The sequence below is a fragment of the Trichomycterus rosablanca genome, chromosome 10 (assembly GCF_030014385.1).
Source record: "Trichomycterus rosablanca isolate fTriRos1 chromosome 10, fTriRos1.hap1, whole genome shotgun sequence".
NCBI classification, from domain to species: Eukaryota; Metazoa; Chordata; class Actinopteri; order Siluriformes; family Trichomycteridae; genus Trichomycterus; species Trichomycterus rosablanca.
The window spans coordinates 15,956,297-16,028,385 of NC_085997.1; the positions used below are offsets into that span (position 1 = coordinate 15,956,297).

General features: G+C 38.4%; 3 protein-coding genes across 5 annotated transcripts; all 3 read left to right on the forward strand.

Moving 5' to 3' along the window:
* The first annotated feature begins 14,523 nt into the window (after positions 1-14,523).
* oxld1 (oxidoreductase-like domain containing 1) lies at positions 14,524-29,792 on the forward strand. Of its 2 annotated transcripts, none has more exons than XM_063003641.1 (2): positions 14,524-14,544; positions 29,155-29,792. In XM_063003641.1, the coding sequence occupies exons 1-2, from the start codon at positions 14,539-14,541 to the stop codon at positions 29,554-29,556; spliced, it is 408 nt and encodes a 135-aa protein (XP_062859711.1). In that variant the 5' UTR covers positions 14,524-14,538; the 3' UTR covers positions 29,557-29,792. The 2 variants fall into 2 exon arrangements, with proteins under 2 accessions (XP_062859711.1, XP_062859710.1); XM_063003640.1 differs by lacking the exon at positions 14,524-14,544 and adding an exon at positions 27,167-27,339.
* A 6,069-nt stretch (positions 29,793-35,861) lies between these two features.
* On the forward strand, positions 35,862-37,742 carry pde6gb (phosphodiesterase 6G, cGMP-specific, rod, gamma, paralog b). The gene is made up of 3 exons (XM_063003642.1): positions 35,862-36,007; positions 36,579-36,619; positions 37,570-37,742. Exons 1-3 carry the CDS (start codon positions 35,862-35,864, stop codon positions 37,644-37,646), a joined length of 264 nt encoding a protein of 87 aa, XP_062859712.1. The 3' UTR covers positions 37,647-37,742.
* Positions 37,743-41,224: 3,482 nt separating this feature from the next.
* On the forward strand, positions 41,225-58,540 carry nploc4 (NPL4 homolog, ubiquitin recognition factor). Of its 2 annotated transcripts, none has more exons than XM_063002877.1 (17): positions 41,225-41,353; positions 43,250-43,330; positions 47,405-47,514; positions 48,938-49,147; positions 49,249-49,297; positions 49,462-49,556; positions 50,476-50,599; positions 51,486-51,665; positions 52,078-52,164; positions 53,132-53,203; positions 53,746-53,872; positions 53,966-54,126; positions 54,874-54,945; positions 55,479-55,571; positions 55,669-55,785; positions 56,550-56,652; positions 57,644-58,540. In XM_063002877.1, the coding sequence occupies exons 1-17, from the start codon at positions 41,339-41,341 to the stop codon at positions 57,799-57,801; spliced, it is 1,854 nt and encodes a 617-aa protein (XP_062858947.1). In that variant the 5' UTR covers positions 41,225-41,338; the 3' UTR covers positions 57,802-58,540. The 2 variants fall into 2 exon arrangements, with proteins under 2 accessions (XP_062858947.1, XP_062858948.1); XM_063002878.1 differs by lacking the exon at positions 41,225-41,353 and adding an exon at positions 41,552-41,572.
* Positions 58,541-72,089: the final 13,549 nt, after the last annotated feature.

The window sequence follows — 72,089 nt, forward strand, 5'->3', positions numbered from 1 at the left end:
TTAATAAACAAATTAAACACTACACACACCTTAATAAGCTGAACTGGACCAAACACTATACACACACACACACACACACTCATACATTCTCATCCCTCTGCAACTTTGCAAAACCACTATAGCACAACATTCGTACTGTCCCCACTTTTTCCTCACACTGTTCTGTTCTGTTTAGTCATAGTTCTCTGTTGTTGTATGTGGCATCTATAGGTCCTGGAGGAATGTTGTTTCATTTCATTATGTACTGTAAACATTGTACATGGTTGAAATGACAATAAAACCTACTTGGCCTGACACTGCTGTCTGGCATCCACTTTGTGAGCTGTGCCAAAACTAGTGAATTGAATTTAATGACTGGTAGCAACACGAATAATGTTGAAAAATTTAATGATGTCAAAAATACTCGTTCTTTGTTCCCTCCCATATTTGTAAAGATTTTAAATAAATGTAACATGATTAAAGCTTGAATTCAATAAATCAATCATATACAACCCCAAATCAGAAAAAGCATGAAAAATGCATAATTAAAACACACTGGTCAACTTCATTTCATTTATTAATAAACATCCATTCCTGCATTTCAGGCCTGCAACACATTCCAAAAAAAGTTGAGACAGTAAAGTATTTACCACTTTGTAATGTTGCCATTCTTTTCCACCACACTTAAAAGACGTTTTGGCACCGAGGATACCAAGTGATTTAGTGTTTCAGCTTTTATTTTGTCCCATTCTTCCTGCAAACACGTCTTAAGATGTGCAACAGTACGGGTTCGTCGTTGTCGCAGTTTACATTTCAATATTCTTCACACATTCTCTATTGTGGACAGGTCAGGACTGCAGGCAGGCCAGTCCAGTACCCGTACCCTCTTCTTCCGCAGCCATGCCTTTGTAATGTGTGCAACATGTGGATTTGCATTTGCATTGTCTTTCATTGCAATCTTTCTTTGAGGTTCATTGTTTTTAAATATTTCAAAAATGTTATCACACATTTGTTGACAAACTGGAGATTCTCTGATCATCTTTGCTCATCCTGGATGCTGCTTTTGTACCATTATTACAAACACCTGATGAAATCACCTGTTTGGAATCACATCATTATTTAGTTTTTCACTTTATTACTAGCCCTAAATTGCCCCTGTCCCAACTTTTTTTTGGAATGTGTTGCAGGCCTGAAATGCAGGAATAGATGTATATTGACAAATGAAATGAAGTTGAGTAGACAAAACATGAAATATCTTGCGTTCAAACTGTCTGCAATCAAATTAAAGTCAAAGTAAATGTAAGGAACACAGCTTTTATTTATTTTTTTGCATTTTCCATACTGTCCCAACTTTTTCTGATTTGGGGTTGTATATATAGACCTTGCAGGTATAATTATCATGAATTCACTTTAAAGATTATGTTTTTATGTAAATTCACAATCATTCACATTAATAGTTTGTGCTAAATTACTGTTAGGGATACTGTATACCACATGTCCAAAGCTATCTAACTGGTGGGTTGTATTATTTTAGCCACCTCCAATGCTAATATGCTCTAAGTAAATTAAACCAAGTATACACCCATATTTACTACTAGTTCAGTCATACTGAAGAGCTCAGTGATGTTTAATGTTGGACTGTAATAAAAGCCACTTCTCTAAGAAGCCAGTTACATTTTACTAGGGATGCATCGATACCATTTTTTCCCAACCGAGTACGAGTACAAGTACATGTATTTTTGTACTCGCCGATACCGATACCGATACCGATACCTATAGTTGCTTGGGTTGCCATCACTAATTGTAAAAAAAAAAAAAACACCGCACAGACATAATTGAGAAAGCTTCTGACAAGCTAACGTTAACGTGATTGAAATATTTACTTTAAAAGGATAAAGTCCGATCCCATCTGAGCCGATTCTATCAGCACATACATTCGTGGTTCACCTCGGTAAATCGTAAACGACTCTGAGTCGGCTCCCGCTCTGTGGTAATAACCAGTATATTTAAGCCTGAGCTTTATAATGTAAGCGAGTCACACAAAATGTTCTGTAGTATTTGGTGTTTATTTACAACCGCATCATTCAGCAGGTTAATATGGCTGGGATTTAAAGAAGCCAGATTGGCTGCAGTGAGCTAACACTTAATGAGGCACAGAGAATGACCTTAAAGTGCCAGTTAAAGTTTTCTGTACGTCCATGCCCCTGCTAGCACGTGGCAGGGCAGGTGGGCATGATACCGCAGTCCACACCCCCTGCCAATCTATATCGACACTGTGAACAGAGTATTAAAGACACACACACGTCCTATAACAGCGGTTGCTGCTTTTGTAACCGGTTATCTTCGCTGTTAGCTCTATTTTGAAGGGTTTTTTTTTTTTCAAACGGAACTAAATAACATTAAACGTGCATGTGAGCGTGGTCAGTGAGAATAATTCAATCTGTCTCCCGTGGGCGAAAAATTAATTGTTTTAGTTTTAGAAGTAAAAAAATCTCGCAATGTCACGCCCCCCGGTCAGGCACTCGCGCCACCCCAGACAAGCGCTGTTGCCCCACAGGTTGAAAATCCCTGCGTTAACGCAGCAACGTGCACTAGGCACAAGTTATCGGATGTTTAGTATCGGAGCCTCGTTTGCGAGTACGAGTACGAGTTAATGAGCGCGGTATCGGGCTAATACCCGATACTAGTATCCGTACTCATGCATCTCTACATTTTACTTTGCTAGAGCTGCTCTGGTCAACTTTTGGTGCTGTTAGTATGAACTGGAAAATTCTACAGGCAACAACAGCTTAGCCATATTGTATTAGGTCACACATCCTAACAGGCTAAGAACAGTGGTAAATTTAGTATGCCATATGATCTTCTAAAAGCAATATCACTCAAGAACACAGAACAGACCTTCAGCCCAGTGTAATGGTCTCAAAACCCGATATGAGTGCACATAAGGCAAAGGGGCTAAAAAATGATAGGAGTCAGCAATGAGCAGGTTAATATGGCTGGGATTTAAAGAAGCCATATTGGCTGCAGTGAGCTAACACTTAATGAGGCACAGAGACTGACCTTAAAGTGCCAGTTAAAGTTGTCTGTACGTCCATGCCCCTGCTAGCACGTGGCAGGGCAGGTGGGCATGATACCGCAGTCCACACCCCCGGCCAATCTATATGGCAGGTGGGGATCCATTACGGTTACTTCCTCACATCACTTTGTGATGGTTGGCTGCACAGATGGGTCAGCCTTCCCCATTGCCCTCTCTTGTGCTGCTTATAGCAGATAATGCAATCTATGTTGTGATGATGTCAAATATCTCTCTTAAATAGTCTTTCTATCACTTCTGACTAAACAAAAACACAGGCATTGTTTGGTAGTTAGAATGACTACATTATTAATAGTCTCTATTATTGCTATATGGCCAAAAGTATGTGAATACTTGGTCATGAACCTGTTGAGCCGAGCATTCCAAAACCATGGGCATTAATATGGAGTTTGCTGTTCCAATCAAATTTGAAAAGGGAATACGTTGGTTCCCATGACTCGTTGTTTTCTCTTAATTGGTGTGTTTACATGAGTCCGTGTCCATGTTTGTCTTGTTGCTATAGGGACCACTGTGTATTGTATTCCTATGGGCAGAGATTTTGTTGTACCTAGCAGTTCATCATTATCTACATCAGCCTCACAGGAAGTTATTGAGCAATTACTGCACAGCATACATTAACACCTTTGCCCGAGAAGGACAATTGAGTGGCAGCTTGAGTTATGCTGTTAAGACTGAGCATAGAATAGATGTAATTCATCAGGATATTTTTGCTAAATTAAACACGGCATTGTATCCTCTTCCTGTGTCCTTCACACACCCATCCAAAATCTAAAAAAAAGACAGCAGAAAAGCTCAGCATGTCACAAATGTGTTATTCTAGGGACTCTAGCCTCACTGGAAGAGATGAACAGTGTGGCCTTTGTGCAAAATGCACAAAGACGGACCTGTCTAAAGCCAGTTCATGTCCAGGAGGCCAGCCAAGGGCATCTGAGCAATGCCATCAGCTCCACTGCTCACCTATACAGCTATTGATTCAGCTCTGAAACTCTTCCGTGTCCAACTGACCAGGTCTCCTAGCTTTGCAATCAAAGTCATGCAGCTCGGAAAAATATACACATTATTTCTGAAAGGAAAACATGGTTTATGGTAGAAGTTATTTTTATGCAGCACAGCTTTAACAGGGTCAGTTTAATTATAGGGTTAATTATAAGGTTCTGTTCATTATTTTGCAATAGATATCCAATTACAAAAGCAACACAGTAACTGATGGCAATTATTGAACCCAGATCCTCCAAACCAATAGTGCTGAATGGCATCACTGTGTTTGTTCACTATGGACCCAGACATATAAAACCCTTCACATGCTTGGAGATCTTCCTCATGACATGTGAGCGTAGGTGAGTATGACAGGAACTGAAATCATCTTTTTATAACATAAATTATGATTATATGGTTTAATAATAGGGTTTTCAAAATATCTTGTAAGTACCTGTAACTCAACGCCCTTTGTCCAGAAATGGGCACCCTTAAACTCAACGTTTCCCTTAAACTCAACATGTTCTTAGTTTTGTTTTTAATGTATTTATTTAATTTTAAATTAACAATAAACAGCCGCTTTGTTCAGCGCTCAGCTTGAGTGGTGGGGTAATATGTCATCAAAGTGTGCATATGAGACGAACCTGCATTTGTGTGGAATAACCGTCAAATCTATTCTGAAAGCGGCCACATGTATCTGTGCTTATCTGGATTTTCCTCACTGTTTCACTTTTAAACTTGTGTTATAGCTCAGTGTTCTGAGAAATCGTAACAATCAGCTTTTTATTTCAGTGTTTTTATATTATATTTGTGTTATTTTCAGTGTATAAGTGTCAAAAACAACCCCATTATTTAACATTAGCCTAAAATACAGTATATGCAAGTCCACGGGACCATGGAACACATTAACAGGTTTCTTATACATCCTTATGGGAAAAAATACCTTGAAACTCAATGTCTTTTAAACTCAACGCCAGTCCCAGAACCAACTGTTGTTGAGTTTCAAGGTACCACAGTACTTAAAACACAAATGTAAATTTAACCACAACACAATGTCTTGTGAAAAATCCAGATTAATAAAAATGTATGTCCATTTGTATATACAATAGATACACCTCATAAATGTTGAGGTAAAGTGTTATAGTCACACCCATTACTAACAAGTAAACAAAATCAATTATATAAAATAAATAAATAAAAATTGTTTCTTTAACTTTGGAATTCCAGTTTCCTACACAGAGCCCTGACCTCAAACCCATTTAAACACTGGGATGATCTGGAATGTTGATAGTGAGGCAGTTTTTTTTATTCAACATCAGAGCCTGACTTTACAAATGTTCTTTTGCCTGAATGATCCTACAGGAATATTAGTGGAAAGCCTTTCCTGAAGTGGGAAGGCTGTTCAAGCCGCCAGAAAAGAACTCTTTATTAAAGCCCATAGTTTAGAATGGGAAAGCTTATTATCAGAACTGTACTTACTTCTGGCAATATTGTATGGACAGCTGTCATATAATAAACACCAGTCTTTACTGAGAAATTATTTATGTAAAAAAAGTTATGAAGGGGTTATAAATACTATTTAAATTCTTTGTAAGGCATTATGTCTGTAGTGCATTACATTTCAGTGCACTTGTTTTTTATTGAACATGTTGATTCAGCTCAGTGGGAAAGTCTTGCCTCTCTGGGGGAATCAGTGACCTGCTTTTTTTAATGAAAGAAAATTGCTTACCTCAAGATACTCGACACACTCAGGTCTCTGGTTTATGACAGACAACATGTTTAAACAGAGCTAAAGCAATATGTACGCCCTTTTCTCTCATCAATTTCCTTTTGCATTATAGCATACACCGATCAGCCATAACATTAAAATCTAAAAGTGTTTCTACACTCACTGTCCATTTTATCAGCTCCACTTACCATATAGAAGCACTTTGAAGTTCTACAATTACTGACTGTAGTCCATCTGTTTCTCTACATACTTTTTTAGCCTGCTTTCACCCTGTTCTTCAATGGTCAGGACCCCCACAGAGCAGGTATTATTTGGGTGGTGGATCGTTTTCAGCACTGCAGTGACACTGACATGGTGGTGGTGTGTTAGTGTGTGTTGTGCTGGTATGAGTGGATCAGACACAGCAGCGCTGCTGGAGTTTTTAAATACTGTGTCCACTCACTGTCCACTCTATTAGACACTCCTACCTAGTTGGCCAACCTTGTAGATGTAAAGTCAGAGACGATCGCTCATCTATTGCTGCTGTTTGAGTTGGTCATCTTCTAGACCTTCATCAATGGTCACAGGACCCTGCCCACGGGGCGCTGTTGGCTGGATGTTTTTGGTTGGTGGACTATTCTCAGTCCAGCAGTGACAGTGAGGTGTTTAAAAACTCCATCAGCATTACTGTGTCTTATCCACTCATACCAGCACAACACACACTAACACACCACCACCATGTCAGTCTCACTGCAGTGCTGAGAATGATCCACCACCCAAATAATACCTGCTCTGTAGTGGTCCTGGGAGAGTCCTGACCATTGAAGAACAGCATGAAAGGGGGTAACAAAGCATGCAGAGATGGACTACAGTCAGTAATTGTAGAACTACAAAGTGCTTCTATATGGTAAGTAGAGCTGATAAAATGGACAATGAGTGAAGAAACACGGAGGTGGTTTTAATGTTATGGCTGATCGGTGTATTATTACATTTTAACTTTATGATTAATGTTTTTCATTCATTATTTATTATTATTATTATTGTTTATTTGGTTTTTTTATTTTTTTATTTACACTGATTATTTACTGTTCTCTTTATGTCTGTGGTTGTACAGTGTCCTTATTATTATTATATTATTATTATTATTATTATAATTTAAAGGTAATATTTAATTGTTCTTACTAATTTGAACTGGACCAAAATATCTGCAGAACACATTGTATCAGAATGATGAAAATGTAATTAAAGAAAGAGTATCATACAAACTTGAAACTAGCAGAAGGTTTGTTTACATTCCTCAGTGTAAGGGTATTGGGGGTTATGTGAAAGGCATTAGGAAATCAAACACAGGAATGCGCAGGCCATGTCAGAATGTGTGCCAGCTAACAAGCATTTCTTTTGATGCTGGGATTAATGTGTTAAAAAAAACAGAACTCCTTTCACAACCTCACTAAATGCAGAGCTTGAGTTTCTGTATGTGGGTGGTTAATGTGACACTCTTGGTCATATTACATATAATTAGTGAATCAAGTTGTGTTAGAAAGAAACTATTTTCATGAGAAAACTTGGTTCGGTGTTTTGATATTTAGTTTTAAACATAATGTCTTCTGATAGGACTGTTCAAAGTAACATTAATTATTACATCTGCAAAGTACTAAAATCAATAAACAATTACTACAACAGTAGGGTGGCAGAAAAGTATCTTAACTGGTTATGTGGTGCCACACAGCAACTTAAGTCCTGTAGACCTGGATTTAATCCTTGCTTCCTGTCGCTGTAAAATAACACCTATAACATGATCTATACAGAATAGCAATTAATAATACATAACTAATATTAATTGAACCTTGTCTTTTCTGACACTGGTGAATATTGGACACATTTTGTAATACAGTATTATGTAATGTATTGTGTACAGTTATGTGTTATTAAATGATAGTATCAATTGGCTTTCAATAAAATCAAAGGAATATACACCTATCAGCCATAACATTAAAACCACCTCCTTGTCTCTCTAATTTTACAATTACTGACTGTAGTCCATCTGTTTCTCTGCATGCTTTGTTAGCCCCCTTTCATGCTGTTCTTCAATAGTCAGGACATCCACAGGACCACCACAGAGTAGGTATTATTTGGGTGGTGGATGATTCTCAGCACTGCAGTGACACTGACATGGTGGTGGTGTGTTAGTGTGTGTTGTGCTGGTATGAGTGGATGAGACACAGCAGCACTGATGGAGTTTTTAAACACCTCACTGTCACAGCTGAACTGAGAATAGTCCACCAACCCAAAATATCCAGCCAACAGCGCCCCGTAGGCAGCGTCCTGTGACCACTGATGAAGGTCTAGAAGATGACCAACTCAATCAGCAGCAATAGATGAGCGATCGTCTCTGACTTTACATCTACAAGGTGGACCAACTAGGTAGGAGTGTCTAATAGAGTGGACAGTGAGTGAACACGGTATTTAAAAACTCCAGCAGCGCTGCTGTGTCTGATCCACTAATACCAGTACAACACATGCTAACACACCACCATGTCAGTGTCACTGCAGTGCTGAAAATGATCCACCACCCAAATAATACCTACTCTGTCAGGGGTCCTGACCATTGAAGAACAGCATGACAGGGGGCTAACAAGGCAGAGAAACAGATGGACTACAGTCAGTAATTGTAGAACTACAAAGTGCTTCTATATGGTAAGTGGAGCTGATAAAATGGACAGTGAGTGTAGAAACAAGAGGTGGTCATAATGTTATGGCTGATCGGTATACTGTGACAATTGATTCAAGACTCTCTTATCTACATCTAGGCTGTTAATGAACCATTTTACTTAGAAATGCCTGCTGGTGTGGCAGCCATGACCTATAGAATTACTTAAAAGCATTATAACCATTCATTTGGACTTAAAATGTGAAATATTTAAGCAATCAGATGAGGCCACGTTTAAAGTCAGGGTTGGATTTAAGGTATTTGGATTTAAATGCTATTTATCAATGTTTTAAAAGTATACAGATGGTTGAGTAGGCACAGGACAGCAAAATGATTCCTGATGGCCTGGGTTTAATCCATGCTTCCAATCACTGTCTGTTAAACATTGAAAAAAATGCATATTCTCCTTATGTCCGTGTGGATTATTATCCAAGTTATCCAGTTTTCTTCCCACCTTTTAAAAGTGTTCAAACGGATGCTGTCTGTAATAAATTACCCCTAGGTGTTAATAATGTGTGTGCATTGCAGGTTGCTGTTCTGTCCAGAAGGGTATCTGCACTGTGCACAGTTTTTGCAGGTGGTGTCTAAGATAAGACAGTCACTAAAAATGACTACATAAAAATTTTTAATCTATATTTCTTCCCCAAATAGATAATGGTCTGCTTAAATGACCAAGCTTTCATATGTACTTGAGATTAGTTTTAAACTTATAAGTCTAACATGGAATTAGTCAAGCTGCCCCTCTGCCTGCTGGGAAATACCTGCCTTAGGTAAGCCGAACAAGGTTTCCAGGGCAACAGTTCATGAACGTACGGTTGTTGAGTGAAACTCAACCCTGAGGGGTGCCAAGGACTTTGGAACTGCTTGTGTGTGTGTGTGTGTGTGTGTGTGTGTGTGTGTGTGTGTGTGTGCTGTTTTGAGGCCTTTTTTCTATGCAGTCTGTTGACACACACATGCCATGCATAGTTACTGATTCACATCCACAATCTTTTTCTCAGGGACTCAAAAAAGGACCCAGTGTAATCTTTATCAGATACTGTGTAAAGTGACTTCCAACATTACTCATTTTCAGAAAACAAGGTCAAAATGTAATATTACATTGTTAAAATCTATTCCAGCCACTTTATTAGGAACAGCTGTATACCTGCTCCTTCATTTAACTATTGTTTGTTTGTTTATTAGGATTTTAACGTCATGTTTTACACTTTGGTTACATTCATGACAGGAATGGTAGTTACTCATTACACAAGATTCATCACTTCTCAAGGTTATATCAAACACAGTCATGGACAATTTAGTATCTCCAATTCACCTCACTTGCATGTCTTTGAACTGTGGGAGGAAACCGGAGCACCCGGAGTAAACCCACGCAGACACAGGGAGAACATGCTAACTCCACACAGAAAGGACCCGGACCGCCCCACCTGGGGATCGAACCCAGGACCTTCTTGCTGGGAGGCGACAGTGCTACCCACTTAGCCACCACGCCGCCCCATTTAATTAATCCATCATTCAGTCATGTTGCAGCAATGTGATGTATGAAACCATGTGAAGAGTTTCAGGACCTTTCATTATTGTTTATGTTAAAAAATTTAAACCTGGGTGCCCAGGTGGCACAGCGGGATATTCCGCTAGCACACCAGCGCCGAGATTCTGAACTCCTTGGTTCGAAACTCGGCATTGCCACCGGTCAGCTGGGCACCATCTAGCGAGCATAACTGACAGTGCCTGCAGCAGACACGGTTCTGCTAGGGCGGGATGCCGGACTATGTGGGTGGGGTCTTCAAACGCTGTGTAAGGACCCTAATTGGCAGATAGAGAGATGCCTGTGCAGAATGCATAGGTAAAAAAGGGTTCCACAAAATAGGGCTGCGCACCCACCTCGACTGCAATCAGGGATCCACCAGCAGCAGAAGACAGATTGACTACGCTAAATTGGGAGAAAATGGGAGAAAATGGGAGAAAATGCATAAATAATTTAAATCTGACCTGAGTGACTTGGTGGTATTTGGTGCCAGATGGGCTTGTTACAATGCATCTATTGCTAATCTTTAGGTTTTTTATGCATCAAATGGTACAAAAACATAAACCACATGCAGGCAGAAACTTCTTATTGATATAAAAAGTCAGAGAAGTATGGTCAGAAAGGTCTGAGCTGACAGAAAGGTACCATTATTCAAATAGCCACTGTTTTACAACTGTGCTGGACTGAAAAGCATCTCACAATGCACAACAGCCGGAGACAGCATTGGGTTTTACTCCTGGCATCAAAAACAGGAATCTGAGGCATATGTCACAGTCACAACAATACTGTGCAGTTGAAAATTGGAATATTGTCCAATAAAATTTCTAATAATATACAAATGGTGTGATCAGAAGTGGACCTAAACAGCTTCAATCTATGGAACCTTTTGTCTTTTGCCTTTTGTCCACAGTTTAGGCTGGTGGTAGTGGGGGTGATGTAATGGTCTGGACAGTGTTTGCTCAGCACACATTACCCCCTAATACCAATCGAGCATTGTTTGAGTATTGTTGCTGATCATGCGCATTGCAGGCCACAATTTAACATCCTGTAATGGAAACTTCTATCGTGATAATGCACCATGTCACAAAGCAAAGTCAAACAGGTTCCCTGAACAGGGTAATGAATTCAGCGTTCATCAGAGCTTTCAGTCATGTGGCTATCTGTATTAATGCTGGTAATCGATTATTTATTTAGAATTCTTGCTTGTTTTTAAGTCAGGTATAATATAAATAGTTACCACACAATGTATATATTATATACGTCAGTTATATTAACATTTAGCAGACACTGTTGTCCAAAGCAACTTACAATTTGAGCAATTGATGGTTAAGAGCCTTGTCCAGGGGCCCAACAGTGGCAACTTGGTGGTGGTGGGGCTTCACTGCCCTATAATATAATTAGTATTTAACATGGTAACTGTAAACATTAATTTTTGATTGGCTGGCAGGTGTGTATTAATTCCTTATAAAAAGAACAACTTAGAAGTGGCACAGTCATGCAAAAGATATTGTAAGTCCTGAGAAATTGGGTTCAAATCTTGCATTTGGTCACTTTCTGAAACACATTTGGCATATTCTATCTGCCTCCATGTTGATTTTCTTTTTGTACTACAGTTTCTTTTTCCAAACTTCTAAATAACACGTGCCTGCTCTAAATTGTCTTTACTTTAAGTAGTGTGGTAGGGGAAAAAACCTTAATAAAATACCTCAAAGACTGGATGATTAGAAAATAGTTTTATACTAGAGAAGAATCGCACCAACTGTCTCACATGGACGCTCTGCAAATGTGATAAGACAGAAAGAAAATAATCACCATTTATACTCCCATCAGTGACCTTGTAGGAGAGTGGAAGATTCCACCATTAACAGAGATTTCTTAGCTAGAACATAGGAACTGGTCTAAACCAGCTAGAACTGGGTTTTGAAGGTCATACAATGCAATTGATGCACTTCTTGTCACATACACCACTTTCCATTAGCATTCCATTGTAGCAGTATTTTTGGAATATTGGAATATGACTACTGGCAATCATGCCCTAAACATATCTACATGTTCTAAGTGGCAAGTGATTATGTATTAATACTTCCAGTGTAAATGAACCATTTTCTCCCTCAGTGGGTAGGTGTATGATGCCTGTGATGCATAAGTCTTTCATTGCTTGAATATAAGAAGGCTTGGACCTTCACACATAAATCCTGAGTGAAAAAAATGAGTTAAATCCTGTAATCTTCCTTATTTGTGTTCATTGTGGAAGACAATCAGCTGATCAGCTGACCATCACTTACAGACAATTAGGAGGTTATGCCATTCAGTTAAGTAACATTCTACGTAGAACTTTCTACACCACCTAATTAATATGTAAGAATGAGTCCATTCAGGGCAGGTATATTAGTTGAGCTTAGGAAGAGCAGTGATTGATTTGAATCTGAGTAGACCAGGTGTTTTCAGCCATCAAGCTTGGTGGTAAATCGTGAAGTTGGGTGCCTTCAATAGTCTGCAGCAGCTGAGTAAGTCAGTAGTCAGAAAAGATGCCATTAAGTATGAGTATAATGGTGACTACTAATAAAAAATAAAGAATTATAAAGTTACCCTGTCTGAAATTATTTTGCAATTGGAGCTAATAAGTAAATAAGCAAAATAGCTACAATTCAGCATTGTTTTGTTTGCATTGTTTTTATTACATAATCGCATAATATAAATTATTGATAATGAAAAAGACATGATAAGTACTAAACAACAATTAAAATGAACAAACAATTAAGTAGTTTTATGTAATTAATACTAGGTGCTTCCATATAGCTTTAGGACACGTGCGGAAAAACTAAGTAGTGTCATATTAATAATCACTATTTTTTTTTACCTTTCTGATGTCCACAAAATAAAAGCAGTAAAGATTTATTTATTAGTGTCAACGTACATAAGGTCATTAAAAATCTTTTTCACTGGCCGCTCAGGTGGCGTAGCGGTAAAAACACACGCTGGAACCAGAGCTGGGATCTCGAATACATCGTATCGAATCTCAGCTCTGCCTGCCGGCTAGGCTGAGCGGCCACATGAACAACGATTGGCCTGTTGTTCAGATATTGGCGGGTCTAAGCCGGATGGGGTCTCTCTCTCATAACTAATGCAATTACTCTGCTGGTTGATTGATGGCGCCTGCACAGAGATGAGAAAAGAGTGCTCTCAGGGTGTGTCTCTCCGTACACAACGCTGAGCTGTACTGCACTCGTCAAAGTGTAGGTGTTAAGATGCATACGGCATGCTGCCCTTGTGTCGGAGGGGGCGTGGGTTAGCTTCTTTCTCCTTAATCAGAGCAGGGATTGGAATTGGTGGAGAGGAAGCATGACGCAATCTGGCAATTGGACGCGCTAAAAGGGAGAAAATGCATTAAAAAAAAAAATAAATAAATAAAAATCTTTTTCACGTAATGCCATATATTTATTTACGTCAATGTCTTTAATAGTGTCTGTACATTAGTAATTTAATTATTTTTGAAAAATTGGAAATTATATTATTTTGCAAAATATGACTTTAAATGTAATTTCATTATTAAAGTTCATATATTATAAATGCTGACCATAGGTGTGGGAAGGTTGAGCAAGTAAAAAGTGAAAAATACTAAGAATGGAAATAAAAAACGAATGAAATGGAAAAGGGAAATCACATACATATTATAGAGACTATCAGCATTAATCTCTCTGTATCAGGCTGCACATGACGCAGAGGAGAGCCACTGTGTTTTAAATGTCATTCTATATACTAAATAGTGTGCTAATTTATATTTTGATGAATGGCAAGGCTACTATTTTGAGCAAACTGTATAGGAGTTTGTGTGCAAATTGAGACACGGCCCTACAGCTTGTCAGTGCAACAGTGTTCTATTCGCTCTGTGTGCAGCAAATAATGTATATTATACCAAATTATTTATGTTGAGGGGTGGCACAGTGGCCTCACAGCAAGAAGGTCCTGGGTTTAATTCCCAAATAAAGCAGCTCAGGTCAATTTTGTGTGGAGTTTGCATGTGTCTGTGTGCTCCAGTTTCCTACCACAGTCCAAAGACATGCTGTTCACATTAATAGGAGATACAAAATTGCCTTAGGTGTGAATGTGTGTGTTTGCCATGTGATGGACCTGCCCTGGGTGTTTCCTGCCTTTTGCTTAGTGAATTGTACACGCCATGACCCTGACCAGGATAAACCACATTTTTTATTTATTTAATTGGTTCTGTTACTTTTTATTGACAGGTATTTCTATTGTGTATTGATTAAATATTTGTTAAGGGAGTGCATTATTTAAACAGTACACCGGCCAACTGAGAGCATTCATGCGTAAAATAACCCAAAGGTTGCCAGATTTCTGACAGTGTGTTGCATCCACAATCCACACTTTGCTGCCCTGTTTTTAAAGAAGTTTTAGACTGCAAATTAAAGCATTATGATCCAAAAGATGATGTGACACATAACTGTAAAGCAAGTGCACCATCAGCATTCTGAACAAATGAGATATAACACGTTTTCTTGGAAGCTTCATCACAGCAGAAAGTCAAAATGCAGGTAGGACATGAGATTACTGATAACAAAGCTGTTGTGGGGTGAGGGTTTGATTATTCAGCACCTGTAACAACAGACAGGTTGATAGAGTAAAGTTCATAGTTTTGTTGATAACGTTGCTAGCAAGCAGTTACTGCTTGACTTGGTGTGTGTGTCAGTGTGTGTGTGTGTGTGTGTGTGCACTTGCACTCGTTTGAATTGTATTGTGTCTCAGTGTTTTTCATTTTGCATCCCCCCTACTTAAAAGATCTTTCTGCATCCCTGCATGCCTGATTCTGACTGGCTTAGTTAACCATGTCAGGAGGAATAACCCCAGGAAAAAAATATGTATTTTACTGATTTATTTTATTTAACCTTATTTATTTTTAATGTAAAAAAATATAGGAATTTAGATGTGAAATAGGAGCTTAAATAATACCTTAAGAATGTTGTGTGGTACAAAATTAAATAATAATTATTTATTAATGTTTAATTGCACCAGCTTTCATTTTCTGGGTGATAAAATTTAGAAACCTGTTTAAGTAGATCACCATTTTAGGCTTGTTTTTAATTAATATTTTAAAACTTTAATAACTGACCTCCAATTTATATCATACTGAGAGAATAAATTACAGTGGTACCTTGTAACTCAAAATCTTTTAAACTTGGCGCACTTCGTGGAGAAATTTGTACCCTTAAACTCGACGTTTCCACTTAAATTCGATGTGTTCAGCCTTATTTTTTAAATGTATAGTGGTGTGGTAAGACGTCATCAAAGTGCGCATATGAGACAAATCTGCATTTGTGTGGAATAACCGTCAAATCCATTTTGAAAGGGTCGACGAGTATCTGTGTTTAGCTGGATTTTCCTCCTGTTTCACTTTTAAACTTGTGTTACAGCTCGGGGGGGTTGAGAAATTGTGAATATTCCTCACTTGTTGTTTTAGTACAGTAAGTCAAAAGTCGAAAAGTGAATGAGCCTTTACTGAACGGAATACGGTAATCCAAGATCAAGCATCTCCACAATTAAGAAGCATAAGGAAACAATAAAGAAGTACAGGTAATATGCAGGTTTTATTGTATTTTTTTTATTGATTAACTGTTTTTCAGTGTTTTATATCATACTTGTGTTATTTTCAGTGTATAAGTGTCAGAAATAGCCCCATTATTTTACATTAGCCTAAAATATATGCAGTTCCACAGGACCATGGAGCGCATTAACAGGTTTCCCATACATCCTCATGGGAAAAAATACCTTAAAACTCTTTAAACCTTTTAAACTTGACGCCACTCCCAGAACCAATTGATGTCAAATTTCAAGGTACCACTGTACATGTATTAAAGGTGGTAAATATTTGATTGTTCTTTTAAACTGTTAATTAAATAATTAAAGAAAACAAGCCAATTATTAAGCTAAGAAAACAGCCCTTAAAACCCAGGGTAATCTGGTTAGTCATGCTACTAAGACTCACTTGTGCGTATATAGAGGTGCGTAGTGTGTCGTTCACCATATTTGGTACTCACAAAGACTACCAAACATGGTAAGGTTCTGGGAAAATGCCTAAAATCTACACATATTGTGGTTGTAGGAAACACGTCTTCTGCTGTAGTGTACCTTAAAACTAAAGGAACCAAGATTCTACCTCATGCACCTACACAAAAAAATCATACACATCATCTGCGTCAAAATTCCAAACTGAATAGTCTTTTGTTTGTCCGAGATTCGCTCGGTTTTACTGGACTAGGCTGGGTGCTGTAGTTATCTGAATGAGAAAGACACACCTGCTTACATAATAGCTTGTTCCATTCCTCACCTATCTCTCTGATATAGAGCTAGAGTCAGAAACACATCAGTATCAGCACATTGATATAACTTTACCCTGACTATCCCATTTTAACATCACTGAATAATTTTAGCCAACATTACTGCATATGATGAATATAGGCATCAATATTGATTTAACGATAACAGTATAGATAAATTGCTAAATTGTTTGTTTCGTTGTGTGTGATGAATAACTCTGACATCACAGTACGTGGAGTGTGTAAACATAGGCAGGGAAATGGAAAATGTGTGTATGCATGTTGGGGGAAAAAACCCTCTTGACTGAACGTAGGCCCTGCATATCTCAGCCAAGTGTATAAGTACATTATATACACCGATTAGGCATAACATTATGACCACCTCCTTGTTTCTACACTCACTGTCCATTTTATCAGCTCCACTTACCATATATGAGCACTTTGTAGTTCTACAATTACTGACTGTAATCCATCTATTTCTCTACATACTTTTTTAGCCTGCTTTCACCCTGTTCTTCAATGGTCAGGACCCCCACAGGAACACCACAGAGCAGGTATTATTTAGGTGGAGGATGATTCTCAACACTGCAGTGACAATGACATGGTGGTGGTGTGTTAGTGTGTGTTGTGCTGGTATGAGTGGATCAGACACTGCAGCGCTGCTGGAGTTTTTAAATACCGTGTCCACTCACTGTCCACTCTATTAGACACTCCTACCTAGTTGGTCCACCTTGTAAATGTAAAGTCAGAGACGATTGCTCATCTATTGCTGGTGTTTGAGTTGGTCATCTTCTAGACCTTCATCAGTAAGGCAAGGCAAGGCAAGGCAAGGCAAGTTTATTTGTATAGCACCTTTCATACACAGTGGCAATTCAAAGTGCTTTACATAAGGAAAATTTTTTTTATTAAAAGCATTAAAACATTCCTGAGATCTAGAATCTCAAAAAGACTTCTTGCAAACATTTAGTTACAATTAAGAACATGAAATTCAAACAAGAGAGATAAAAAATTAAGAACGTGAAAAATTAAAAGAAAATATTGTAAAATATACCCTACAATTTAAGAAATATGAAAATAAAACAAGAGAGATTAGCAATTAAAACATGAAAACTAAAAGAAAATATAGTAAAATATACACTACAATTTAGAATGTACACTACTTTATAAAAATAATTATTAAGAGTATGAAAAACTAAAAGAAATAGGGTAATAGCAAAAATTTCGAGCTTAATCATAGGCACAAGAAAAAAGAAAAGTTTTTAACCTGGATTTAAACATTTCTACATTTAAGGAACATCTAATATCTCCTGGCAGTCTGTTCCAGTTATATGCAGCCCAACAGCTAAATGCTGCTTCACCATGTTTAGTTTGGACTCTGGGCTCAACTAGCTGACCTGAGTTCATGGATCTAAGAGATCTACTGGGTTTATATTCTCTAAACATTTCTGAGATGTATTTTGGGCCGAACCCATTCAGTGATTTATAGACCAGTAGCAGCACTTTAAATTCTATTCTGTAACTAACCGGAAGCCAGTGTAGAGATTTTAGAACTGGAGTGATGTGCTCAGTTCTCTTTGTCTTAGTTAAAACTCTAGCAGCAGCGTTCTGAATGAGCTGTAACTGTTTAATGGTCTTTTTGGGAAGTCCAGTTAAGAGACCATTACAATAGTCCACCCTACAGGAGATAAAAGCATGGATCAGCTTCTCTAGGTCTTGTTGGCACACTAGACCCTTGATTTTGGCTATATTTCTAAGATGGTAGAAGGCTGTTTTGGTGAGGCAGTAGTCACAGGACGCTGCCCACGGGGTGCTGTTTAAAAACTCCAGCAGCGCTGCTGTGTCTGATCCACTCATACCAGCACAACACACACTAACACACCACCACCATGTCAGTGTTACTGCAGTGCTGAGAATGATCCACCACCCAAATAATACCTGCTCTGTAGTGGTCCGGGGAGAGTCCTGACCATTGAAGAACAGGATGAAAGGGGGCTAACAAAGCATGCAGAGAAACAGATAAACTACAAATTGCTTCTATATGGTAAGTGGAGCTGATTAAATTGACAGTGAGTGTAGAAACAAGGAGGTGGTTTTATTGTTATGGCTGATCGGTGTATATATCATATCAGGGAATGTTAACTGTGGTGGCCTCAGAGCTTAAAGCAAAGTTCTTGATCATAGGGCACAAGACAAATTGCACAAGCAGCCTAAAGGTCTCTGGAGATGCCATGTGTCGTTTCTATGGCCATGCTTGTCAAGCATGAAGGCCTTTGGGACTAGACATCTGCCACTCTCAAACACAAACAGTACCATGCTTTAACAAAGGATTAAGGATGGATAACAAAGAAGTCTAATGTCCATACAACAAAAGAAAGCATTTCAAAGGCCCTGTGTTCCTATTGTAAGATATAATGATGTTTTCTTCCTCCACATACACACCCAAATGACAAAGAGAGTTTTTAAGGGAATGCTTTCAGCCCTCGTAATAGACCTTTAAAATGCTATATATATACTGTATATAAGCATTGAATGCAGATGTTTCATTTAGTTCTGTTGTCACGGGTGTATACAATCAAGCACCTAGCCATGCAGTTTGCATGACTACATTTGTAAAAGAATGGGAACTGAACTCAAACATGGTACTGTAATATGATGCCACCATTTGCAACAAGTCAGTTCTATCATAGATATTCCACGATCAGCTGTAAGTGGTGTTACTGAAAGCGTTTAGGAACCCAGCCACAAAGTGGCAGACTATGTAAAGTTTCAGAGCGGGGACGCCAAGTGATGAGGTTCATAGTGCATAAAAGTCACCAACGCTCTGCTGACACAATGACTGCAGAGTTCCAAACCTTCTCTGGCATTAACATCAGCACAAAAATTGTGCACCAGGAGTTTCATGGCATGGGTTTCCATGACCGAATTGCTGCATGAAAGTCTTAAGTCACCAAGCACAATGCCAAGTGTCAGATGGAGTGGTGTAAAGCACACCAGACTCTGGAGCAGTAAAAACATGTACTGTGGAGTGATCTGCCAGTCTGATGGACAAGTCTAGGTTTAACAAATGCTGGGAAAATGTGACGTGCCTGACTGCACTGAGCCAATTGTGAAGTTTGGTGGAGGAGGGATAATGTTATTGGTTTGTTTTTAGAAGTTGGTCTAGGCCCTTTAGTTCCAGTGAAAGGAAATCGTAATGCTTCAGCATACCAAGAAACTTTGGATAATTGTATGCTTTCTACTTTGTGAATGTAATATTTATTTAACATAGTAAAATTTATTTTAGGCATTTTTTAATTCCATGATTCAAAAATATTAGGTGATGTAAACTTTTCAGCATACAAATACAGTGGTACCTCGGTTTTCGTCGATAATCCGTTCGAGAAGGCCTTTCGAAAGTCGAAACATACGAAAACTGAAACAATAATTCTCATAAGGAATAAAGTAAATACAATTAATGCGTTCCTGAAAGGCAAAAATATTAACAAAAAATACATTTTATAGAGAATAAATGTAGTTTTAAGTACAGAAAACTATGAGAAATGATTATAAATAAGTAATGAAATGGACAAATGAACATTTAACATCACATTTACCTTTATTAAGGAGTCCTGTTGGCGTATGGAAGGCAGCGAGGAAGGCAGAGGGATACCCCGATATGGCAGCGCAAGTCTTTGTTCGCGTTGGCCCGTACCGAGTCACGTGGGAAATGGCCGAACGTGATCGGTACTGTTTAACTGTTTCCCAAGTCAGCGTTCGAAACTCGAGGTAGAAAAAAACTGACGAAAATTGACGAAAACCGAATCATACGAAAATAGGGGCATACAAAAACCGAGGTTTGACTGTATAAAGATTTAGAGAAGGTTTACTTTGTATGCTTTTTATTAAAAACAGTGCAGTCATGTCATGTCTATCTACAAAAGATAAAATGATCTTAACAGCAATAATAGATGATAAAAAAAATCTCTAATGACATTTGTGCCACTAATACTTGTACTAGATCACTTTACCTGGCATTTCTTCTTCAATTTATCACTGTTTTTACAAATAAATGTATTTGATTGAGTGGCACAGTGGGTGCAGCTGGTAGATTAGGTACTTCACAGCACCAAGTTTTGAGCCCTGCTTCTGGTCACTTTTTGTAAACACTGTGGTAGGGATTGTCTGTGTATAGTACAGATTTACAGTGGGGCCAAAAAGTATTTAGTCAGCCACTGATTGTGCAAGTTCTCCTACTTAGAAAGATGAGAGAGGTCTGTAATTTTCATCATAGGTACACTTCAACTATGAGAGACAAAATGAGAAAAGAAATACAGGAAATCACATTGTAGGATTTTTAAAGAATTTATTTGTAAATTATGGTGGAAAATAAGTATTTGGTCACCCAAAAACAAGCAAGATTTCTGGCTCTCACAGACCTGTAACTTCTTCTTTAAGAAGCTCTTATGTCCTCCACTCATTACCTGTATTAATGGCACCTGTTTGACCTCGTTATCTGTATAAAAGACACCTGTCCACAGCCTCAAACAGTCAGACTCCAAACTCAACCATGGCCAAGACCAAAGAGCTGTCGAAGGACACCAGGAAGAAAATTGTAGACCTGCACCAGGCTGGGAAGAGTACAATAGGCAAGCAGGTTGGTGTGAATAAATCAACTGTGGGAGCAATTGTAAGAAAATGGAAGACATACAAGACCATTGATAATCTCCCTTGATCTGGGGCCCCACGCAAGATCTCATCCCGTGGGGTCAAAATGATCATGAGAAAGGTGAGCAATAATCCCAGAACTACACGGAGGGACCTGATGAATGACCTGCAGAGAGCTGGGACCAAAGTAACAAAGGCTACCATCGGTAACACACTACGCCGAGAGGGACTCAAATCCTGCAGTGCCAGGCGTGTCCCCCTGCTTAAGCCAGTACATGTCCAGGCCCGTCTGAAGTTTGCCAGAGAGCATATGGATGATCCAGAAGAGGATTGGGAGAATATCATGTGGTCAGATGAAACCAAAATGGAACTTTTTGGTAAAAACTCAACTCGTCGTGTTTGGAGGAAGAAAAAGAACCCAAGAACACCATACCTACTGTGAAGCATGGGGGTGGAAACATCATGCTTTGGGGCTGTTTTTCTGCAAAGGGGACAGGACGACTGATCCGTGTTAAGGGAAGAATGAACGGGGCCATGTATCGTGAGATTTTAAGCCAAAACCTCCTTCCATCAGTGAGAGCATTGAAGATGGAACGTGGCTGGGTCTTCCAGCATGACAATGATCCCAAACACACCGCTCGGGCAACGAAGAAGTGGCTCCGTAAAAAGCATTTCAAGGTCCTGGAGTGGCCTAGCCAGTCTCCAGACCTCAACCCCATAGAAAATTTGTGGAGTCCGTGTTGCCCAGCGACAGCCCCAAAACATCACTGCTCTAGAGGAGATCTGCATGGAGGCATGGGCCAAAATACCAGCTACAGTGTGTGCAAACCTGGTGAAGACTTACAGGTAACGTTTGACCTTGACGTTGTCATTGCCAACAAAGGTTATGTTACAAAGTATTGAGTTGAACTTTTGTTATTGACCAAATACTTATTTTCCACCATAATTTACAAATAAATTCTTTAAAAATCCTACAATGTGATTTCCTGGATTTTTTTTTCTCATTTTGTCTCTCATAGTTGAAGTGTACCTATGATGAAAATTACAGACCTCTCTCATCTTTCTAAGTAGGAGAACCTGCACAATCAGTGGCTGATTAAATACTTTTTGGCCCCACTGTATTCCACTTCCCAAAGTCTCAGTGGGTCTGTTTCACTGGGTAAATTGCAGTAAACACCCTGGACAGATCGGCAGTCCAACACAGAGCAACACACATTCACACTCACTCTTAGAGGGGCTTTTTTAGCATCTCCAGTTAACCTGAGTTCATGTCTTTATACTGTGGGAGGAAGACATGGAAAGAACATGCAAACTCTACACAGAAAGAACCTGGACTATTCCACTTAGGAATCGGACGCGGGACCTTCTTGCTGTGAGGCGACAGTGCTACCCACCACTCGATCGTGCCGTCCAGGTTGAAAAGATTAGTGAAAATAAAAGCTATAAAACAGTATCAATACATTAAGTAACTTATTCATAAACATTCATAAAACTCTCTTGAAACACTTGCTTGTTAACCATATATTATTATTTTTAGACCCCCTGGTGAGTCTGGGGCCTTCTACACAAAAAATTCTGCTAGTCAAAAATACACTCTGGATAAGCTGCTAGTCCATTGCTGGGTAACCAAACTTACCTATTTACCATCTTAGCCTGCTGTGTACTTGTACTACAGCAAGAAATTGTTTACTGAGGAAGCACTTCTGGATAAAAGTGTCTGCCAAATGCTGTCAAATGTTTTATACTAGTATCGAACTGTAATGCAGTTAAGCCATTAATAAATGTAGGTAATAACTAGCAACTTTGCAAACTAAACTGTTTTCAATAACTCAAAAAAAAAAGTATTTGGATGGAAACTAATGATAAATGTACGACGGCGTATTAGGGCCACTTTAAAGAACATTTTTTTTTAGTTTCGATTTTGAGATTAAAGTCAAAATATTATGAGAATAAAGTCGAAATGTTACGAGATTAAAGTCGAAATAATTACGAGATTGAAGTCAAAATAATTACGAGATTAAAGTAAAAATAATTACAAGATTAAGACCTTTGCTTCTCTGAACTGAAAAGCCCACGACGGCTGCACACTCTTTGGCCATAATATTTCGATTTTATTGTCATAATCATTTTGACTTTAATCTCGAAATAATTTCGACTATATTCTCATAATATTTCAACTTTATTCTCATAACATTTTGACTTTAATCTCATAATCATTTTGACTTTAATCTCGAAATAATTTCGACTTTATTCTCATAATATTTCAACTTTATTCTCATAACATTTTGACTTTAATCTCATAATCATTTTGACTTTAATCTCGAAATAATTTCGACTTTATTCTCATAATATTTCGACTTTATTCTCATAACATTTTGACTCTAATCTCGAAATCAAAACTTACAAATATTTTTTACAGTGGCCCTAATATTCCGTTGTATAAATGTGAATAATTGAATGATAAATGATTATCTGAATTTAAAACCGTTAAAATGTTATTTTTATGTGGAAAAATGGGATGTTTTAAATGTGAATTTTAAACAAGTGTCTATTCTTTTTATTCCGTAAACCTACTGACATCTGCTGGACAACTTTCATACTGCAGGGCCTTTTTATAAGCCTGTACATGACCTGCCCTTGAATTCGTTTTATGCACTCTGATTGGTCAGATTTCCTTGGGTCAAAAGGTGGAAATCAGAGTTGCCAGGTTCGCGGTTTATCAGCCAAATTGAACTAGTTTAAAAATGTAGTCGCGGGTGACATTTCAATACTTGCGGAGTGTGATTTTTGGGCTGCAATCTACCGCGGCCGCCAAAAAACTCATTACAAACAGTACACAATGGAAATGAATATGTACTCAGCCCTTGCTGAGGAAGATGAGGAAAAAAAACACACATGTTTAGAAGAAAAAAGCTCTAAGACTGTAAATAGTTCTTATTCAGAACTTAAAATTAAGCTACACAGCAAAGCAGTAAAATAACGAGTTCAATATAGCTCTTAATGTAACCTGAAATTTTAATCAGAATCATGAGGGAATGGAAAGACAAAATTGATGAAAGGTTAAGGGGATCAGAGGGGAGAAGCGAGTCCAGGAGAGGAAAGAACAAAGAGTAAGTACAAATCAAATTCAGCTGCTGTTTTGACTCTTTGATCCATTTTACCACCTCTTGCTGTTTCCAGTTGGTAAAAATACCACCAGGTATACACAACCCCAATACAGGCATTAAATTGTAATAAATATTATAATAAATATAACAGTTGTAGCCTAGCGGTTAAGGTACTAGATTAGTAAGCAGAAGGTCACTGGTTCAAGCCCCACCACTGCCAGGTTGCCACTGTTGGGCCCTTGAGCAAGGCCCTTAACCCTCAATTGCTCAGACTGTATACTGTCACAGTACTGTAAGTCACTTTGGATAAAGGCTTCTGCTAAACGCCGAAAATGTATGTAAATGTATAAATATTATAATATGCTCTCCCTGTGCCTGTTTGGGTTTCCTCCCACAGTCCAAAAAAAGTAGTCAGTAGGGGTGGGCGGGTCGATCCAAATATCGATATTATCTATACCAACGTTGGTATTGGAATCGAATCGATACTAGTATGATGGGATCGATACTTTAGTTTTACTTTTTCTCCGCAACATTCAATACATTTCTTCTGTTTCATCATAAAGTAAAAACCATGTCTGTACAGACACCGCTCCTCTCACATCTTACATGCACACCTCGCTCCTCCCCTCCTGCTCTGCTGTGTTTTGTTGTGGTACCATCATATATAATATAAATAATAGTGTAAACTATACGTACGTAAAGTACGGATGCACCTTACGCACTTTGCGCACCCTACGCAAATAAATCGGAGCATGCGTAGTGAGTCTTCTTTGGACTTTGTGCTTATAAATGTAAACAGAATAACATCTATTTTTATTTTAAATGAACAAGGACACGTGTTCGGTCACTATTAAAAATGTACATATTTATTCACCCAGCAAACACAACTACGTGGTATGAGTTAGCCGCTTGGTGGTGATACGCTATGATGGTAACGTTGTGAGAAAGTAAAGCACCAGAAACGAGAAATTTGACCGCTTTAAACAACAGAATTTATCTACAACCCTACTGAGAGCAGCTACTTACAAACAATGCATGTATTACAATAATAATATGATAGATTTATAAATACAGAGACCTTATAGAAACAGAAATCACTGCAACTAGCTTAGCAGCTAACACTAGCGACTAAGCTAACAAGTACCCGTGTTTACCTGGATATGAACTCTGCTGTAATGTCTTTAGTATAGTTAATGTACTGCACACGGTGCACAAGTCTTTATTGTATATCTTTCGTAATAACAATAAAATTATGTATGAATTATTTGGGTTTTAGTCAGTATCTCAGCTGTGAACTAGTTGGCTAGGCTAGGTATAGACACATTCACACGTTGAAATGTTTTAGTGGTGGAAAACAGACAATGAATTATAATACCACTGCAAACAAAATACTTTACAAAAAATATAGATTAGAATATAAAATAAAATACAAAGTAAGATTAACAGAACATTTAGAAATAGTATATGAGTATGTGTGTATATGTGCTGTAATGTTTTAAAAAAAGTTTTTGTTGTTAAATTATTTAAATTTTTTATTTAATAGTTTGTACTGTTTTTTTTTTTTTTTTACTTTTTTGCCTATGGCGCCTTAAGTGTTTTGAAAGGCACCATAAATAAAATGGATTATCATTATTATTACTAACCAGCAGCAATAACAATGTATTTTTTTTTTTACCCCTTTTTCTCCCCTTTTTAGCGCATCCAATTGTTCAATTAGCATCGTGCTTCCTCTCTGTCTATGCCGAACCCTGCCCTGACGGAGGTGATTGAAGCTAACCCGTATCCCCTCCGAAACACGAGTAGCAGCCAGATGCATCTTTGCCACCCACACATTGACGAGTTTGGCGCCACCTAGCGTTGCATGCGGAGAGACACACCCTAAGGGCACCCTCTCCCATCTCTGTGTAAGCGCCTTCAATCAGCCGGCAGAGAACGCAATCGCATTCTGACAGAGAGAGACCCACATCCGGTTCTTTGTCCCACCCCCCGCATGAGCAACCGGCCAATCGTTGCTCATATAGCCACTCAGCTTCGAACCGGTAAAGCAAGGCTGGATTCGATACGACGCTTCTCAGAATCCAGCCCTGGTTGCAGCGCGTTTCTTTTTACCGCTGCGCCACCTGAGCGGCAATAACAATGTTTTTAATACGTTTCTCACACAAAGAAAAAAACCCACATAACTCCAGTAAGTTCTTAAACTGTTCAGATTTACACTTTCATGGTATAAATTGTAATTAATACAGTATCATACCTAAAAAGGGGATAGAATAAATGAGAAGACTCGAACGTAATGTTTTCTCACTGCTGTATTGAGAGTACCCCCCCCCCCCCCCCCCAAGGAATCACTTTTCTAACCATAAAAAAGGGATATTAATTTTTTTTCCCATAAAATAACTGTTGTGCTCTTGCTCTATACTGAATGAACTGCTTTTTATACTGAGAAAACTGACTCTTTATACTAAAGAACTAATTCTTTTTACCCCATTACTACGACGGCTCGGTTGAAGGTACTTCTGACGACGCAGATGCCGAGTGCACTGTTGGCGCACATTCTTCCAAATAAACCCAGTTTATTGCAAAGCCGTTTCACGTCCTTATACTAATAACAAACTGGTGCTGATGTTACAGGAGATTGGAGATTTCTTTATTTGTGAAACCGATATAAAAGTACAGTATTACAAATCATGAACATCCCTCATTTTAACACAAGGAAGTTGCTATGGCCATAATATTTCAACTTTAATCTCGTAATTATTTCGACTTTAATCTCGAAATCGAAATTTATACGACTTTATTCTCAAAATCGAAACTTAAAAAAAATATTTTTCTTTAAAGTGGCCCAAATACGCCGTCATACATTACACACAATTAACTGCATTTTTTTAATAAGCTTATTGAATGTACAGAACTTGTTTTAACTAAATTTACTACCTTTTATACATATCACATATACTGGTAGTTTTTTGTTATTTATAGCCTGTTTTCTTTAAACTTCTCTTGACTCCTAAGATTTTGGACTAGTTTCAGCTTCTGAAGAGCCAATTTTGGACTGACTTTGGCTTGAACATTTTTGCTGGACCTGGCAACCCTGGTTGGAACGAGCGCTTGTGGTGTTGTTATCATGTCGGCTAGCTGATAGTGGAGTAAAAGCGGTAATCTGTATCTGTAAAGAATTACTCCATGACATGCTGACATGGTGCGGTTGTAGAAGGATCAACTACTGTACAGAATGTCCGTAAATAAAGCTGCGCCATGTCTACACAGGGTCGGTATCTTCAGCTAGCATGCTAACTATGTAATCACTCTTAAATCACAATGGTGGCTGTACACTGTAAATTAAGTTCGCGTTAAAACACAGGTAGTTTTGAAACCACTGATATGTTTGTAAATTATACTTTTACTACTGCCTAGCCTAATTTATTTATTTATTAGGATTTTACCGTCATGTTTTACACACCATGGTTACATTCATGACCGACGGTAGTTACTCGTTACACAAGATTCATCAGTTCACAAGTTCAAGTCATCTCACTTGCATGTTTTTGGACTGTGGGAGGAAACCCACACAGACACGGGGAGAACATGCAAACGACAGTGCTACCTCACAGCAAGAAGGTCCTGGGTTCGATCCCCAGGTGGGGCGGCCCGGGTCCTTTCTGTGTGGAGTTTGCATGTTCTCCCCGTGTCTGCGTGGGTTTCCCCCGGTTTCCTCCCACAGTCCAAAAACATGGAAGTTCGATATAACCTTGTAAACTGATAAACCTTGTGTAATGAGTGACTACCGTTTCTGTCATGAATGTAACCAAAGTGTAAAACATGATGTAAAAAATCCTAATAAATAAACAAACAAACCCACAGTGCCACTGTGCCGCACGCCTAGCTTAATGTGGTGTAACTGGGTAAAATGAGATCAACATACACTTTTTGGATGCTTGAATTAACTGTTGATGCAGCTTTTTTGTTTACCTTCCTCTATTCTAATGTAGAATTACTTATGTACTTAAATTTTTTTACTTATGTTTACTTATGTTTTTACAGCATTTAATCGATTGTGACATGAACAACAGTGCAAAGAGTTATGGAACAAATGAGTGAAATTTCTATAAGTTCATTTTTATATTGAAATTTAGTATATGTAAAGCTTAAATTTATATCTGTTTGACTTTCATTTATTATTTATTAGGATTTTAATGTCATGTTTTACACACTTTGGTTACATTCATGACATTAACAGTAGTTACTCGTTACACAAGATTCATCAGTTCACAAGTTTAATGTCAAACACAGTCATGGACAATTTTGTATCTCCAATTCACCTCACCTGCATGTCTGTGGACTGTATCTTAGAGCTGAGAACACTTTAAACCTTAAGGCGCATGTGCTGACGATGTCAATTTGGTTACCACTTTTGTCAGCCATGAACGGGAATCTGAGTGTACAGTGGGCACTGGCTCACAGAATGATGAATACTATGATGAAAACTGTCCCCTGTTGCCACATGCAAACGGTAACATCATAATGTGGCATAAACCGCAGAAATCTTAGGACCCGCGTTGTCTTTTGACAACAGTTCAGATCTGTGAAGATTTTGTAAATGCTGACTGAAAGGTTTTCATGGCATGCATTGCACCCTTAATATTAGTAAAGCATCTACTGCATGCCATATCATGCCTATCCGGGGTAATTATGTAATGTCATTGTGTATATGTAAACAAAAATCCTAAGACCCAGCATGACTCTGATCAGGATAAAGCAGTTACTAAAGATGAATGACAGTAATAAATGGTTATTGGCTTGAAAAGTGAAGATTCTATGCTTTAAAACAGTAGGTCACTTGTTTATGTTTAACATAAATAGTTTGTTGTATAAAAAAACGCACTTAATTAACAGTTTTAGCAAAATCTTGGTATGTGACTTCTGGCATGATACACATATGAAAGCCCCCAATAGAAGATAATCCTTTATTTATGACATGCAAACGCAGCAAAAGACTAGTTATTTAGTCATTAAGTTAGTCTCTGTACAAAACTTGCTACAAATTGGGAACCTACTTAAATATGTGCCATTTTCCCCCCCACAGCTGTTTGTCCTACACCTGGCACCCTTGAGGATAAAGCCCTTCTTTGTCGGTCCGGTCCTCCCCCTAAGCAAACAACTACACTGTTGTTTAAATCAACTCCAGTGTAAAAGCATGGATCCACCTGCTCCATTGTCTCCAGCCACCTTAACACAAAGACATTCGGAGGCTGCTGAACCTGGACAAAGGAGTTCAGAAGCTGCAGATCAAGGTCCTCCATTACCTCCCACCTGCTGTTGCATGAGTGGTTGCCATAACTGTGTGTGGATTGAGTATGCTACAGAACTGCTAAAATACTACACTGATGGTGGAGAGAAAGCCCTGGCTGCCTTGGAGGACAACGTTCAGGATGAGAACCTCAAGACTTATCTTAAAATGGAGATCAGGTTACTGAAAAAGACATGATTGTTATGCTATTTATCTACTGCAAGACATTGTGTTTCATTACAGCTGTCAGGGTTTGAAGATGAGTAGTATAGATCTGGTCTCAAAACTATACACTGTTTGTTTTTCTGAATGTGTGACTCCTGACTTTGTATTCCAAATGTGTTGTGCAGCAGCATGCAGAACGAGTAAATCAGTGTTTCACAGCTTAATGTGAATACTCCGTTTTCGGGAAAAAATGCAATAAAATCAAGAATGTGATTTGTTAATTCTCTTTAACCTTTATTTAAATTTCCACTGACCAACTTAATTGTATTTTGTAAATATTAATACATTTAAAATATAATGCCTTCAACACATTCAAACAATGTTTGGAGCACTGATGAAACCCCATTCAACTGACAACATTCTGGATTAACCTTTTTGTCCTTGGCCCAGAAAACTCGACATCCCAAAACCACATTAAGCGTGGACTGTACACAGCACACATTTTCACAGTTTTTTGGTCCATCAGAGATAAGGTTGAGCCCAAAGAACTTGACCTATTTTGACTAGTATAACTGCTGTCAACAACTAGGGCTTTAATTAATGAGAACGTATAATCCTTACCAAAAGCTCACTGCATCTAATTAACTAATCAAGATAGCCATCTAATCCAGACCCTTCCAGTAAGGATTGTTTGTTTAACATTAAAGAAGCCACTAGGTTTTGTGTTTGCACATTCTTGCATGTGTTAATTTTAGTAGGCAGGTGCATGTATTGAACCAGGCAAAGCTTATCATTTTAGTTTATTTTAAATGCATATAAATGTACAGTGTATCACAAAAGTGAGTACACCCCTCACATTTCTGCAAATATTTCATTATATCTTTTCATGGGACAACACTATAGACATGAAACTTGGATATAACTTAGAGTAGTCAGTGTACAGCTTGTATAGCAGTGTAGATTTACTGTCTTCTGAAAATAACTCAACACACAGCCATTAATGTCTAAATAGCTGGCAACATAAGTGAGTACACCCCACAGTGAACATGTCCAAATTGTGCCCAAATGTGTCATTGTCCCTCCCTGGTGTCATGTGTCAAGGTCCCAGGTGTAAATGGGGAGCAGGGCTGTTAAATTTGGTGTTTTGGGTACAATTCTCTCATACTGGCCACTGGATATTCAACATGGCACCACATGGCAAAGAACTCTCTGAGGATGTGAGAAATAGAATTGTTGCTTTCCACAAAGATGGCCTGGGCTATAAGAAGATTGCTAACACCCTGAAATTGAGCTACAGCATGGTGGCCAAGGTCATACAGCGGTTTTCCAGGACAGGTTCCACTCGGAACAGGCTTCGCCAGGGTCGACCAAAGAAGTTGAGTCCACGTGTTCGGCATCATATCCAGAGGTTGGCTTTAAAAAATAGACACATAAGTGCTGCCAGCATGGCTGCAGAGGTTGAAGACGTGGGAGGTCAGCCTGTCAGTGCTCAGACCATACGCCGCACACTGCATCAACTCGGTCTGCATGGTCGTCATCCCAGAAGGAAGCTGACGCACAAGAAAGCCCGCAAACAGTTTGCTGAAGACAAGCAGTCCAAGAACATGGATCACGGGAATGCCCTGTGGTCTGACGAGACCAAGATAAACTTGTTTGGCTCAGATGGTGTCCAGCATGTGTGGCGGCGCCCTGGTGAGAAGTACCAAGACAACTGTATCTTGCCTACAGTCAAGCATGGTGGTGGTAGCATCATGGTCTTGGGCTGCATGAGTGTTGCTGGCACTGGGGAGCTGCAGTTCATTGAGGGAAACATGAATTCCAACATGTACTGTGACATTCTGAAACAGAGCATGATCCCCTCCCTTCGAAAACTGGGCCTCATGGCAGTTTTCCAACAGGATAACGACCCCAAACACAACCTCCAAGATGACAACTGCCTTGCTGAGGAAGCTGAAGGTAAAGGTGATGGACTAAACCCAATTGAGCACCTGTGGCGCATCCTCAAGTGGAAGGTGGAGGAGTTCAAGGTGTCTAACATCCACCAGCTCCGTGATGTCATCATGGAGGAGTGGAAGAGGATTCCAGTAGCAACCTGTGCAGCTCTGGTGAATTCCATGCCCAGGAGGGTTAAGGCAGTGCTGGATAATAATGGTGGTCACACAAAATATTGACACTTCGGGCACAATTTGGACATGTTCACTGTGGGGTGTACTCACTTATGTTGCCAGCCATTTAGACATTAATGGCTGTGTGTTGAGTTATTTTCAGAAGACAGTAAATCTACACTGCTATACAAGCTGTACACTGACTACTCTAACTTATATCCAAGTTTTATTTCTATAGTGTTGTCCCATGAAAAGATATGAGGGGTGTACTCACTTTTGTGATACACTGTACAGTGTATCACAAAAGTGAGTACACCCCTCACATTTCTGCAGATATTTAAGTATATCTTTTCATGGGACAACACTGACAAAATGACACTTTGACACAATGAAAAGTAGTCTGTGTGAAGCTTATATAACAGTGTAAATTTATTCTTCCCTCAAAATAACTCAATATACAGCCATTAATGTCTAAATCACCGGCAACAAAAGTGAGTACACCCCTAAGAGACTACACCCCTAAATGTCCAATTTGAGCACTGCTTGTAATTTTCCCTCCAAAATGTCATGTGACTCGTTAGTGTTACTAGGTCTCAGGTGTGCATAGGGAGCAGGTGTGTTCAATTTAGTAGTACAGCTCTCACACTCTTCTCATACTGGTCACTGAAAGTTCCAACATGGCACCTCATGGCAAAGAACTCTCTGAGGATCTTAAAAGATGAATTGTTGCGCTACATGAAGATGGCCAAGGCTACAAGAAGATTGCCAACACCCTGAAACTGAGCCGCAGCACAGTGGCCAAGATCATCCAGCGTTTTAAAAGAGCAGGGTCCACTCAGAACAGACCTCGCGTTGGTCGTCCAAAGAAGCTGAGTGCACGTGCTCAGCGTCACATCCAACTGCTGTCTATGAAAGATAGGCGCAGGAGTGCTGTCAGCATTGCTGCAGAGATTGAAAAGGTGGGGGGTCAGCCTGTCAGTGCTCAGACCATACGCCGCACACTACATCAAATTGGTCTGCATGGCTGTCACCCCAGAAGGAAGCCTCTTCTGAAGTCTCTACAAAAGAAAGCCCGCAAACAGTTTGCAGAAGACATGTCAACAAAGGACATGGATTACTGGAACCATGTCCTATGGTCTGATGAGACCAAGATTAATTTGTTTGGTTCAGATGGTCTCAAGCATGTGTGGCGGCAATCAGGTGAGGAGTACAAAGATAAGTGTGTCATGCCTACAGTCAAGCATGGTGGTGGGAATGCCATGGTCTGGGGCTGCATGAGTGCAGCAGGTGTTGGGGAGTTACATTTCATTGAGGGACACATGAACTCCAATATGTACTGTGAAATACTGAAGCAGAGCATGATCCCCTCCCTCCGGAAACTGGGTCGCAGGGCAGTGTTCCAGCATGATAATGACCCCAAACACACCTCTAAGACGACCACTGCTTTATTGAAGAGGCTGAGGGTAAAGGTGATGGACTGGCCAAGCATGTCTCCAGACCTAAACCCAATAGAACATCTTTGGGGCATCCTCAAGCGGAAGGTGGAGGAGCGCAAAGTCTCGAATATCCGCCAGCTCCGTGATGTCGTCATGGAGGAGTGGAAAAGCATTCCAGTGGCAACCTGTGAAGCTCTGGTAAACTCCATGCCCAGGAGAGTTAAGGCAGTTCTGGGAAATAATGGTGGCCACACAAAATATTGACACTTCAGGAACTTTCACTTAGGGGTGTACTCACTTTTGTTGCCGGTGGTTTAGACATTAATGGCTGTATATTGAGTTATTTTGAGGGAAGAATACATTTACACTGTTATATAAGCTGCACACAGACTACTTTTCATTGTGTCAAAGTGTCATTTTGTCAGTGTTGTCCCATGAAAAGATATACTTAAATATCTGCAGAAATGTGAGGGGTGTACTCACTTTTGTGATACACTGTATATATTATCAGCAGCTATTAGTAATTGATTGTTAATACTATAGTATATCAAGCACATCTACTGTAGACACAAATTTTTTATTTTTTTACTATGGACAGCAGAGAAACTGGAGAAGCTTTTTATACTTTAGTCTGTTATTAGTGATCACTTCTTCACTGGCTGAGATTAGAGATCACTGTTTATTATTAAAAATAACTTAATTTTTGTTCTTTGTTGCCATTAAGGTAGGCCCTTTTTGGAAATCATTAACAGTTACTTCTTTTGTACAAGCAGCCATTGGAGCAATACAGTCTGTCATTTTCTGTTGTTTTGTTTTACACAATGGAGAAATAAGTAGCATTTTCTGACTCTCCATATTATTTCATGGTTTTCTTATTACTGGTATGAGTTATAATATGCCTTTTCCAGTATTTGTAGGCTGACATTACTAATTGATTTATTTATTAACCTTCGTTTGTTTGATTCTGTTTAGCACTGCCACTTTGCATGCATACTGGAGTCCAAAATCTGATTTAATGTGTTTTACATGTTTCTTGGCCTATAAAACTAAGGGCTGTGTATTTTACAGTGCAGATGCACACACACAGGTTGTCCATGCTGCAAGCTTTTATGATATTAGGGGAGGTAGGCGTTCCACTTCTAATCTGCCGAGAGGTAAGAAGGTATAAAATTCCCACCCGCATCCTTCCAGAGAAAGCTCAGCATAGACACCCACTCCTCCACCAGAGACGGAATACAAACAGTGCTGCACTTAATTAATTAGGCTGTCATAGGTAAGTAGAGTTTGATACACTTAACTCATCTAGAATCATATGTAGAATTAAAGGAAATATACAATAGTCTTCTACAACCCTAAAGAATATAAAAGTCTAGATAGAGTTTTAAAGAGCTGTACAATGTGGATTCGTAGGTCGAACGCAAGAAACCAACACATTGTGGATTTCACTTTTAGAGAGCTAAGTAAAGTTCAGACTTTTTTTTTTTTTTTTTCAAATATGGAATTGTAAGAATAGGTATACATCATCACAATATGGCAGTGTATAGATCAGGAGTTAAGATACTGGGCTAGTATTTGGAAGGTGGCTGGTTTAGGCCACACTGCTTCCAGGTTGCCACTGTTGAACCCTTGGAGCAAAGCCATTAACCAAAGGATTGCTTGAGCTGTATTTGGTAATGATAAAATGTAAACATGAGATAGTGAGCAGAATTCTAGAACTATTATTTAAAAGATAGTTGAAATTGTAACATGTTTTAGAACACTAAAATGTGGGATCATAAAATAGAAATGTATTCCATTAATGGAGCTTAACTGTTTTTTACATTGACAGTTTGTATTATTTAGAAATTAATATAACAGAAGTTAACACAGAGTACGTATTTGTTTTGAAGCAGCACAGTGACAGCAGGTAATGTAAGTTCAGCGTAGCACAAGTTGAAGATGATTGGCTACTTTAAATTAGTAAATAAAATGGGCAGATGTATAATTTCCTACAATGGAGTGGCACACTGTTAACAACCTCCCTTACTGGCCAGTGTTTTTGGTGGTGTGGACGTGACCGTACTGAACAGTTTGTGAACATTATTGACTGGCTTGGTGGCAAAACACTAGGGTCCTTAGGACCTGGGTTTAGACCTTGGCCATGTCCCAACTTCCAAAACATGCAAAAGATGTAAATTATGTGAATGAGTCAATACATAGCTGAGTGAGTAGTGCTTTGATGAACTGTGTGACGCCAGACCCAATGTGACCCTGATCAGGATAAAGAATTTCTAGATAAATAAATGGAGTTAATTTGGTTTCTACATGGATTCAAATATAAGAGTAACAAGATGAACCCACATTATGTTCAGAACTCTACTTTGTGACTAAATACAATTTTAACTAACTAATGGCATATACGATGTATTCAAAGTTGTGCACAATTTAGAGAGGGTTTATCAGTGACGATTATCTAAGCTCACTTCTCTTGACTCAGCTGTTTTGTATGAGCTGGGTATGTTCAGCATTGTCCTTTCTGTAAGAAGATTAGGCCACATCTTTATCTCCAGCACTGAGTATCACATTAATTTGGATTACACAAAGTAGGTCATTTCTGGGTAGCACTCTTGTCTTTAACTCCTCTACTAAATCATGGGCAAATTGAGAGCAGTATCATATCTATATCATGTCATGTTTTAGTCTAATCTTATTCATATTCATTCTTCCTCTGTACTTATACCACAGCAAAGCAAAAAAAAAACCCACCAACTTTGAACTTTGACTTTCATCAAAACGCTGTTGACACCGGAGGTCAGCTATGAACCTGGAGCCTCCGAAACCAGAGTTTAAATCAGCAACCAGAGTGACTGGAGGCCCAGCCACACCACGCAAAGGCCCACCCAAATTTAAGCAGAGGCAAACTCGCCAGTTCAAGAGCAAGCCACCAAAGAAGGGCATCCAGGGGTAAATCCAAAACACCACATTATTTTGTCTTTTTGTCAGAATAGTGAATTATAACTATAATAAAAATGTTATGGGTATTTTCATGATTATTGTTGCTGTCTTTCTTCACTTTCTAATAGTATTTTAAGTAATTAGTTCAAATTAAAATTATTTTATTTCAATAGGATTTTGTATTTAATTATTTTCTTAGATTTTCTGTAAAGGTTTAGACATATCTGGTCAATGCAAAATACAGTTTATTTGCTGAATTTAACCTTTTGTGGGGAAAATAATATTACGAAGGTCATGGCTTGTTAAAATGTTACTTTTTCTTATTTTAAATTAGGGAAATTAATAGAAATTGTGCACTAAAATATGTTTTGTGTTACATGTATATAAGTTTGTGTGTTCCCTCAAGAGGATGTGTAAACTTATTTTTACTTAAAAAAACAACAACAAATGATAGGGGTGTATTTGACCAGGGGTGTCCAAACTTTTGCATAAGAACATTCATTACGAGTACATTCTATTATACAGCACATCAGCATTTTATTACAAGTCATTTGTCCTGATTTTCTATTTGTTCCAATAGATTTGGAGATGATATTCCTGGAATGGAAGGCTTAGGAACTGGTGAGTGCATCTTTAGTATAATTTTAATAAACATAACTTACTGTTCATTCTTAGCTGCATCTTAAATACGAATTACAGTTTATTCTAGACAAGGTCTTCAAATTAGTCATGACGCATTACAAATGCAATAAGTAAGATAATACAGGCTTGAGCGCAGCTCTTCCTACAAGATGCTTAAGAGATCCAAGAGGAGATTGAGCCTGACTGAAACAACCTTCTCAGCAAATTAAATATATATATTTAATTTATTTAAATAAATATTGTGCAAATAGTAATAAGCAGTTATTTTATATTAAAAAAGGTTTGGACAATTCTAATTCAGTACTTAGTGACAACGCCTTTTGCAAATTGGCCTGTAAATCCTCTTTCTTAAATACAGCATACTTGCTTTTCAAGTGTCAGAAATTGTCACCTGTTCTATCTGGCAAGTCTTTTTACTCTATGAATTTCATGGGCTGTCTTGCATGCACAGCATGTCTTAGATCCACAGAATTGCTGGCCTTTTCCAAAGCTTTTTTGACTGTGTTGAACAAAATAATTAACACTTCACAAGGTGTTCTTTTCATCAAATGCTTCTCATTTTCGTAACCAAACATACCTTTAGCCAGCATGTACAAACCTGTTACAATTTGGTATTGTTTTTTTTGTGTAATATCATTAAATATAAAGTGCATTCATATTTTTAAATGTTTATAGTGGTTGAATGTACTCTTTTTCACTTCAAAAATCAACAAAATCTGTAATTTGCCCAAATATTTGCATACAATTGTATTCTGTTTATACTGTTAAATAAGGATAAAGATTAACTGTTAGAAAATCTACACAAATAATTTGGGTCAGTGGGGCAAAACATGGTAGTGTTTATCCATGTGCATGACCTGAATGAGTCTTGTCCTGTGTCATGTCCTGTGAATGATCTTTTACATCAATTTGTGTGTTCTTGTTTGCAGATATCACCGTTATCTGCCCTTGGGAAGCCTTCAGCCACTTGGAGCTGCACGAGCTGGCTCAGTATGGCATCATCTGAGTCCCTCCAATTCCCATAGTCCTCTGTACTCCCCCCTCCTAATCCAGACCACCTGCCTGCACCTGGGCTCCAGCGGTCCACTCACACATAAACCTTATCACCTTGTCAAAAACATTTACAATTACATTACATTTGGTTTAGTCTGTCCTATCTCTATCCTCCTTTTTAATGTAACTAAACTTTAATCATACTCAAGCAAAAGAGCCTCAGAGTAAGGTTAAGGGATGCTTGGCTTGTCATTTCATGTGCCTCTCTAGTAACATCTTAGAGGTTCACACAGCCCTGTTGATTATAATAAAATAAGATCATACCTGCTAACAAAATAAAATTGGTCAGAAATGTATCATTACAAAACTCAGAATCTTAAAAAAGTAATAAAAAAAAGGCACTCACTATATTAACTGACACAAATAGTCCAGCATCCTCTTTGTTTGAACTGAGTATGTCGTCCATACTGACTGGATCTACTCAGGGATCAAAAGATGGTCTTAATGGTCTTATATATACACACATACAGTATATACAAAGGGAATAAGGAATACTAACTTTCATGATAATCCACATTTATTTTTTGCTGCATTAATAAAAACGTGTTTCTTTTTGTGTAATTTAGTACATAAGTAAGCTGGCTTTGGTTGTGCTTCTTTAACACCATGCTAATTTTCTAACATAGTTATTCATTATCCACAATGTCCATTTCTCATTTTCATCCAACTTTAACTTTTGTACTGTGCATTGTGTAAAACTAACTAAATCTGATTTATTTCATGAAGTGTAAATTAATTTATGTGTACTATGCATAGGTTCATTTATTCACAGTCAGTTTCTTTATGCCGCTGTGCTACTGTGTCCATTATGTGCTAGCTGTGTATATCTCATGCCATACTTGTTTCCTGTTCTCTCTCATATTGTATTTTCATTAAGATGTGGTGCATCATTATGAATGAACTCACCCATAATGGATTGTTTTAGCTCAGAAATTTCTCAGTTTCTTATTACGAGTACTGTTATCATTCTGTAATCATCTTTGCAATGTTTTGCTTTGTGTTAAAACACAGCATACTGTACAATATCTGTGAGATTGTTAGTGAGGTTTTGCCACATGTTACTCCCTTGATGTTTTGGTGTTTTCTCAGTAAGAAATCACAGAATAATTGGCTGGCAAAAAATTCAAAGCATTTAACAGTTTTCTTACTACTTTGACTTTGCAATAAAAAATGGTAAAGCTGTTTCTTCTGTATCATTAAAAGTGCAGTACAGTATCTGTACAGTATTACTTTTTTGTTGAAAAGTTCAAAGAAACCAGTATCAGCAGTGCCACCAGCCTGGTTGGGTGTTTAACATAATGTGTCTGAGGAACCTAACCCAAGATTGATAGCCATTTTAATCTTGTAGAACTCTCATACTATAAGGTTTGCCCTAATTGAACTAAGTCACAATCTAACTGGCTGCCCAGCATATTCCACTCGTCTCTCCATTATTCCACTTGTTTCTTGTGCAGGCACCTATTACCATTTAGCAGAGGCCACAATTGCAGCAGCAGCAAGTAATCCCCTGAACCGCCCAAACCTGCAGACACAGCAAATCGTGTCTGTGTAGGCACCTGGCTGGTCGATAGAACAGCTGAGATTCACTCAGATCTCAGACTCCTGAAGCTGTGATTTACTCCCGCTCCCTAAAACTCGCAGAACATCCCACTGATAAAATGGTTAGTGAAATTATATAAATAATAATTATGATTTAAACTACATAAAGTTTGTAATTAAAACACATTTTGCATGTTTCTGTTGTGTTATTTAATTCTTTAAAATAAAACATATAGGTCTACTGTTAATGTGTGTGGTGCATGTGTAAAATGAATGATAGATTAAGCTTGGTTGTTTAGGTTTAATCAGAGTTGGTTTTGGTCTAATACCACTAGCCTGTGTAATACATGACGCCCATAATGCACTTTGCAGTGTGTAGGGAACATGGATTATCCCTAAAACAGGATAAGACTTTTGTATTAAAAATCACACTATTTCTTTTATTTTTTAAAAGAAGTGTTTTATCTCCCACCCGTATTTTGACAGATCCCGCCTACTGAAAAATATTATTTTATTATTATTATTATCGCCCCGCCTTCCGTGTTAGGATTTGACGGTACAATAGAATCACGAATACACCATCCAATCAGATACATCAGCTTACTCACACTAGCGTATCCTGGTTTAAAAGGCGGGACTTGTCGGAATTGGGTAGGAAAACGTTTTTGTTTTTTTTGACAGGCTCGTTGTCGCATTGTAGCTTGATTCACATTAGCGATGGCCTATTCAATTCTTTTTATTGAGTCATTTTAATTTGATTCATTGTAGCAATAAGGGTCGGTTCATTCAGCCCTCCGTTCATTCCAATGATTCTTTGTACAATAGCTATTTTTTAACTGTGACGTTTCGTTTTCAACCTGGTACCCCCTTGGTTAAAACGCTAAAGTGTCCTCTAGAGTGGCAGAACGGTAGAAAAAAATCACAATTGTTTAAAATGTGATAAAAAAAAAGATTAACTTGTCTTCTGCATATTATGATGATGTGCCTTCTAGAGCAAGACAACTCAATGGTTAGTCCGAGTGCCCTTCCAACAGAAAATGGTGCCATTATAAAGTGTATTTTATGCTGTCTCATCTTGACAGTCTCACATAGGGTGCCCTTTCCATTAATATAGGGTGCAGTGCTATATAGGGTCCTCCTACAGGTGAGAAGACATGATGAGGTGCCCAGTTAGGTGCTCATCTAATGAAGAGGTGTCACTCCAATGGACAAAATGTGAGGCAGTGTTTTAAAGGGTGTCCCCTACATGTGTCAGAATAAGGAAAATTGTATGGAGGCTCAACTACTCAACTGCTTGAGTAGAACAATCATTCTTTAAACTGAAGCTGATCAAAACCCAACTCAGAAACCAATGTAAAAAGGTTCTCCTGTTCTACTGAAGATTCTACTGTTGTCGGATATCTCAGTTGACCATAATGAGGTCACTGCCATATTCAGTGGATACACACCCCCGTTACAATGCAAGGTTTTTGTCATGTAAAAGTCAGACTAAGAGCTTTTTCCACCTTTAATGTAACCTATAATCTTTACAATTTAATTGAAATAATTAAATTAGGGGCAGTTACACTGATATGCACCTTTAGATTTTATGACAGCATTCAGTCTAATGGGGTAGAATAACTTGACTTGCCATCCTTGCAAAAGCACTCCAAATCTGTCCGACTGCAAGGGCATCTCCTGTGCACAGCCCTCTTCGGGTCTGAACTTTTGCTGGACCACTCCAAAACCCTGATCTTCTTCTCTTAAATGCATTTTTTGTTAAATTAGAGGTGTGCTTTGGGTTGTTGCCATGCTGAACCTAAAGGTTTTGTGCCAAACTGACTGATATTTGGAACTGTTCACAATTCCCTCCACCTTGACTAAAGCCTCAATAATTCCTTTAATACAGTATGTCCCCTTTCAGAACTTGACTTTTATTGTTCGTCTATGTGTCGGCTCCCTACGCTAAACGAGTCGACTCAATCAACCGATTCGGTCGCGAACGACACACAGTGCAGTTATGGAGTTTAGTTTCACACAGTGTGTAGAAATACAGCCGGCAACCTCAGTGTAAACGCTCAAATAATTCAATAAGTTAAGGATTCGGGATTGCAAACCCGATTAAAGATGTCGGAGAACATGGTAAATAACCGCTCGTGTAATTTTAATTGTAATTATTGATGTGTAGAAAGCTGAACGATAGGAAATATCCTGTTTATTTGTGGTGATGAGGCAGCAGAATTGTTAGCGTCAGGCTAAGTTGTTAGCAAGCTAACGGTCGTAAAAGTGAAGGGCCTGCTAAGCTAATAAACAATGACATGGAGACAGGAGACCAAAAGTGGTAAATAAATTGGAATGACGGTATGAAAATATGTAGATAGATTATTTTGTAGGTAAACTTGAGTGTATTCCTTCAAGTGGTGAGAGTTTGTGCCGAGTCATTTTTGCCTGACAAACTTCACTGCACGTCGACAATATTTAACTGTAGAAACGTTTCTAACAACATTCTACCTTACTACATAGTATCTGAATTAAATACACAGTTAATCGTGGCTGTACGTTTTTAACATACTACCTAGTACGGTAGTGTGCGGTTTGAGTCCCACAGTGTTTACGAGCTGCTCAACTGTCATGTCATTTGTTGTTTTAAAGAATATTCTCAATACTTAATCAAATCCACAATTATTTAAGTTTTTTTATAGTATTATAGTGATCTGAAGTATTTCAGAATTGCGTTTACTAAAAATTAAAGATGCACTGCACTGCTTAGTAATTTATTTGAGCTTGTTATTGCAAATTAAGGTAAATATCTGTATTTTGTTTGTTTATTAGAATTTTAACGTCATGTTTTACACCTTGGTTACATTTATAACAGGAACGGTAGTTACTCATTACACAAGGTTCATCAGGTCACACAAGGTTATATCGAACACAGTCATGGACAATTTAGTATCTCCAATTCACAGAACATGCAAACTCCACACAGAAAGGACTTGGACCGCTCCACCTGGGGATCGAACCCAGGACCTTCTTGCTGTGAGGCGACAGTGCTACCCACTTAGCCACAGTGCCGCCCTAAATTTCTGTAAAACAAACAAATTAAAATACAATTTTGTAAAAACAGTGGGAAAATTGGCAAGGCACCTTATCTGCATTGCCAATTTTACGCTGCTAATGTACAACATGTCACTACCTCATGAACCATTGTACCATCTGTTCACCATCATGTACTAACACTTGTCTTTAGTCCTGTCTTCTAATTACTTGTTTATATTAGGGATAATTAGGAATATCTTTTGTAGTTATTTATTATAGGATTTTTTGTATTTATTGTTGTACCTACACTGTTTTGTATTTACACTGTTTTTGTCTCGCACTTTTTGTGCCGTGTTACACCGTGATCCTAGAGGAACGCTGTTTCGTTTCAATATGTACTTGTATGTAGCTGAAATGACAATAAAACCTCTCTGACTCTGACTGACTCTGATCAAAGCCAGAAAGATGTATCATAGACAAAGATAAAAGCATTAAAAGTTTAAAATGTTTGATTTAAAATTCATGGACATGGATGTTAATTTTTTTTCTATTATTTTATAGCTTGTTTTTTCATTATTACTTTAAAGGTTAGTGCAGTTATGGGTTTGGTCCAGATGTGTACACTTGTGTTCATTGTACAGTTATACAGAATAAAGTCTGTCTGTGTTATAAGACGTGCTGCTATTTAAAAGAAACATTTGCTTTCTTGGTGGCATTTTTGACTGGTTTCAACCCAGTCTGATTCTACCAGCAAACACTAGATGGAAGGCAGGAAAACCCTGGACAGGGCTGCAATGCCACACAGAGCTTTTTTCTACCAGTTTTTGTCTGCCAAATTTAAACAAGTGGAAAGAAACCACTTATCTGAACCTGGTAGATCAAGTTTTGTTGGAAAGTGTTGATGAAAAAACTTTGAATGTGCTGTAACCTGAAAGGCTGTTGTCTAAAAATAATAATAATAATAATAATAATAATAATAACCTGACTTGCATTTCCTCCTAGATCATCCGGGTACAGTCAGCGCAGGGGATGAAGAAAATCACCTCAACAAAGCGTGAGACTGCTGCAGCATTTCTGAAGAAGGTATGAAATGCACTACTCCAAACAGACTAAATGTGAACAAGTCAGTAGCCAGGGCACCGGGGCCAAGCAGTTTTTAGTTATTAGACATTCTGCTTTTAAATCAGATTAAAAGCCTTTTTTTTTTTACCTTTGCTTATATATTCACACATTGGGTCTACTTAAGCAGCAAAAATGATTTTTGCCCCTCAAATCAGAAGCCAAAGTCTTGCTTGTGGGTTCTTTGTCTGTAGTAATCAATATTAATCCTTAGATGTCTGCCCTAGTTGCAGTTGTGCAGTTTTTTAATGTACAAGAACTGTGTATACACTGCATGGTTCTATTACAATCAGTTTGAATTGGGACAACCCAGTGAGTCAGTGGACAACAAATTAATACAGTGCTTTAAAAAGCACATGTTAATACGTGTCACTCATTTATTTCCTTTATTTTCAATCATTTTTGGGGTGGGTCACCTGACACCAATCTGTTATTTCATAACAGGTTAAGACAAGGTAAGTAATGCCAGCCTGGCAGCAGTGACCAATCAGTAAAGGCTGTAACACACAGGCCCATACTGGTCTAAAATTGCACCATTTGAATAATCAGTATTGACCGCAAACAGTGGACGTTTTTTACACTTGGACTGTTTTGGTGTCTTGTTTTTTTTGTATGAACACCTTAAACAAGCTCAGACCCCCTTAAAAGGCCCCAAAACCGAACCGAACTGAACTGAGACCACCTCCCGAGCAGGTCCACGTAATTTGTGCATTGTAAAAAAAAAAAAAGCAGTCTGTGTCCAATTTGCATTTTATTTCACGCATAGAACATTGAGCCTATCCATAACCACCTGCAATACAATAAAAAAGAAGTGGCATTGTGGCTTCAAGTGGAATCGTATGGTCTCAGAAAGAGACAGCTGCATTTTTGGGGATCTGGAAAGAGGTTAACTCCCGCAGTTTTCCTAGACTCACTGGGTGTAATGCATTACCACACAACCCAGACAGGACACCAATTGCAGGTCTTCGGCCATTCCCAGCAGTAGTGGGCTAGCATCATTTATTGCTGCACCACCCGAACACCCTGATGTAGAACCTAGATCTAATAAATAAACAGAGATAAACCTGGTTACAGTATAAACGTCAAACACACGTCTATTATTTTATGGTGTAACTATATCAACCTGATCACAACAAACTGCATTTAGCTGGTATGCCACCCTGGTTGATGCTATATGCTCATAAAATCAGTTTTTTAGTTGTTAAGTTAGTTAATTTAAAATTGAGGGATGCAACACTACCATTTTTTTGTACTTTAGATGAGGCAATACAAGCTTATTTTCTTTTTTGAAGTTTAAAAGAGATTTGTGTTTGCTAGCATTGTTAGCTAGCTGACATGGTTTGGAAAGCCAGTTATGTGCTGCCCACAAGAAAGACTAATGGATTTGAAGAAGAAAGTGGAATGATCTTTGGGCAATGTTTCCTGTTAGCAAAACTGACCAAGAACAAAATGGAATTGCAGCTCAGACACCACACACCACCAATGCTCATTACAGCAATTCAAGTGCTTTTGGCACTGGTTATTTATAGAGAGTTAGGGAAGTACAAACGGTATTAGAGTATCGTTCCTTTTTTGCAGATACCAATACTGCTTGAGTGCCAGTATCTGTATCTGTGTAACCTTAGCCTGCATTGATTAGCCAGCTTGCAGTTGGGTCCAGCTCACAGAGTTGGAGTTGTTTTGCAATGCTCAAAGCCATAAGCCAGTTGAAACACACATGACACAAACTACAAATAAATGCAAATTTGAAATGCTACTGTCATACGTTGTTTACTATATTTTTACTATATATCTGTATTTTACTAGATCAAAGATATTATTACGAGTTACCCTTTCCACATGTTAGTTGTCTGCTCTCATCTATCATCTTTTATTAAATGTGATTGAAAAACTGTCATGGCTGTAGATCAGAGTTACACTATAGACATAAACAGCTCAGACAGCTTAGGTGGGATTTGCAACATGCTGTGTCCAGTACTGGCATTAGCCAGTTCTGTATGTCCTAGCCATGCTCTCTGTTGATTTATTAAAGATACTCTGCTGTATGTGCAGGCTACACACTTTATTTCCACATGCAGCTTTTTTTTAGCTAAGCAAAACTGACTGGTCTTACACACACAGGCACTGGGTTTCAGTAGGTGTCTTGATGGTGCGTGGTCTTCACACACATACAGGCAACTTTGCTAACAAAAGGAATTCACTCGCCAACTCGCTCATTACATAACAGCCATTGAAAGACAAGTCAGATATTTATAGCAACAAAGTGCATCATTGTGCAAAATGCCATTTTGCAAGGTTGTTCCAGAATTTGCCAGATTCTTGCACATCAGAGTGAGAATGAATGTGTTGTCTCATTTAAAAATGTAAATGTTTTAGCCATGCAGCTGAGAAGGTAATAGGGCACCGTCAGCCTCAGAATAGCTTAGTCCAGCCTTTGCTGTGTTTTATTAAAAATTCATGGATGACCATGCAGTGAGATCTGCACAGATCTGCAGATTAATGGAGAGGTCTTGCTCTAACTGACAGAGGTTAAGACAGAGTAAGTAACTGTACTGATCTACAGATCAGACCCTTTTATAGGGCCCAAAACTGAACTGAGACTACCTCCCGAGAAGGTCCCCTTGATTCGTGCATTGTGAAAACAAAGCAGCCCGTGTCAGTTTTGCATTGTGTTTCACACATAGAACTTCAAGGCTTGCCATTACCACCTGCAATACTTGTGGAGTGGAATTGTGGCTTCAAGTGGAATTGTATGGTCTTAGAAAGAGCCAGTGGCATTTTTGGATACCTGGAAAGAGGACCAAGTTAAATGTCAGCTCTCTGCAGTGCACAAAATTACAAAGGTTGTTTTCAGGGGGAAAAATAAAAAGACAAAATCACTGATCTCATTTGCATCCGATTCCCTTTTAGGTTCACTTTAAAAGAACCAAGTTCTGTTCATTTACAAAGAACTATATGGGACACCATTGAGTCATTATCGGATCAGAGTTTTTATGCTGCTATGTACATGTGTAATGCAGACTGTATAACACAGATCTTGCATATAAGTACATGGAAAAATGCACAGGTTTTGAAGTTACAATCATCTGTAATCAAATCTCTAATCATAGGCACATCGATCTAGCTTTTAGAGATAGCTTAAGCTTTTGAGAGATAGTTTAAGTTTTTGCGTAGATAATAGGCTTTGCCAATTTAACAATAACGAACAACGAACGACAATAACGAAAATGTTTAATGCTTGAGGCTTTTGGATCATTTGTGTTTTACTTTTCATGGAGCAGCAAATGCATAAATTTTTTTTCCCTGGATTTTTCCAAGTTTCACATGCCGAATGTGAATCTGCTCCCACTTGCACAACCACCGATTTGATATAGTAGAGCCAAATTACTACTCGCCCCTTACTACACATACCCCATCTTTTCAGCTTCTTATCAGCTGTCAGTGTTGAGTTTGCACACAGAGCCTTATCATGTACGGAGAGCTTATTGTGACTCCCCTCCATTCCTGAAGGCACCTGGACCAGTGCCGCAGATCACTTATCGTAGTGGGCAAAGACCCCGTGCAACTTTCCCTCTCGTAAACATGGCCAATTTTGTATGTGTGGGTGCCCGGCCAGGTTGGCCAGTTAGTTTCTGCTTATCTTTCAAGATCCAAACTGCAGCATTTTTTTTACTATTCTCTTTCCTAAACAATTTATTATATAGTTAGACTTGCACAAATGTGCCCTTATGTGCTAAGCTGTTTGAATGCATTGCAATTTCGCGTTAGAGATCTTGCTTTTAGGTTTAACAGTTGCAAACAGCAACTTTGGAATGGTGAGGCTTTAACCGGCAGTTGATTATTAGCTCAGTACTTTGACCGAACTGCGGAACTAACGTTAATATTAGTATGCACACTAAACACCTTGGGCTACCCTGGGAAGGTAGTCCTGTTATTTTTTTAATAAAATTGTGGTTAATGTCTTGGTTTGGTCATGTAAAGCTGAATTTTAATCTGAAAGTAATACTACACATTTCTATTTTTTTTTTCCATTACTAGGTTGCCAAGGAGTTTGGTTTCAACACGAACGGGTTTTCAGTCTACCTGAACCGTAACAAGACCGGCGAGGTTCTTTCTCAGAACAAGTCCCTTAGTCTGCTTCAAATCAAGTAAGTGTATGTGCAGTTTTAATTAATAAGGATTTGGTGTTTGAGCATTATAAGGCCATATTATAGGGCTGCATTGTAATGACTAAACAGTAACCTAGATTATTTTAATACACAGTAATTTATTCCTGTTTTGCAGCAAGTTTAGAAACTAGTTTTGTGAGTTTTTATTGTGTTGAATGCAAAATGATCTTTCCCTTTTCACACTTCACACATAAGCTTTAAAGATTTCTGGGTACAAACAGTAAGGAATAAGCGACAAGAATATGCATTACAATAAAACAATAAGATAATTTCACCTTAAGTTTGCTAGTCACATTTGATCATACACATTGGACTGCTGTGCTTCAGCAGAAGTCTAACCAATATAAAAAAAAAAAAGACCAAAAGAAAAGTGAACAGTGAAGACAGGGGTTTTTAAGACAGGTGGGGGCTTGAATACATTTTCACTTCTAAAACAGATAAACCTGTCTGTCTTGTTTACATTATTAGGTGCCATTATGAGACACAGTAAAAAATATTGAGTGTTGGATTGACAGCAGAATCAACACAAAGTGGCAGAGATGAAGCTGGGTCTTGAAGCACAGCTGGTAGTGTTTACCAGGGCAAAATCAAAAAGTGATAATGCAGCAGTTTCATCTTGGCAGGAGAATTAGCCAAGTTGGGCTGATTTGAAGTCAGTGTGTGCTTAAAGTTTGTGATGTAGTGTGCATTGAAAAAGGGCAAGCATTTGCAAATGTCAGCCTTAGCGAAAATGTAGTGGCTGATTGGGTGGACGAGTTGATCTACCACTGATCTACAAAAGCAGGTCACTGAGGCAGGCGAAAAGGGCTCAGTTGGTAGAGTGGGTGCTGCATAACACCATAGTTCCTGAGGACCTGGGTTCGAATATTCACTGTCTGAATACATAAGTCCGTGTGGTGTTGGTGGTTTGATTCCAACAGAGGGAAGCAGTGTGCAGTGTCCGTGAATCCTCAGGACATGTCAGGACAGTGGTAGCCTAGTAGGTAGTGCTTTTGGCTATCAACCAAAAATAGCTTGAGAGTTCAAATCCCAACTCTGACATTCAGCCACTGTTGGGCCCTTAACCCTTGCTGCTCCAGGGGTGTCATACAATGGCTGGCCCTGTGCTCTGACCCCAGCGATATGCAAAAAAAGAATTTCATTGTATTGTACAGGTGTATATGTGTATAGGACAAATAAAGGCATTCTATGCATTCTACTGAAAAGGAACTGACCTTTTAGCTTGTTCACTTGCTGCTAATGAAAGCACTGACACTACTGCCACAGCTAAGTTATTATTTTTATTATTATCTATTTTCTTTTCTTTCCTTTGTCTGTTTTGGATCAAATATGTGACTACACAATGCTGAGCTTCTTTGTTTGAAACATTTTTAAAACATATGTGAACTCTGTTTTATTCTAGGCATGGAGACATGCTTTTTCTCTACCCGTCATCAGCTGGTCCTTCTAGTGAGAGCATGGACACAGCACAGCCTCACTCATCTTCATCCTCTTCATCATCCTTGTCCTCCATGTCCCGTTCGCAATCAGCTCCACAGATCCAAGAGGATGAAATTGACCAGTATTTGTCTAAACAGGATGGCAAAATATACAGAAACAGAGACCCCCAGCTGTAGGTCTTTTACTCTTCAAATATTATTCTTTGTGTGTGTGCAGCATTTTTCTTTTTCCATCAGTGTTTAATGTGACCAAAAAGGTTTGTGTGTATTTCAGATGCCGACACGGTCAGATGGGGAAATGTGTGCACTGTGTACCTTTAGAGGTAAGAGCATATGTCTCTTATTCGACTGCCTGATGTGAGTGCTTGTAAGTGCTATATTTTAGTAAATGTGACCTACATACAAGAAATGATGAGAACAGGTAAAGAAGCGAAACAACAAGCAAAGATGCTTTGTTCTGATATTGGGCTTTTTTCATTCCTGACAGCCTTTTGACGAAGACTATCTAAATCACCTCGACCCTCCTGTTAAGCACATGTCATTCCATGCCTACATTCGTAAACTGACAGGAGGCGCAGATAAGTAAGTCTTCTTAAATTCTAAACAAGAAATGTGCACTCATAAGCACTGTAATAGGTATACCTCTTTGCTACAGACATTCATTTATTATTTGATAAGCTGTACCTACCACAGAGATGGTTTTTTGGGCATACTGCTGACTGTAGCCCATCTGTTATCCCACTGTATCCAAGCTGTCAACTGAATTGGGACTTCCATAGGATTCCCACTGACCAGATAATCTTTGGGTGGCGGATCATTCTCAGCACTGCAGTAACACCTACTAATATTAACAACAGCATTCTGTAATCAGAAAGTGTCCACTGACAAAAGACTAGAGTAAGGCTAGCACACATTGTGCATGAAAAAATAAAATAGCTGTAGACCAGAAGTCGGCAACCTGTTTGTACGATGTGCCAATTTACAAAAAAAAACTATTTAGTGTGTCATCCAATACATTAAATTCATATAACACAAACTGTTAGCATGTAAACTATATGGAAAGAAAAATTGGGACACCCCTTTTAATTATTACATTCATGTGTTTCAGCCACTATTATTGCTAGCAGGTGTAATAAATCAATTATACAAAAGGAAATCATATGCTTCCCACTTTGCAGCAACAGTCTAGTGAAGTTCCTGTCCTGTTCCAGCATAACTGTGCCCATGTGCACAAAGCGTGGTCATGGCGCATAAAGACATGACGCATAAAGACATGACGCAAAGCTTGGTGTAAAAAACTCCAGTGGCATGCTCAAGGTCCTGACCTCAGCCCCACTGAACTGCTTTGGAATGAACTGGAACATCAGTTGAGGCTTTCTTAACCAACATCTGTGCCCAGCCATACAAATAAATAAATACAAAATGTCTATAGAGAATAGGACCATCTGGGGGCACATTCAGAGCATCATGAAGTTACGCTTTAATCTTCTCTTCTATTTAGGGGTAAGTTTGCAGCATTGGAGAACATCAGTTGTAAGATCAAGTCTGGCTGTGAGGGACATCTGCCCTGGCCTGATGGTATCTGTACCAAGTGCCAGCCTAGTGCCATCACCCTGAACAGACAGGTATACTACAGTTTTTTAAGGTGGAAATTTGGCTACTGTAAACGTGTCTTGCCCAATTTTCTCTGTTGCTAAATGTTGCCAATCAGCCACGACTTATTTGGTGTCCAAAGCTTGGTCCTTTAGTTTTACATTGTATCTAGAGGGCTAACAATGCTTCAAATAGTGTTTATGTTTATTATAAATTTAGATACAAAAAGTTTTGTCCAACAGCAGATGGTTAACATTTCATATCATATCAGTGGCATGTAGAGAAAGCCAGCATTTTAGTAAAGTCTGCTCCCAAAAGACTTCAGGAGGATTCAGACCTCCTGAGTTCTGCTCCACTGAGGAGCCAATCAAATTGCAGAACTCTAGTTCCACTCAGGAGCCAGTGTCATCACATCTGTCTATCCATTAGTAATTTTACTAAAACCAACTTATATTTCAAACCCTGGTAAAAAATTGCAGATTGCTCCTTCTCAAAGTCTGACAAACGTAAAAATGGACGACCTTAGCATGCATGCACCAGTCCACCACAGCATGTTTATCCACAACAACAATAATAGGTTCTGCACCCTGCTGTGAAATCTTTGAATAATGTTTTTAAATTTAAACACAAAAACTGCTAGTGATTTTATGCACAATGCAACTTATTGGTCATATTAATCAGTTCTTTGTTTATCATAAACTGGAAAACTGTCTTCCAAGTTGTCTTCTAAACTGTATTCTAAAATCTAAGTTGCTTTGGATTAAAGCGTCTGCTAAATGTGTAAAGTCACTGTTTTAATGGGTTGATTATAAGCTTAACCGTTAACTGCCAAAAAGTGTTATTGAATTTGCATTTCTATTAGGATTTCTATAAGAATTTATCGAAGCAACCTGACCTAAGGTATGTTTGCCATTGCAGAAATACAGACACGTAGATAACATCATGTTTGAGAACCACACCATTGCAGACCGTTTTTTGGACTTTTGGAGGAAGACAGGAAGTCAACGGATGGGCTATCTATACGGCCGCTATACTGAGCACAAAGACATCCCACTTGGAATCCGCGCTGAAGTTGCAGCTATTTATGAACCACCACAGGTGACCGCTTAAAGCTTGCTGTTTCAGTTAAATAGTCAGTAATACTAGTTTCAATCTGTTGGGTTTAGTCAGTATATGGAGTAAGTTATGGTGGCGCAGCGGTAAATTACACTAGCCCAATACTGTTGCGATCCGGGGTTTAAATTCAAGCGGTGCTATTGGCCAGTCAGGTGTTTACACAGACATGACTAGCTGTGTGTGTTTTTGGTTTGGGTTACACGGACACCCTCTGTCCTGGATAGTTTTGACCAGTTCTGTTAGCTCGGCCAGTCACTTAACATGTTTTTAGGCTGCAGTTTAGAATTTCTTGAGTCTTTAACAGTAGGTTGAGTTCAGTGATTGAAACAGTTCAAAAAAGTTATCCTGATTGCATCAACCCTCACTTTGTGGCTCACTACTTGATTGATTTCAGATCGGCTCTCAAAATAGCCTGGAGCTCATAGAAGATCCCAAAGCTGCAGCAGTAGAGGAAACTGCTGCTAAACTTGGCCTTTGCAAGGTAACTCACATGTCTGTTTCCCACACTTTGTTGCAACCATGGTATGCAAAATAAAACTAACAGTAGACCTAACTGAATGAACTGAGCTTAATAGTTTATTGTTTGATAAAGCTACTTAAATGATCCAAATTAATTTTCTTCTTCACATTATACTGTCTATACTGTAATACTTGTGTGTACAGAGGCTTAGCTCTAATGCCCATGTGTATACAAAAGCCAAAAATAGCTTCTGGCTCAGAAGATTCTACCTAGTTAGTACGTATTTATTTACATGTATTAATATATTGAGTCATTTACTGAATAAATAAACTTGTCTGCATCTGGGTTTAGAACACATCCCAACAAATACCAAGTCATCAGAATTACTGTAAGACAGGAAAACTCAGTAAAAGCATAGCACTTGTGAAAATGCCTTCTCAAAACGCTGAATATTTATAAAAATGTTGCCCTAGTCATCTGAATCACAAAGTTCCAAACACCAGGTTCTCCACATTACAGATTTAAAGTGACCTAGTTACACACAATGCAAGATTTCCACAATGTTGTCACAATATCAGCCTAATACATAATTTACTGCCGGTTACAAAAGAATGCTATAGGGTGACACAGTGGCTCGGTGGGTAGCACTGTCGCCTCACAGAAAGAAGGTCCTGGGTTTGAATCCCAGGTGGAACAGTTCTGGTCCTTTCTGTGTGGAGTTTGCATGTTCTCCCCGTGTCTGTGTGGGTTTCCTTCCACAGTCCAAAGACATGCAGTCAGGTTAATTGTAGATACTAAATTACTAAATACTAAAGTTTGACATTAACTTGAACTGATTAATCTTGTGTAACCAGTTATTACTTGTCCTGTCATGAATATAACCAAAGGGGGTAAAAACATGACATTAACATCCTAATAAATAAGTAAATAAAGCTGTATGTTCTTTCAGTTGATGCTTAGATGTTTTTTTTATTTGTCATGTCTTTAGGTAGGGTGGATTTTCACAGACTTGCTGTCAGAAGATACAAGAATAGGCACAGTGCGGTACACTAGAAACAAGGTAAGATATATTTGTACATAACAGGCCTTTGATTCTTCTTTTCATCTGCCCTAATTGGCTACTCTGTAACATTTTATGTCCCAATCTAGTCATTTCCAATTCCCAACTGTGAATCTGCTGTCACTTGCTTAACCCCTAACCTAAATAATAAGAGCCGGATCACCACCCATCCCCTCTGACACGTGTTTAATGTGCAGCAGCTTCTTATCACCTGCCATTCTTCTGGTCCCACACAGAGTTGTATTGCGTGTGGAGTCCCACGCTAAGCTCCGTGTGACTTTCCTCCCCTACCCCCACTCGCACAGGTGCCCGGACCAGTCCCAGCAGCAGCGGGAAGAAACCATGTCTGACCTTCCCTCCCTCAAATGCTTCCAGTTGTTTGTGTGGTTGCTGACCAGAGCTATGGCTGTGCTAATATTTAAACTCTCAAGTTTGAACACTCAGCGGTGGTGTTCCAGCACGTTAGCCAGCAGTGCCACCCAAACACCTAACTCTATTATATGTTTGTGTAAATTCTAGTCTGTGATGTGTTTTCTGTACAGGATTCACACTTTTTGAGCGCTGAGGAGTGCATCACAGCAGGACATTTCCAGAACCAGAATCCCAACACTTGCATGCTTTCTCCAGACAACCATTTTGGATCGAAATTTGTCACAGTAGTAGCAACAGGTGTGTGGTTTCTTTGTGTGACTGTGTATAACTAAGGGCTAGTTTCAGTGGCTTTGCATGTTTTACTTTTGTGACTGTCTGATTTGTGTACAGGTGGTCCAGATAACCAGGTGCATTTTGAGGGATATCAGGTGTCTAACCAGTGCATGGCTCTGGTGAGGGACGAGTGCCTGCTGCCTTGTAGAGACGCTCCTGAACTTGGCTTTGCTAAAGAGTCTAGCAGCGAGCAATATGTTCCTGATGTCTTCTTTAAGGTAGACCAAAACCTGTGGCTGGCTTGTTTGTGTTTGTGTGTGTTGGTGGGGGAAGGCTTATTTATACTTGTGGTATTTACCGTACATAATGTACAGTTTAGATCGGAAGTTTACATGTATTTGTAAGGAACACATATGCTCACTATGTTATTTCCCAATGTACAGTCTTATGCACAAGTTTATACATCCCTGGTTAGATCTGATGTTTTACATGTTACAGTCAAAATAAGTTATTCTTTACAGGGAATAAAGTAAAAATTGCATATTGCTGCATGCTGTAGTGAACAATTTCTGTTTATTAACTGGAATAACATTAAGCAAAACAAATACATAAGGAGGTTTAAACTGTTGTATGAGACTGTACACACCCACAGTAACATTTTTTGTGGGTTATTTCTTGTTAATAAAACATTGCCTGTGTGTGTGGTGTGTGTGTGTTATGATGAAGTAGATGGAAGCAGGTCAGCGCATAAAATACTGTAAAATTTAAATTACTGTTCCTAGTAAAATTGCATAGGTGGATAACTAAGATGTGGATTATCATTAACAGATTTTGACTGGAGTCTTGCCTTGGGCTTTGAATGCTGCTTTGCACACTAGTGTTTGAATAAAAAGTCTTGCTAACATAGTTAAATGTTCTAAACTTATAAGGGAAACTTATAAAGCTTTGTTTGAATCTTGAATGTATGCAACCACTAAACTGTACTATTTTTTTGTTTCTGTCTTTGTTTTCCTTTTTACACACAGGATAGGGACAAATTTGGCAATGATATCACATACCTGGCCCGACCCTTACCTGTTGAATATCTAATTATTGATGTGAGTTTCTTTCTCTTTTTTTACTACTGCATCTGCATATCTTGTGCATAGTTAAGAACATGAACAGATTCTTCTTTTGTAAATGACTAGTTTTTTGTTTTTTTGGCATTCAGCATTTTTTAGTTTTAGTATTGCCTACTATAAATTAGGCATGTCCAAATTCTGGCATATAGGCATTTCAATAATTTAGTTAATACCAAACAAATAAATAGGCCTCCACTGGGAATGGTCAGTACTGCCAGACCACCACCTGTCATGTGTAGTTTTCTGCTTTCAGACATCAATTTTTAAATATTTCACATGCTGCATACATGTATTATGGTTAGTCTAAGGTTAATACAAAGGAGTTAAATGCATTAATGCCTAAAGAAATTAAGGCTAAAATTACCTATTATTTTGAATATACATAACATAAATATTTTTATATCACCATTATTCAGCCAGATTTGTAGAAAACTGCTCTTATTGCATTATGGAGTTTTAAATCCAAGAAAAACAGGCTTTTACAGGCTGGTTTTTTATCTTCTGAACAGATCACCACCACCTTTCCTAAGGACCCAGTTTTCACCTTCTCTTCCACACAACGCTTTCCCATTGAGAACAGAGATGCACTGGGGGAGACACAGGTAGCTGCTTCCACACCTGATGAGATTACGCCTTTGTATACTATACATTCTGTTATCTTGAATATGTATACAATCATGTAATTGTTTTGTGTATCAGGACTTTCACAGTCTGGCCACATATCTCGCCCAGTCCTCATCCTCAACCTTTCTGAACATCGTTTCTGACTTCCACCTGCTTATCTTCCTCGTCACCAATGAGGTCATGCCTTTGCGAGTGAGTTTTGCAGTAACACATATGTGCGGTGATATTTATTCATTAGGCAGATCCTTTTCTCCACAGCGGTTTTATTTTGCGACTAGCCGAGCAATTGGTTCTTAAGTGTAGGGGACTGCAAGTGTAACAAATCATTCGTTATATAAACAATTAACATGAGAAAAAGGACAATTTTAAAATATTGTGGACAATTACAGAAATTAGCCTAATTATAAATATAACTTATTAGGTTATCAGGATTATACCATAGACACCCACATTTTAAATTCCTGCTTTTTTTTATGCTTATTATATTACATCGTTTGGTTTTCTACTCGGACATTATTGGTTTTGTCTGTGGGGCAATGGCTGAACAGCCTAGCCATTAAGGGGTGCACTCTTGCTGCCAGTCCCAAGCTTAGATAAAAGTAGAAAAAAGGGGTGCATACGGATTATAAACCATGCCAAATCAAGTATGTGGATAAGCATGATCCATTGTTTTGACCTTTAAAATAATGGAGCAGCTAAGACCAAAAACAAACACCTTTTTCCAGTCAATTCGGCAGATGTTGGACATTGTAATGCTTTCTCCAGCAGATGTCGCCATAGATCTGTAGCTTCGAGGGTTTTGTCAGAAAGCCATTAAATTAGTAAGACATCCATCTAAAATAACTTTGTGCATTTACAGTATTAGCATGTACAAGGAGAATTATGAAGAATTTTTTTACTATTATGCTTCATGAATGTACTTTAACTATTGTTTTGGCTTTTCCGGGTGTTTTCAGGATAGTATCGGGCTGTTGCTGGATGCCGTAAAGACCTCAAACGAAGAACTGGCCCAGACCTGGAAAAAATCTGAGCAATGGGCAACTATTGAGCAACTATGTAGTAAGTTAATGATATGTGCAGATTCTGCTTTGAGATTATCAGCGTTACCAGCTTATCTTTCAGATCTAAGTCCTTTCTTAAGCATAGTAACAGAATGCATGCATGTCTGATATTTCACATTTATACTTTTACAGACACAGTTAGGGCTTTGTATCATGTAAGTTGCAGCATTCAATCTTTATTTTACTGGTATTTTACCAGACATGATGTAACAAATGCCAGCAGCTTCTGTTGCCCAGCTGTACTGTTATACTGTGGATTGTACAGCAATGGGCTTATTATAGGATGTACATAATTAGATGTATAACTCTAAAATTCTAAAACTCTAAAATTCTTATATATAAACTTTATGTGCTTGTATTTCATTTGCAGTTATATCAGCAATATTAATGCATTCATAGCCACTTTATTATTATCAAATTAATCATCAGAATAGGGATAATTGTTATTTGACTGTGTTTAACCATGGCATGGTTGTTTAGACAAGTGAGGAACAGCTGATATATATTTTACACACTGAGCACAGTCTCATCAAAACTGGACATTTCATACAAAGAACAAAAATACTGCATGTTTTAATTGATTACAGTTTTTTACTGTGACATGCAGATGTTGGGGTCATAGTTTGGCAGAAACAGTTTAAATCTGTGCACCCAACTGGCACATCCAGTAAAGAATTGCGTCATGTCACGTCCTGATGGCAAAGTTGGTCCAACCCAGTATCCTGATGTTTCTTTTAAAGTGGTCACTGAGTGTTTATTATTAGTAATCATTAAATAATCAAGTGTGAGAACTAACTGTAGCTATGATTATTAATGTTGCAGAAAGTTATGTTTAATCAGAGTTCTTGACTTAGGTAATTAACTATTGTAAAAACTCAGTCGGTAACGTAGTGCATAGAATATTTTCTTGTCATTGGAATTATTGCTTCTAATGTATTCGTTGCATTTCATCCCGCTTAATATGTTTCATTGTTGTCTTCCTCTCTTAGGCACAGTTGGAGGGCAGCAGACAGGCTCTCTAGACTACTCAATGGGTGGACCATCCATCCCAGCATCCTCCTCTGCCATGTGGCCATGCCCTCACTGCACCTTCATGAACCAGCCTGGCACAGAGCACTGCGAGATGTGCAGCTTGCCTCGAAGTTAAAATATAAAACATCACTGCCCAGGCAATCAGCAGTAAAAGTGGGCGTCTATCTGCTCTTTGAGCTTTTCAAACCTCGCCCACTTTATTACTGACCAAATTGGGTAGCTATGAGAATGCCAGTGGTGTGCTAGGCTACACGACTGGTTCAATTTGCAGACCTAACATTGATTGTGTGTTTCTGCAGTGGCCACAAGGCATGCTGGGATTGATCAAGATAAAGCACTTGGCCAAGGCTCCTCCAAATCTTTTGGTGGCATTGCTTCCTGGACGTTATTATCTATAAAATATTGCTGAATTTTGCCCCATATTCTCACAGCCTGGCGACATGTTGTGTAAATAATATGCAGATAAAAATTGATGCTGTTATTTAATTTGTGTTGTTTTTTCTTTTTGGATGATAGGTATATGTATATTGATTGAATTTAATACAAACCTGTTTTCAGAAAACTGTTGTGCAGAATAAGGTTTTGGTGGATTTACATAAAACAAATGCACATTGAAAAACACACAGACCACCAGACAAGAAATTTGGACCATTTAACTTAACGTTACTGCTTGTAATTTGAACTGAATTGAGATCCTGTATTAAAGGTTGCACAGACCTTTCTTTCTTTAGTCATTACTTGCTCTTTTTTCTGTGGTTGATTCTTAGCTGTTTTTCTAGGTTTTAATGTTGGAGTTATAATTATTTCTGTAATTATTATTTGTCTTTTATTAAAACATGTGTTGCTGAATAGGGCTTTAAGATGTTGAAGTATGAAGTTCTTGAAGTTAAGGATTTTAAAAGTAGCTACACCTAGTGCATAAAAGGTTTAATTACACTTATTGTTGGCTCTCAAAATTCACACTGAACACAGTGTTTTATTTAAGTTTAATGTGGTGCTTACCAACTATTTATCTGTGTATATTTAGGGACTGGCCATCAAATACTTGCCTTTTCACTGGGTCATAAAAGAGGTGTGACAGTCGCTATTAGTTACTTTGTCAACAAGGAAAAGATTACAGAATGCACCAGTGAAATGAGACAAAAAATGTGTTGACTTTTTTAAAGTAGCAAATGAAAATAAAATAGTTGCTGCACACTTAAAAATCAGACCAATGATAATATACCTGCCTAAAAGACTATTTAAAACTGGAGCTTCTTGGCAGCAATAAAAAAATGTTCCTTCTAAAAGGAAACACCCTGAACATTCATGACTCTGCTCCATTCTATTTGGCCTAATCTGGCCACACCTGTACAAGCCATGGGAGGGTTCGGGGAAAGATATGAAGTAATATTTTATCTACCAGTCAGTACAACAGGTTTCATCTTGAGCAAGTAAAAAGGTAATGAAACCACAAATTGTCTCCAGACTGGTGTTTCTCAAAAGGCGACTTGCTTTTAAGATTGTAATTAACTATGTAAGCCAGAAGCCAGTCACCTATAAAGATGATCTAAAGGCTGCAAAACTTGAATGTAAGTATAAAGATGCATGTTCAGTATTTACAGGTGAATCAAAAGGAGTAGAACTCGTCACATCACTTTCTTATTGTGCAGTGTAGTCACTGCAGATTCCAAAGACAACCATCAGAAATGACATTGTTTGCATGGCAGCCTTAGACATAGGCTTCAGGTTGTTACAAAGGTCAGAACCACCTTGGCGTAAAAAAAACAGTAGAAATTCTTGCAGTAGTGAAAACAGTAGAAAATATGATGTAAACTGGGCAGAGCATAGCATGAGAATCTGGCACTTTGAATCAGCACAACCAAAAGGGAGGACCAGAAGGTACAAAGCCATAAATGCTGTCTCTGGACATCAGCTCTTACCTGAATAAACCTGAACGATCGTATGTGAGAGGCAGAATTACAGTGGTGTTAAAAAAAATAGCAGTCCAACATCATTAACCTGATAAATCACTGTTTTTAGTAGAAATAATTTACTTGAAAGTGTAGTAGAGTAATGAAAACAAAACAAACCCAACAATTAGGACATGGATGCTGCTCATTCTGAGTAATCGAAGCATTGATTGAAAGGGGTTGTTCAAAATAATAGCAGTGAGGAGTTCAATTGGTGAAGTCATTCATTCTGCAGAAGAACGGGTGTCAGTTTTGGCCCTTATTTAAGGTAGGAGGGGGGCAAATGTTGCACAGGTTGGTCAAAGCACATTTCCTTCTGAAATACTGGGTAAAATGGGTTGTTCCAGACATTGTTCTGATGAACAGCATACTTTGATTAAAAAGTTGATTGTAGAGGGAAAAAAACATACAGAGAAGTGCAGCAAATTATAGCCTGCTCAGCTAAAATGATCTCAAATGCCTTGAAGTGACAACCAAAACCTGAAAGACGCAGAAGGAAGCGTGGAACTACTGTTTAAAAGGATTGAAGAATAGCCAAAATGGCAAATACTCAGCAATAATCACCTCCAGAAAGATCAAGGAACATCTGAAGTTACCAGTGAGTACAGAAGATGATTAAGTGAAGCCAATTTACCAGCAAGAACTTGCAAAGTCCCGTTGTTAAGAAAAAGACGTGTCCTGAATGGGTTAACATTTTTCAAGGAACACATTAACTGGTCCAAAGAGAAATAGCTCAACATTTTGTGGACTGGTGGAAGCAAAATTGTTCTTTTTGGGTCTAGTGGCCGTAGACAGTATGTCAGACGACCCCCGATCACTGAATTCAAGCCAAAGTACACTGTGAAGACAGTAAAGCACGGTGGTACAAAATAATGATATGGGGATGTTTCTCATACCATGGTGTTACGTCTATTTATCACATACGAGGGATCATGGATCAGTTTAAATATATCAGAATACTTCAGGAGATCATGTTGCTCTATGTTGAAGAAAGAAATGTTCTTTAAATGGGTGTTTCAACATGACAGTGACCCAAAACATCTTGGTTGCAGACAAACAAGATTGAGGTAATAGAGCTGCCAGCCCAATCCCCTGACTTCAATCCCATAGAGAACTTGTGGGCTGATATCTGAAACGTGTGGAATGTAGTCTAATCATCCTGGACTGGAATACCTGTTCAGAGGTGCCAGAAGTTGGTCGACTCCATGCAACACAGATCTCGGAAACAATTGTTCTGCCACTAAATATTAGTTCAGTAATTTAAAGTAAAGTGAAACCTCAAACATTTTTCTCAGTTTATAGATACATTTTTTTAAAGTTTTTAAAGAAAAATGCTGCACTGCTATTATTTTGAACAGCCTAATATTTATTTTTCTTAACTTTCTGTAAAGGATTGACACAAACTGGCAAAATTTTGTTAATGTTTTGATTTAGAATTAAAAGTGTAGTATTTTCAGTGCATTTGTATTTATGGCAATAAAAGTTATTATATTGATATTGTGCTTTATTTGCTTTTTTAAAATCTCTGCTATTTTTTTGAACACCACTGTACATCCCTGATCATCTCAAATCTCAATGGCTATGAACCTCAAAGCTATCCACCTTTGTCTAAAGGAAAATACTTTGGTCAGGTTGCCATCACAGGGCAAACACACACACACACACACACACACACACACATATCTAGGGCAATTTTAGTATCTTCATCTAGCCCGCACAACCTGTCTTTTTAATTAAATGCTATTGTACCTTTAAAACAACCAAAAATGTTACCTGAATATTTTGGTTGAAATCATGTTTGATTATAAAACCCTTTGACCATATGACTGCTTCTGTTTTAAGTGTAAATAAAAAGAAAACCGCTTTCCCCCAGACCTGTGTGCTATCTGCAAATGGTCTTAAATGTTCACATATGGAAAAGATACATGGGTCTCTGTCAAATTCACAGATGTGCTGCAGACGTTTTCCAGGAATGTTGTTTGAGGTGAGATGTCAACATGAAACACAGCCCACCTGAAACCAAGAGACTCTGTCTCTAATATCACGTTCTTTTGATGTACACACTTTTATTTAGGTTTTGAAAGCTGGCTTTAAAATGAAATACTGTAGATCTGGTATTTGTTGAATTCCTATTATTCATTTGACCTTTGTGACCTGAGCACTGATGTCTCCTAATTTAGTAACCACCTGGAAGCTATGGCATGTTGGTTAAATACCATAGACCCTGTTATTAAATCTGCTGTTTTCCAGACTAGCCTGGTCTGAATGGGAGGGGATGCAGGACTTCATCCTATTGGATTGATTAAAAATAGATTAAACACAAGTTTCAATCGTTTGTTAAAAAAGGAAAATATGTAGTCTGTGTAATAAAATAAATAAATAAATGCAAGTTTGAATGCAGAGTAAAAAAATTTTAACTGCTTTTTGATATATCCAAATTAAAACATGTAACCCTGCGTCGCTCCAATTCCAACAATGGGTGGGACTACCTTTTGACAGACAACTATAAATTGCAGAAAAACTGTGCTTGGAGTCAGTTATTATATTTCAGCACGTTCTGTCAGCTTGGACTACGAATAATTCTTTGATCAGTTAATTTAAGGTAAGCAATAATAAGTTAAGTTAAAGGTTTAAAAAAAATGTTTTAGATCATTGTTTTATATTATTTGTTGAATTATTTGCCTTTACATTTATGGCATTCAGCAGATGCATGGGCTCAGCTTAAAAAATCTGTATTCTGAACATATCTTTTTAGATTAATGGTGGTAAGTACTTATTTTGTGTGTGTGTGTGTGTGTGTGTGTGTGTGTGTAGAAAATGCAGGTTGTTCTGGCTTTACTTTTTATTACCTCCATGGGAGCTGCAAACAAAGGTAGAAGAAGTACTGACTGGGACTATAGAGTTGAAGGTAAAACGTTAAATGTGTGTGTGTTTGCCAGAGAAAAAAATAATAAAAATTTATGAGACATAATTTTTATTAACCGGTTTGTCCTGGTCATGGTTGGTCCAGTTCCACAGGGAAACACTGGATACAAGGCAGGAATGACTTAAACAGAGTACCAGTCCATCACAAGCCAACCCGACATAGCCAATCATATCTGTGTAAATAGCACGCTGAGATTCAAATCCTGACCACAGCAATTATGGGCCAGCTTAATAGACCACAGTGCAACCCGAACACCTTGTTTTTTCATTTCTTTTTTACATTGGCATTAATGATACTTATTTTTTTCCTGATAGTAGTTTAATTCCATACCACTTGGAGTTGTGAAATGTATCTAGGAGTATTTACACTATGGCTAAGTTTGTTGGTACCTAAAAAACACATCCAAAATCATGAGCATTAATCTGACTGGTTCTGTCTTTTTTGCTATAACAGTCTCTACTCCTCTGTAACCTATTTTGGCTAGCTTCCCAATTTAAAAGGCTTTAAGATTTTGTGATCCTAACATGACTCCACTTCCTGCTCCTCTATATGTTGTTCTCGGTGCATTAAAGTAAAGAAGTGCGCCGCTCAGGTGGCGCAGCGGTAAAAACACACGCTGGAACCAGAGCTGGGATCTCGAATACATCATATCGAATCTCAGCTCTGCCTACCGGCTAGGCTGAGTGGACACATGAACAACTATTGGCCTGTTGTTCAGATATGGGCGGGACTAAGCCGGATGGGGTCTCTCTCTCTCATGACTGGTGCAATTACGACCTCTGCTGGCTGATTAATGGCGCATGCACAGAGACGGGAAAAGAGTGGCGTGTCTCTCCGTACACAGTGCTGCACTGCACTCGTCAAAGTGTAGGTGATAAGATGCATACGGCATGCTGCCCATGTGTCGGAGGGGGCGTGGGTTAGCTTCGTTAGCTTCAAAGAGGAAACATGAAGCATTTGGGCAATAGGACACGCTAAAAGGGAGAAAAAGGGAAGAAAATGCATTAAAAAATTTTTTATATATATACTGTATATATATATATATATATATATATATATATATATATACAGTGTATCACAAAAGTGAGTACACCCCTCACATTTCTGCAGATATTTAAGTATATCTTTTCAGGGGACAACACTGACAAAATGACACTTTGACACAATGAAAAGTAGTCTGTGTGCAGCTTATATAACAGTGTAAATTTATTCTTCCCTCAAAATAACTCAATATACAGCCATTAATGTCTAAACCACCGGCAACAAAAGTCAGTACACCCCCAAGAGACTACACCCCTAAATGTCCAAATTGAGCACTGCTTGTCATTTTCCCTCCAAAATGTCATGTGACTCGTTAGTGTTACTAGGTCTCAGGTGTGCATAGGGAGCAGGTGTGTTCAATTTAGTAGTACAGCTCTCACACTCTCTCATACTGGTCACTGAAAGTTCCAACATGGCACCTCATGGCAAAGAACTCTCTGAGGATCTTAAAAGACGAATTGTTGCGCTACATGAAGATGGCCAAGGCTACAAGAAGATTGCCAACACCCTGAAACTGAGCTGCAGCACAGTGGCCAAGATCATCCAGCGTTTTAAAAGAGCAGGGTCCACTCAGAACAGACAGAACAGTTGGTCGTCCAAAGAAGCAGAGTGCACGTGCTCAGCGTCACATCCAACTGCTGTCTTTGAAAGATAGGCGCAGGAGTGCTGTCAGCATTGCTGCAGAGATTGAAAAGGTGGGGGGTCAGCCTGTCAGGGCTCAGACCATACGCCGCACACTACATCAAATTGGTTTGCATGGCTGTCACCCCAGAAGGAAGCCTCTTCTGAAGTCTCTACACAAGAAAGCCCGCAAACAGTTTGCTGAAGACATGTCAACAAAGGACATGGATTACTGGAACCATGTCCTATGGTCTGATGAGACCAAGATTAATTTGTTTGGTTCAGATGGTCTCAAGCATGTGTGGCGGCAATCAGGTGAGGAGTACAAAGATAAGTGTGTCATGCCTACAGTCAAGCATGGTGGTGGGAATGCCATGGTCTGGGGCTGCATGAGTGCAGCAGGTGTTGGGGAGTTACATTTCATTGAGGGACACATGAACTCCAAGATGTACTGTGAAATACTGAAGCAGAGCATGATCCCCTCCCTCCGGAAACTGGGTCGCAGGGCAGTGTTCCAGCATGATAATGACCCCAAACACACCTCTAAGACGACCACTACTTTATTGAAGAGGCTGAGGGTAAAGGTGATGGACTGGCCAAGCATGTCTCCAGACCTAAACCCAATAGAACATCTCAAGCGGAAGGTGGAGGAGCGCAAAGTCTCGAATATCCGCCAGCTCCGTGATGTCGTCATGGAGTAGTGGAAAAGCATTCCAGTGGCAACCTGTGAAGCTCTGGTAAACTCCATGCCCAGGAGAGTTAAGGCAGTTCTGGGAAATAATGGTGGCCACACAAAATATTGACACTTCAGGAACTTTCACTAAGGGGTGTACTCACTTTTGTTGCCAGTGGTTTAGACATTAATGGCTGTATATTGAGTTATTTTGAGGGAAGAATAAATTTACACTGTTATATAAGCTGCACACAGACTACTTTTCATTGTGTCAAAGTGTCATTTTGTCAGTGTTGTCCCATGAAAAGATATACTTAAATATCTGAATAAATGTGAGGGGTGTACTCACTTTTGTGATACACTGTATATATATATATATACTGTATATATAAAGTAAAGAAGTGCATATTTTACAGACTGTTAATTATAATCTTTTTAAACAAACTATTGTAAGTGATATGTTTTTTTTTTCCATTAATTTTTACAAACCACTTTATACTAAACATGGTTACTGTTGATCTGGTGACACCTAGAGAGACTGGATTCAAGGCAGAAACACCCTGGGCAGAGCATCAATCAATAACACTCTCCAACATTTATTTAGTCATATAAACTTAGGGGCAACATTACAGTATCCAATAAAACCTTTTAAACATTTTACTTCTCAGACAGTGACTGAAGGTGAGAATCAAACCCAGCTCCCCAGCACTCTGCATGTTGCTCAGTAATCTACCTGCCGCAGGTCCTTGCTGTCCAGTGATAATCACTATAGTATACCACTTTCCATGTTCTGTATTCCAGCATTTGCAGCTCAGCATATTTCATTGCACTTTCATAACAAAGAGGTTAACATTTTTATCCACAACTCAAGGGACCCCGCATGGCCCTAACTCTATGAATGAAAACTGCTATTATAGATTTTGTGAACATGCCTGCAGATAATTAGTTTTGAGAGAATAAGTAATGTGGGGCGAAACAATAGGGGTTCAAGTCATGACTTGTGCAGGCCAGTCAAGTTTTTCCATACTAAACTAAAAAGAAAAATCTGTATGGATAGCATCTTGCTTTGTGTATGTATATAACTAGTGTCAATTCTTTATAAGATCACTTTATAGTATTTGTATGTTATTTTTTCTGCAATTAAAATTAAATGTTTAGTATACCATCAACAATTGTCCCATATCAAATTTCCTTCATCTGCCAAAATGAAATGTGTACAGTTGACTAGAACACCAATAGTGAGAGGTAAAAGAAATTGACTTTTTTGAAATAGTGGCATCATATAACAGTGATATTTCAAATCTTAAAAGTCCAATTAACTTCTTAGTAATAGTTGTAGCAGAAATAGTTAAATTTACTAGTCATGTAAGGCATGTAGAGGTTTTGTACCACAACTACACCACTTTTATAAATCATTGCTAAAAAAAAACACTACATGACTAAAATCGTTTACATACAGTATGTACACAGTAGTCCTAAAATAAATTCAACCTCTTTCTGCAGCAGAGAAAGTGAACAACAGAGAATGTGCCAACCTCACTGTAGTCATGGACAACTGGAAGTATGCCATTATGACCCAGGTGAAAGATCTACTGCTTAATGACCACAGCACTGTACTACCAGACTACGCAAGGTCAGTTCAGTCTACATTGGGCAATATGCTACAGTATATTATTGTATAGCAGTTAACTGTTGCCTGATCCTTTCAAATAATACTTTTATATTAATACTTAAAGAATTGCACTGTTGAATATTGGGGAAACATTGCTTGATCTAATGAGTCTTGATATTTGCTGTGATGTGCAGATGGTGGGGTCAGAATTTGGCATAAATAGCATAAGTTTATAGACATAACATGCTTTGTGTGAACAGTTCAGGCTGCTGCAGGTGGTATAATGGTGTGGAGAATGTTTTTTTGGCACATATATTAGTCACCCACCACCACCAGTACCAAAGTATTTTTGCTGACCATATGCATCCTTTTATAACTAAAGTGTAACATCTTGTAATGGCTACTCACAGCATGATAATGCACTATGTCATGAAACACATTTCAAGCTGTTTTCATAAAATGATCATTCATGGACCAAAATAATAAGGCTGTTTTGAGAGCAAGATGTGGGGTTGTCCTACCCAGTATTAGTATGGTGTTTTTAACAAAGTGGCCAGTAAATGTATGTCTGTAATAGAAAACAATAAAACAATATGGCATTTAGTGTTGCCATTGTATAAGAAAAGTGCATAAATGCCTGGTAAAGGAAACACCTGATATGAGTGGCAAAATTAATTATTTTTTCTATTTTATTATTTCTGTTATCTAATCCCCAACTATACAAATGCTGTTCTTTGTATAAAGAAATAATAAAATATACAAATATACACCGATCAGCATAACATTAAAACCACCTCCTTGTTTCTACACTCACTGTGCATTTTATCAGCTCCACTTACCATATAGAAGCACTTTGTAGTTCTACAATTACTGACCAGACTGTAGTCCATCTGTTTCTCTGCATGCTTTGTTAACCCCCTTTCACTCTGTTCTTTAATGGTCAGGACCACCACAGAACAGGTATTATTTAGGTGGTGGATCATTCTCAGCACTGCAGTGACACTGACATGGTGGTAGTTGTTCTAGTGTGTGTTGTAACAGTAGTGCTGCTAGAGTTTTTAAATATCGTGTCCACTCATTGTCCACTCTATTAGACACCCCCACTTAGTTGGTCCACCTTGTAGATGTAAGTCGGAGATGATCGCTGATCTATTGCTGCTGTTTGAGTTGGTCATCTTCTAGACCTTCATCAGTGGTCACAGGACGCTGCCCATGGGGTGCTGTTGGCTGGATATATTTTTGGTTGGTGGACTATTCTTAGTCCAGCAGAAACAGTGAGGTGTTTAAAAACTCCAGCAGCATTGCTGTGTCTTATCCACTCATACCAGCACAACTTACACTAACACACCACCACCACGTCATTGTCACTGCAGTGCTGAGAATGATCCACCACCCAAATAATACCTGCTCTGTAGTGGTCCTGTGGGGCTCCTGACCATTGAAGAACAGGGTGAAAGCAGGCTAAAAAGTATGTAGAGAAACAGATGGACTACATTCAGTAATTGTAGAACTACAAAGTGCTTCTATATGGTAAGTGGAGCTGATTAAATGGACAGTGAGTGTAGAAACAAGAAGGTGGTTTTAATGTTATGACTGATCGGTGTATGTGCTTTATAGAAACATTTACTTACTTTGTTGAAACTTAAATCTTTTACCTGACTTTATTTTATTGACTCTATTCTAGGATTGGACCCCTGTCTGAAGCTCTCGGTGATCTTTATAAGGAGTTCAACTCTCTGAAGGAGCAACTGGGCAAGCTCACAGCCAAGTTTGAAGGAGTGGAGTCTTTTGTAGATGAAATTCGGTTAGGTAGGAAAGAACAATTCAGGGCAGAGGGAAACACAGTGGAGTCCTCTGAGCCTATCACCAGGCATAGACGCAAGAACAGAGTGGTAATTCGAAGAGTGGTGAAAGTAGAAGACCCACATGTGTAGAAGGAAGAGATGATTAAATTAAATTGCTTTATACTTTACCTGTGTCCCACACCGGGATTAATTCTAATCCTAGAATAAATCAGACATTTATTGGTAGATCATCAATGACATTTATATTTAGTACAGGGCTAGTCTTAATCTATGTTTTTCAAACTGGACTTATAAATCAGATTAGGGTCTACTGGAATACAACAGAAGATCTGTTAGGGTAAAACCTACCTTTTCCACTGTTTATTTTGTATTTGTGGGACATTCTTACATAGTCTTTTACATTAAACAAATGTATATATTGTACCTTATTATTCTTTATAATTTCTAGGCAATTATGTCCCCAGGATATTCTGTAAATTTTTTGTTTACCGCTTTATTCTGGTCAGGGTCACGACCAGATTTATTCCAATGGGTGAAAGGCAGGAAACACCCCAGACAAGGAATCAGTCCATCACAGGACAGACCCACATACACTCACACTTGGACTTATGGAAGGAAAACTGGAGCACCTGGAGAAAACCCACACGGACACAGAAAGGATCTGGGCTGCCTGTCTGGAAAATCAACACAAGGTTCTTCTTGCTATGAGGTGACAGTGCTACCCACTGCATCACCATGCTGGGTTATTATAATATTTTGATAGATATTTTTCTAATTCACTAAACATCTTATTTCACAATTTGTACTTTTTGTACAATATTTTGTTTTATGAAATGTACACTGTCTTTTTAAAATAGACGGTGGCTCGTTGGGTAGGCTCGTCGCACAGGCGGGTCCTTTCTGTGTGGAGTTTGCATGTTCTACCCATGTCTGCATGGGTTTCCTCCAGAAGCTCTGGTTTCCTCCACAGTCCAAAGACATGCAAGTGAGGTGAATTGTAGATACAAAATTGTCCATGACTGTGTTTGACATTAAACTTGTGAACTGATGAATCTTGTGTAACGAGTAACTACCGCTTCTGTCAAGAATGTAACCAAAGTGTAAAACATGACGTTAAAATCTTAATAAATAAATCTCATAGCTTTCATTAGAAATCATTTTATTTGAACATATCTAGTTAACTTAATTCATTCTAATTCATCCATATTATCCTCTATTCCACTTTAAGAGGATGGGCCCTGTTGAGTCTGGCTTTCTCAAGGTTTCTTCCTTGTAATATTTAGGTCTGCTGTCTATTGTAAAAATGCTACACAAGTAGGTCAGATTTCAACAGCATATTAGGAAGGTGGGTCTTAAGTTTTGGCTTATTAGTGTATGTATTATCAAATATGGAATGTAAAAATAAATAACTAAATATATAATGGAAAGGGAACAGAATAAACATGTGGCACAAAATCTTTTTGTTTCACTAATATATTCATTTATTTGTTTTTGTTATTTGGTTTCGCTTGGTGTGTATGGTAAATAACAGCAGCACTATGTTTGGCACATGAATCTAAACAAAAACAACAGTGCTAACATTTTATTTATTTAGGAATTTACACTGAGAAAAATGGTAACAGAATTTTGATAGATTTAAAGAATTGGTATTTTGTGTGTGATATTTCATCATATAAGCTTCATCATCTATAAGCTTTTACTTTATTGGTTTGTTAATTATTGTGTAATAAGCTTAATGAATATTGTTTAACATCCAGTGTAGAAAAACACAGTAAAAGAGAGATAGTTCAGGTAAACCCCTGAAGGTGTGCTGTGGTATCTGGCACCAAGATGTCAGCAGAAGATCCTTTAACTCCTGTAAGTTGCGAGGTGGGGCTTCCATGGATTGGACTTCTTTGTCCAGCACATCCCACAGATGCTCGATTTGAAGTGAGATCTGAGGAATTTGGAGGCCAAGTCAACACCTCAAACTTATTGTTGTGCTCCTCAAACCATTCCTGAACCATTTTTGCTTTGTGGCAGGGCGCATTATCCTGCTGAAAGGGAATACCGTTTCCATGAAAGGGTGTACATGGTCTGCAATAATGCTTAGGTAGGTGGTACGTGTCAAAGTAACATCCACATTGATGACAGGACCCAAGAATTCCTATTGTTGGCGATTTTGGCGGTGGACAGGGGTCAGCATGGGCACCCTGACTGGTCTGCGGCCATGCATCCCCATACGCAACAAACTGTGATGCACTGTGTATTCTGACACCTTTCTATCAGAACCAGCATTAACTCCTTCAGCAATTTGAGCTACAGTAGCTCGTCAATTTGGCCCTTGTCAAACTTGCTCAAATCTTTAGGCTTGCCCATTTTTCCTGCTTCTAACTCTCATGTTACTATGAAGTTCATGGTCACCTCTTCCAGTGTTGAATAATATTGAATGTGAAGTTTACAGTTCAACTGTAAACATGATATTGTTGAACTGTGAAATTCAGTTTTGACAGTTTAAGTCAACTTACAGTTTACACTTCAATTAATAATTTGTTCATAGTCACCTCTTCTAATGTTTGATGTTTACAGTAGTTTACAGTTCAATTATGGTCATACTGTATAGGTAAATGACAAGATAGAAATATGAAAGGCAAGAGAATATTATTGTATATAATATTTATGTACTTAGTTAAAGGAGGTATGTGAATGAAGGGTGTAAGTGTATGTGTGTGGGGGTAAGTTAATTACATGACATGAAAAACATGTCAAAAAGACTACATTATTTACATCTAAAAAAATTACAAAAATACAAAATATATACAAATGTTCCATATATTAATAATATTCCAATAAGAAAGAATACAGCACAAATTTACATATTTATAATATTACAAAAATACACTTTTGCTTCTTAGGCATAAAAAAGAAGAGAGCAGACAAAGACTCTCAGGCAGACAGGACAAATATTACATTATATATCACTGAGACAGATGACTTTATAGCACCTTTTATTATGCCTATTCTGCGCAAACCTCTCTTCTTCAGACACCGCGTCAGTCTCTATGTACGGACACTTCACAGATTTCTGCATGCGCCTAAAGTTATTTTCTGGGCATGCGCACATGCGCACTTGACTTGAGACCGTTATCTCAACCAGCTGTCTCTGCCTTCACACACAGCTTCGCGTCAGGTGACCTGCGCGAAATACAAATTTATAGTCAGTTTTCAGTTATTTCATTCTCAGAAATGAGTCTGTCAACGTACGCGCTGTGTATTTGCTTAAAGATGAAGCTCCTGCCACATGTGTTATTTAGTCAGAGCTTGTTAAAGGACACAAGAATCAGACGACGGAAGATCTCGTCAACGGCTAAACTGTTATCTGGATAGTGAGAAATGGATAAAAAAAAGACGTTGGTGAAGCGGTGTCCTTCTAAACCCTGAAGTTCGATGGTCATAAACTTAAACAGTTTATAATAATCAACAGAAATATCTATGCTATGCCTGAAATGTTATTAAAATGAGTGGCCATTTTAGAAAGCTGAAAATAACACAGGTCTCAGCATTCTGTCTTCAAATTAGTTACTTGGGACGTTAGCTAATCCTTAACATTAGCATTAACAGTCTGTTAGCTGACGTTAGTTGACTACTGAGGTAAAGTTGGTTTCATATTCGCATATTCGGATTTCTTTCTTCAATAGCTATTGAACGGTGTTTGCTTTAGGCTTAATAATAGCAAATGATCGTTTTTGACATCCAAGACAAGCAGCTACAACTGCAGCCGTGAGCACAGCAAG

What these genes read in the sequence shown, in the direction of transcription:
- nploc4 (XM_063002877.1), top strand. An exon ending in TTCCTGATGTCTTCTTTAAG is followed by an intron (nt 54,127 to 54,873) that starts GTAGACCAAAAC and finishes TTTTACACACAG; the next exon opens with GATAGGGACAAATTTGGCAA. An exon ending in TTGAATATCTAATTATTGAT is followed by an intron (nt 54,946 to 55,478) that starts GTGAGTTTCTTT and finishes TCTTCTGAACAG; the next exon opens with ATCACCACCACCTTTCCTAA.
- oxld1 (XM_063003640.1), top strand. Translation starts at nt 27,304, where the DNA reads ATGTCCGTAAATAAAGCTGCGCCATGTCTACACAGG. An exon ending in CTGCGCCATGTCTACACAGG is followed by an intron (nt 27,340 to 29,154) that starts GTCGGTATCTTC and finishes TCCCCCCCACAG; the next exon opens with CTGTTTGTCCTACACCTGGC.
- pde6gb (XM_063003642.1), top strand. Translation starts at nt 35,862, where the DNA reads ATGAACCTGGAGCCTCCGAAACCAGAGTTTAAATCAGCAACCAGAGTG. An exon ending in CCAAAGAAGGGCATCCAGGG is followed by an intron (nt 36,008 to 36,578) that starts GTAAATCCAAAA and finishes TTGTTCCAATAG; the next exon opens with ATTTGGAGATGATATTCCTG. An exon ending in AATGGAAGGCTTAGGAACTG is followed by an intron (nt 36,620 to 37,569) that starts GTGAGTGCATCT and finishes TCTTGTTTGCAG; the next exon opens with ATATCACCGTTATCTGCCCT.